The following is a 72,089-nucleotide window of genomic DNA, read 5'->3' as shown; positions in this document are numbered from 1 at the left end:
CCGAAATGAAACACACTTTTGACAATCAAAGTTAACATTTTGGTAACACTTGCACATTTAGGTAAGCAGAGGCATAAACAGGTTTGGCTACCATTGAAGGGGTGAATACACTGGACACATGGCAAGCCTCATACAAAGTGTTGAGTTGCAGTATGATATGATATGATATGATATGGTATTTGTAACGCGCCTATACACGAGTGTTTCAAGGCGCGACGAGGCAGGGAGGGGGGGAAACAAGGGGAAGACAGACAAACGATCCTACTAGGCCAGGTGTCATTCAGATCGCGCAAGTGCAGAGGTAAGGGGAAAAGGAGAAGTGCAGGGGGAGGAGGTGGGGGGAAAGTGCAATACAAGGTAAGTAGCGTAATAAAATAATAAATAATAAATAAAAGGGCCAGCTGGTGGCAAGTGCGAGGTAAGTGCAGAGCAAGTGCTGGGAAGGGGCTGTAGGGATGCAGTGACAGTCCCGCAGTGCAGGGGGAGCCAGGGAGGCAGTGCAAGTGGAGAGTGGCTGGGCCCTGGGCCGAGGTCACAGAGTGGCCCAGATGCAGGTTAAGTGCAGACTTCGGAGGGGAGTTAAGCAGGTTTAGCAGGGGAGAGGGAGAGAGAAGGCAGAAGCGAAGAGGAAGGTTTTGAGGTGCTTCCGGAACCGGAGATGGTTCTCCTCAAGTTTCAGGGAAGCAGGAAGGCTGTTCCAGAGGGAGGCCCCTGCTGCGGAGAGAGATCTGCCCCCAGCTCGTTGCTTCGATAAGCGGCTGACCATGAGGGAGTTGGAGACGGATGAGCGAAGGGCTCGTGAAGGCAGATATTTAGGAAGAGAGAGTTGAAGGTATTGTGGCCCCAGGCCCCAGAAGGCCTTGTGGACAATGCAGAGGGTTTTGAACTTAATCCTCGCAGCCACTGGGAGCCAGTGAAGAGATTTCAGTCCTGGAGAGATACGGTCCCTGGGCTTGAGGCCAAGGACAAGTCTCGCAGTTCTGTTCTGGATAAGTTGCAGAGGGCGGAGAGTGGAGGCAGGCAGATTAAGATAGAGGCTATTACAGTAGTCCAGCCTTGAGAGAACCAGGGCTCGGGAGACAGTGAGCTTCTGGGGGAAGGAGAGGAAGGGAAGAATACCTCTGAGGAGGTGCAGTTGGTAATGTGACTTCTTAGAGACGTCGGAAATATGAGGAGAGAAGGAGAGTGTGGAGTCGAAGATGACCCCGAGGTTTTTAGCTTTGCAGGTAGTGGCAGGAAGGGGGCCAAGGGAGGCCGGCCAGAGAGCTGCAGGAAAGGAGGGAGTGGGTGTGCCGATGAGTAGAATCTCAGTCTTACTGGCGTTAAGGCAGAGGTCATTGGCGGCACACCATTCCTGGATAGCAGACAGACAGTCGGAGATGAGGGAAGGAGAGGAGGAGGCCGAGGGTAGCCTGAAAATGAGCTGGGTATCGTCCGCATAGCACTGAAAGTGGGGGCAGAGAGCGGCGATGCGGTGGGCAAGGAGTGCCAGATACTGATTGAAAAGCCAGGGAGAGAGGTTGGATCCCTGGGGGACACCACAGGTGGAGAAAAAGATGTCAGAGAGGAAGGAGCCCATTTGGACCTGGGAGGGTCGACCAGAAAGGAAAGAGGTCAGCCATGCCAGAGCCTGACCAGTGATACCCAGGTTATCACGGAGACAGTAGATATATAAACACAAGTCAATGCAACATGACAACAGATCAAGATAGCAGCACAACACAGCAGCTCTTCTGCCATTTACAAGGCACACTTAGTATTACAGCACACCACACAAAAAGCAGGTGTACAGTGTGGGGGAGCCCCACTGCATTCGGGTGGACAGCCCACCTGAAACCTAGAGCCAGCCTGTACTTTTCAAGATCCAATCTGACCGTGTCGAATCAGCCCTGCTCCCTTCTAAGGTCCATACATTGGGTACCATTAAGTAACATCTCATATCACTGTGCTTAGAATCAGCAGGAGGCTTGCGAGCACCATTCTCCGGTTCCACGTCAAAATATTTCACACCACCTATTTTTTATATGGCAGCTGCATTACATGGAACGACACTAAACATTCCTCTTTGCATGACCTTTGCCAAACCTTGAGAACATAACTCACACCAACAAGCACTGGCAAAGCCAACAGGTCTGGCATTTTTATAGCTGTTATGTGTTTGTTTATGGATGGATAGAAGGCTGGGTGGACGAGTTTGACTGCGTTTAGCGATGGGCTGATGTGTGTGATTTTTACCAGAGGTCTGCAACCTGCGGCTCTCATGATGTGTTGGACCACGACTCCCATGATCCCTCACCATTGACTATTCTGGCTAGAATTGGTGGGATTTGTTGTCCAAATCATCTGGAGAGTCAAAGTTTGCAGACCTCTGGTTAGACGCATCGTTGCTGCCACTGTGTGTGTGGATGGGATTAGGTGGATGTGTGGGTGTATTTTGCTGTGCATGACAGCACCATCGATCTTTGCTGGGGGTTGGACATGTCTCATCTGAGTTAGAGCATTGACTGGGACAAACTGCAAGGTTGGTGTGTGGGGGTGGGTCACGTTTACAACAGGGATATTGTGGTTAGTGCAAGGGGAAAAACAGCGCATAGCGGGTGGGCATAGGTTGAAGGGGCACATGCCCCAGGGGATTGGTGTGTGTGTGAGAGCATGCCTCTGCCGCCAGATCCCCTGCAGAGAGCACACAGACCCCTGAGGTGCCATGTAACATCTCCACAAGGATAGGATCACCTAGTGAGTGATCGCATTATTTAAGCATCTTAGGGCTTACACGCGAATCCAATTGTCCCTTCCCAGTGTCCAACAGTTAGTGTCATGAAATCTATTTCTTACCCTGGATATCAGTTCACCTGTGCTACCAGGTCAACATTCACGTTCACAGTCACTTATGAGCCAGTATTCTATCCCTGCGATCCAGGGGGCGTAGGCCAATCACCATGCTTGCATCATACTATTATAATTTCATTGTAATTCGTTATTTATAAGGCGCTTAATACCCAGAGGTTTCTAAGCGCGACCCGGGGATCGAACATGTGTTGCTCCGTCATCTTGATTCCAAAGCCAGTGGGTTGACCCTGAGCTATCCTCCTGGCCCCTAGTAATGCAAAAACTTGGCCTTAGAGACATATATAGGTAGGACTGAGCAACGATGGGACCTATATCCCAAATTACCAAGTGTGTGGCCAGAGCTGGATTATTGTGTCTTTTTTCGAAACTAACCAAACCTCAGGGTCTTTTGCAGCGCTCAACTTTGGGCTGTGCCACTCACTGCCAGCTGGTTACCTTGTTACCATCACAGTTCTTCGACCCCAGCTTGTTACCCCTCCCATCCCCCCCCCCCCCCCGCCCCCCTCCTCCCAATCCATTAAAGGAAAGACCTGTTAAGTAAGCTCCTATTTACAGGCCAAGGCATCCATATTAGCATTCCCTTTTCAGTAACTTACAAACAGTAAGTGGAAAGTAAAAAAATATATAATAAATGACAAATACACACAAAAGCAGGTTTGAATTGTTTAAAATACTCCTTGTCCAGCTTCTAGGTGGAAGCTATTTTTCTCTCTGTGTGGATCAGAAGAGCCGCAACGGTTTTTAGTTTTTAGTTAAAAGCGTTGCTGCTCTCCTAATCCACACGGAGAGAAAAATAGCTTCTACCTAGAAGCTGGACACCAGACGGTGTAGAAAAGCGACTGAAGGGCTAATCTACCCTGCATAATCTACTGTGCATCTAACCAGCCAATTGAAAGATGACATGGGCCTATGGCTAATTCAGACTTCTAGTGCCTAAGATTAAAGGACTAAATTGAGTTTTTGTCTCCTGTTAACAGTGACTACCTACAGACATTCAAGTCGGATTTCAAAGCTTAAACAACTTTGAGGAAAATAAAAGGAGTTTATATTTACCATCCGAGATACCATCCTAAAATAGGCCGAGCTAGATCCATTTTTCGTTCAGTTTCGACCAAAGAGAAAAACTCCTGCTCTAATTAGGATTCCACCTCCTAAAGATTTTCTCCACAGACTGGACCAGTCACATTTCCAAATACAGATCAATGTTTTTTTCCCTGTCAACAAGAGTTGTAATTGTTTTCAAATGATGCCATTGCAGTTTGTCTTGTTTTTATTGTGATACCAATTGTATAGTGACATATCTCCTAAAGAAAGTTCCAACGTATGAGCACTGAAACATGTCGAGTTCCCCCACCCTGATATGAAGGAACCAGGGAGAAGTATGTATCCCAATAAAAGGGCTCTGACTATACTAAGACGGCAAATGCCCCTATAATAGACAGTAATTAAATGATGCTAATAATATATACATCACCCTACTTGATCTAGGCCTTTCTGTCACAATTTAATTGTCTGTTTTTAGACAGTGTTTTAGTATTTAATACACTGTGAAATAACAGATAGTCTCTGTTGTCCCTCTCTTTTTAAATATATTTTGAATAAATGATCTATTTGTATAACAAAACAGTATTGATTTAATATGTAATTACTGTGACTGTTGATAAGAGCTAACTACCTTCTGTTTACACGAGCAACATACATAACTCATTGCTGTTGTCTTTAAGGCAGACTTATACCCAGTGCTGATCAATGGGCCTGCTCTTGCCGTGTCCGAGATCCGGCATCAGATGTCTCCCCGGATCTTGTCCCCGGCCTGCCTCAGCCCTAACAAGGCTTTACTGAGCCGCCATCTTAGCCAGGGAAGCTGGGGGCTTGGTGATCTGATCTGCTCTGTGCTCCTTTCCCCAGCCATCACTCCCACGTGTGCAGGTTTTGTTTTCTCATGCTGTATTCTTTCTTCTGGCCTGAAAGGGATTCCACAGGAAACAATGGTCCACTGGGGTGGTGGTCATCACTGGTAAAAGCAGGCTTTCTACATGCTGGGTACACTATTGGTTTCCAAATGTGCATCTTACACTTCCATAGAAAAAAACAAGTCATTTCCAAACTCAGAAATACTGCTTAAACTTGCATACACTAGTTTTCTTTGAACTGTGTTTCTTTTTTTGTCGGACTACCACACAAATAACCGGTCATATGTGTGCCCCTTGCTTTGTGTTTTATCACAGGTTATTTTTTATAAAGATGTTATATGCTTGTCAAACGGCTTAATCACAAATAAATGCTTCTGTTGTGCTGACAGCAGTTATTAGGAAATTAAACTGTGGGCTCATGGGGAACAACTTCTCATTTTCACTACAGAGGCAGAAATACCCCCACCTCCGACCTGCATATAAGCACGCGACCAGCCCAAACCAACCCAGGGCCAAACACATTTTATAGCACTTGTTTTTTTAACAAGGAATTGCAAAAAGTCATACGAGTAACAACCAGTTTGTAATATATAACAACTCAGCAACAGTCTCTCATCCTGCTGAGCTACCCTTGTAAGCCTCTATTGTAGAGAGTGTCTATGGTTCCCTTAATGTACTAAAAATCACTGCATTACCAACAGTATGTTGGGTGCACCACTGCCATGGAAGTGATTTAAAGTGGAATTGATATACAGTGTGGAGTTTGGAAAGAAGCAGCATGAAAGAAATTGCACCATTACAAACTATTATTTTGAACTTTTCCTTTGAGCGGAGTTCAACTGACAGCTCTGGCCCCACGGAACTCCACCTCCTCCTCTAAAGTTTACCCCCCACTCCGGCCCGTGTGGTATCCCTCTTTCCATTTTTTCCATTTCCATCACTGCTTATAACGTGATATTGCTGTTATCGTGGACATTTCACTGCAAAATGTACAATTTCATTCACTCCTTTGTCCGTTCTTCCAATATTGCGCCCAACTGTCCTTAAACCAGATTTTTAGTATCTTCATACAATCAGTTTGTGTGCTTGTAATTGCTTGGTTCCACTCAACCAAACTGAAACTTCGCTCTTTCCTTACGTTATTAGCTTAAGACTAGTGTAAATAATAATAATTCCTCTGTATGGGTGTCGGACGGTTTCAATCCTATTTTTGATGGCTGACTAGTTATACGGTACTCATTTATCAGTATTGCTTCGCCCATGTGAGGGACCCCACTTCCCGCGTGTGTGCCCTAAAGAAGAGCGAATGCTCAAAACACGTGTTGGCATGGGACGTATGAATATGATAGATTTTTTTCTTCTACTTTAGGAGAGTATTAAACCATATCAGAATAACAATTGTTCAGAGCCAAAGACTGTCTCCTGCAAGTCGAACGTTTTAAAAGAGCTGGCGGAAACGGTTGTGCTTTTCATGTGCGGGCCGCACAGGCTTGGAATGCTCTGCCGGCTCCTCTACGTAACACAGCAAATATCCTAGCCTTTCGGAAACAGTTTGAAGACATTCCTGTTTATCTAGATTTCGACCTGCCATCTGGCTTAGATAGTGTCTTTCCTTTTTCTCCTATGGCACCTGGACGCCTTTGGGCTTTGGCGCCTTATAAATAAAATAACATAACAAGAAAATAACATAACAGAGTGTAATGATAAATACAATTTGAATGGGAATTTGTATAATTTTATCAGTACAAGTTAAGACCAAGTCAGGTCTCTTTTACATTAAACAGTATTGGGTGCAGTTCAAGTAGTGCAAAGAGTTTGGGTATTTTTATACCAATAGTTTGGTTAGAGACGTGAGAAGGAGTTCATATGTTGGACCAGGACTGCGATACAGTCAGTTAGCAAATCAACTCACTCCCCCATTTCTCTCGCAGTCGTGAGAATCTAACCTTCCCAAATACATTAGGATTTGATTCAGCAAATCCCTTCCCAGTTTAGATAGCTCCACTGGCTCTTACAAAATGGCTGCTGCTGTAACCAAGCTTTCAACATGGTGCGTGAGGGTTACGGAGGTTATGCATGGGGAGGAACTGGATGACAACAGGTCCAATCTTTTGAACGCGTCTTCATTAGCTCTGGCAGCAAACAAAGCTCGCTCAGCTAGTCATACAAATGAACAGCTAAGAGGGCGGGTGTACATTTTATTGATGTGCTATCATATCAATACAAAAATGCCAAAAACCTGTCGGAAAATACATCCTATAAATATAAGATCCAAGGCTGACTGTGCCATAGGAATTGGGCATGAGCATGCCCGCACCACCACACAGCTTCGAAGCCCTGGGCAAACATCTCTCAACTAGGAAACAGTTGCTGGGCGAGGAAAAGGGAGAGTGAAAGAGAGAGAGGGCAGAGAGAAGACAGAGAAACAGAACAGACAGAGAGATAAGGCACGCATGGAGAAACAGAGCGTCAGAGCACACACCGAGACGGAGCACAAACATAGATGGAGCACACAAAGAAAGCACTTAGAGAAACAGAGCACACAGTGGGACAGTGCAGAGAGAGAGAGAGAGAGAAAGAGAGAGAAAGATAGCTCACATAGATGCAGAGCTTCTTGAGAGAAAGCGAGACTGCACACACAAAGTGCGCAGAGAGTGACAGAGAAGACAAATAGAGACAGTGCTGCTAGAGGAACAGATCGAAAGACAGAGAGAGAGAGAGAGAGAGAGAGCATGCAGAGAGACCAACGCAAAGAAAGACACATAGACAGAGCACACACAGAGGCAGAGAGAACGGGCCAACAGAGAAGCAGAGCAGAAAGAGTACAACATTTGCACAGAGAGACAGGGAGAAAGAACAGCCAGAGTCAGAAAGACAGAGTGCACAAGTACAAGAGAGACATGGTGACCGAGAGACAGTCTAGGCAGGGAGACAGAGTGAACAGAGAGACATAGAGGCATCACACATATGTAGAAAGAGCACACAAAGTGACAGAGCACACAAAGAGGCAGAGCACACAGAGAGACAGAACGAAAGAGGGACAGAGACATTAGTGAGACACAGGATAGGAGCACACAGAAAGATAGAGAACAGAAACAGGGAGCCCAGAAAGGCAGATAGCACAGAAAGACAGAGTACACAGAAACAGTATTGCCCCAGCATATGAACTGCTGGGTGCAGCTGGCAGAGGGACAATTGTCCTAACCTTGAAACCATACCAAGGATGGCAAATCATCCCATATCCAAACACTGGACATTAAAATTGGTTAAAGGAGGCAAGCAAACACCCCCACAAAAGAAAAGGCTGTTTCAACTGCAGAGACTCAGAGACAGGAATATAACAAATACAATCATCATATCGTAATCCACCCAATACTGGAAACCCTAGTCTCTGGGTCAATGATAAAGTGAGAGAACCAAATCATTTACTGGAGACTTCCCTTAACTTTAAGGACATTGGGCCTCATTCCGAGATTGGTGGTAGTCATGGTGCTATTTGTGCCATGGCTGCCTCCAATACCGGGTCCGGCACCGGTCTTGCTCAATGGGGATTTACCGGTGCATTCCGACTCTGGAGGGACCGGTAAGTCCCCATTGAACAAACCATTCCCCATTCCCATTTGAGCCCCCATAGGTCTCAATGGGAATGGAGGGCGCTAATAACGGGCTCGCGACTAGCAAGCCCCTTATTAGCGCCCTGGTCCCTTAGCGGGACCCGTAAGGGACGTGTGGTCAGACCACACGTTCCATACGGTTTCCGCTACGGAACCTCGGAATTGGGCGGTAAGGGATTACCGGCACCGGTCTCCTTACCGGTGCCGGTAATCCCGTACCGCCCAACTCATAATGACCCCCATTGTTTCAAACATGGGACAATGCGTTGTATTACAGGAACATTTCCAATACTATGTTGGTTTAGCATGTACATAATTTTCCTAGTTAGTAAAGTTAATCACTCTGTGTGGCATAACATGACATACCCCATGTTACCGGTTCATCCTGCGCCCCACCAATGATTGTGCACTCAGAAAACAAATTAAGCACTGGAGGCTAGAAGTAGAAAGGTATAGCGTATAATGCAAGCAGGAGCCAACGCCTGGGAGGACTGCTCTGCCCTGCCCCCTGCCTGGAGACCTTCTGAAGGGCAGCTCCCCTCCCCTAAGCTCCTCAAATAAGTACATGCTGCCCCGCAGCCTCCCAGGCTGGCCTGGGGCACACACATGCAGAATGTGCATAATGATCATTTGGATAAAGGGGCATGCGTAGCGCTACACTAGGTGGAAGATGTAAGTAATGATTTTCCTATGACCTTACATCTCTCACCTAGCGTAGAAACAAGGGGTGTTACCTGGCCCCCAAACCTAGCAGCAGTTACTGTGCATGGGTGTTAGCATTCTAAACTATTCAAGGTCAGAAGAGGCAGGGGAGTATTGTTAGTGGAGGGGCATTTACATCTCCAATGAAGTAGTGCCAGCAACTGAGCATAGAATGGGGGTCCCTGTAAGGTGAAGGATTTGGGCAGAGTTTACTTCTGAGAATAGTTGTATAATGCTGTTTTGAAATGGTGCATTTTACCGCAAATTTTTTAGAATAATAGGCTAAAAAGCATACAATTTACAATTTGTTTTCTATGGTAACACATAACAAAATCCATTAGATGGCATTACACAAAAAGGGCACAGGATCATTTTAATCCCTTTCATGATGCTGTGGCGACAGTGTAGACCAGGATGGTTGCTACTGAAAATCACTTTCATGACCCTGCGGCTACGATCGACACAAGTAATTGTGCCTGCAAATTACTTTTGCGAACTGCAGTCACAATCTAAGACAATGATGGTCAGTGTAAATTAAGTTCGTGAAGATAGGCCCACAATCTATGTCAATATTGGTCACTATGAATAACATTAAGTGTCACACCCCCCGCCAAACAAATCTAATCGCCACTCTCGCATGCAAGAAACTGGATTCCTCATTACGCAGTACGCTACACGCGGAACACCGCCATCCTGAAAGAAACAAGCGTACTGAGGAATCCCTCTAGGATACTAAGACAATCAACCTAAAGAGTTAAGAGATACCTGAACCCTATATCAATCACTTATACCTATGAAACACTAAAGGACAACTAGAGAATAATCTGTAACGAAAAACTGCGAATGAATGGAACCGCCCAGTGTACTATTTAAGTTGAACATAATAGAGCCACTAAGCTTGTTTATTTAGCAGCATATTGCAACAAATGTGTTGTAACTGTTATATGCAAATTACTACATGCTCGTCAAGTGTGAGAGAATGTATGTTTGTATGTAAACAATGCATGTGTGACATAAATGTGAAGTAACATTGAATTTGACGTGAAGCATACTACTTGCATAAAACTTGTGTAGGGATGTGCTTAAAGGTCAACACACTCTTTATTCATGTGGAGGAGTTTATTTAGATGATGACACATACTGTACTGTGTGTATATAACAAACTATACCTGTGCCTTGAAAAAGCTCGTTAAGGGCGAAACTATTGCACGTTCCTCCAAACGAAAGAAGGTTGCCACATCTTTCTATTAAATCACAACAAAACATGATACATAATCAATAAGAAAGTAATGAGTAAATTACCTATCGAAATGTAATTCTTTTAACTAATAAGTTGGTAAAGATTTGGCGCAAGCAACCTAACGAAACCACCCTGCTCTTACATTTTTACTGACTGGCCGGTGAATACCGGCCTTTGATAGGTTCTGCTGCCAAATCCCAAAAACTGAAATAATCTTCTACAGAAGCAATTTACAAACTAGAAAAAAGAGAGATATATGCATCTTTCTAAATTCAATGGGCAGGCGCACTGACTATGTTTGCTAACCTTGTACAGAACCATTGGAAGTATGCCGAGCCAGCGCAGCAGAAGTGGTACAGAGCTTGTGTCTTTTTTTAAGGCACATTTGTGTTTTAAAGTGACAATGTTGAGCCCAGCCCTCCTCCGGACATGGGGCCCTCCACACTGTGGACAGTGCTGGGGCCTCTTCTAGTCCAGTGGCCTCTATTCTTTTCCACCCATCCCCCACCTTCAACTCATTGTAATCTATCAAGTGAAGATCACCAACAGGTCGGTTGAGAGACTCAGCTAATGATGCACAAATGACAAAGAACTCAGAGAGGAGAACACAGTAGCAAGCAGCTTGCACTGTGAAACAAGATAGATCATGCCCAGGATGACCAGACGTCCCGGTTTCGCCGGGACAGTCCCGGAATTGAGCACCCCCCACCCCCCATCCTGACAGTTCCGGTTTTGGGGGAATGGAGGCCAGTCCCGTTTTTTGTGGAAAGGGAAGATCTGCAACAATTGTAAAGTAAGTATACATTAAAATACACACAGGATTTTGCCATAGCAGGCTGGGCTCAAACTCCCAACCTTATAGGTACCAGGCACATGCATTAACTGATTGTGCTACAGAGGCCAGTTGGTAAAAAATTTACCAGCAGGTCTTGTAACATGTATCAAAGCAAAATCTCTTTTTATTACTAATAGGCTTATATCCACAGTCAAAAGCGCTCAATGTATAGGACCAAGAGCAGTTCTGAAAATACTGTGGAATGGATGGGAGACGTGGGAGAAGGGGGGGGGGCTGTTTCAGGGGGGATGCAGCGTTGGGGAAAAGGCTGTGAGGGGGTAGTCCTTCTTTTATGTTGTTGGTTGGCCCGGTTTTTCATCTTGAAAATCCGGTCAACCTGGCCTAGGGCAACTTTGGGTTTAGGACGGTTCTTTTAAACTACCATAGTTGTAATATAGTCACTAGGCATAATAATTCTATTAAGTTAATGTGCGCAAAACTCTGGTGGCTCTAAGGAGAACGTTCTCTAACACTCCTGAATCAATTGAACTGGCCAAATGGCAAAGAGATCTTAAATTGCAATCATGAAATCAACTGGTAGCCAAGATTCTCTGAATTGGTCTCCTATAGCTGCCACATGAAGGTAATGATCAGATGTTGTCTTCATTGTCTTCCGCTCAAAGCCACGAGTCCAAAATGCAACTGTTACAGCTATGTGGGACTTCTGTCCTTTTTGTATCACTTACATTTTAATTTGTCCATTGTACAATCATTTACCGATTGTACACAGAAAGACAGTTGTACGTGAAATTCATTTTATACAATGCGGACCAGCATTATTCTTTTTACTGCCTGTTTGATCTCCTCATTGTGGTTGGGCGGCTCTGCAAGTTTTATATTCAGCTCATATTTTAGGAAAAAATATGAAATTCTGTACTGTTGTAAACTAAAGTTATATTTGTATTACCTACCTATTCTGTGGATCTTTTCATATGGTTGGAATCTGTAAGCTTTTATGGTTAAACAGCATTACCAAAATAAAGGTGTTAGCGTCAGGTGGGTGGATTGACACAATGAATGTGCATTGGCATGAGATGCACGGTAACGAAAGGATTAGCTGCCATGATCACGCATGCAAGTGCGTGCTGTCCATTCATAAAGGTAAAGCAGAGGCAATGCCCCTGGAATGGATCCATTGCCATAACCAGTGCAGAGCAGATAGCCAGCAGACCATCTGTGCAAAACTGGGCAAAAGGCAGTTTGCAACTGGTTTTGTATGCTAAATACATAAAACAATCCAAGAGATGAAAGTCATCAACATTGTAGAGGAGCATTTGCCAGCTCTTTTTCATGAGACCTTTGCATACATTACATGCAAGTATACAAACCATGTTCATGTTTTCTGTGCCTATACATGTCCATTGAGGCAGAACCAATACATGCCAGTACCATACATGAACATACTCCGGTTGGCTTTTCCAGTACCACATGCAATGACACAGTAAGAAAATATGTGCATACCAATGTGGGCTAGTACCATGTAGGAACACTCATCATGCTGTCTTCACCCTTGATGACCAGTAAATATTGCCATGCCATTGTGACGATTCGCCAAGACTGGACCCAGCCATGTGAGCCAGTACCACATACAAAGACTCATTGCGATGCCTTCATCCCTCATACCCAGTAAAAAAAAAGCCACACAACATTAAAGAAATATTCACTGACTCGTCCCACCAGTGGGGGAAAGAACCAAGCAGGAACACTTGTTATTCTGCCTTCAACCTTGAATCTTAGTAACAAATGTCGTGCCACAGTAAAGAAACATGTGCAGACTGGACCCATCAACGTGGGTCAGTACCACGCAGGAACACTCATCATGATGCTTTCACCCTTGAGGCCCAGTAAAAAATGTCCTGCCACAGTAAGAAACATTAGCAGACTGGACCCACCAATGTGGCGGTAGTACCACGTCAGAACACTCATCATGACGACTTCCTGTTACCTAGTCAAAATGCCCAACATCAGTAAAGAAATATGTCCATACTAGCCCCAACAATGTTGAAGGCAGCATAATTAGTGTTCTACCTGGTCTGGCCCACAGTACTACACAGAAACTCTATGATCTCTTCATCTTTAATGCTCAGTAAAAAATGCCATGCCACAGTAAATCAACTTGCCCAGACTGGACCCAACGATGTGGGCCTGCACAATTAAGAACTCCCAATATGCTTCCTTCCCCTTTGTTGCCCAGTAACAAATGTGTGTGTCCAGTATTGGCAAATATTCTTCTGAACAATAAAAAAAAGTCATCCTGTGTAGCTCGCCCTTCCTCCCCAATCCCCCAATAAGAAGCCTGCTTCCCAGCTGGTACATTCGCATCATCACTGATCATTCAAAGAGCACATTCATCCTTTATACAGCATTCATTCTTCATTCACTCACATTCAAACACGTGCATCAGCATTCATCATTCATACAGCATTCATTCCTCATTCATTCCCAAATTCAAGCAACACGTATCAGCATTCATATGGCATCATTCATTCTTCATTCACTCTTACATTCACACACACGCATTAGCATACATAGGGCATTCATTCACTCACATTCACCCACAAAGTGTTCATACGCTCTCAGATAAACCTGTGCACTCAAACAACACACACTCTCTCATTCATGCAGCCACTTACAGATACACAAATTCTTGCATAGACACACACACACAAATACATTTGTTTATATTTTCCTACCTGCAGCCCCACTCCGGATAAAAAATTTATCAGCAGGTCTTGTAACATGTATCAAAGCAAAATCTCTTTTTATTACCAATAGGCTTATATCCACAGTCAAAAGCGCTCAATGTATAGGACCAAGAGCAATGCTGAAAATACTGTGGAATGGATGGGAGGGGGGGGGGGGCTGTTTCAGGGGGGATGCAGGGTTGGGGAATGGGCTGTTAGAGGGTAGTCCTTCTTTTATGTTGTTGGTTGTCCTGGTTTTTCATCTTGAAAATCCGGTCACCCTGGCCTAGGGCAACTTTGGGTTGAGGACGGTTCTTTTAAACTACCATAGTTATCATATAGTCACTAACACTCCTGAATCAATTGAACTGGCCAAACTGGTAAAGAGATCTTAAATTCCAATCATGAAATCAACTGGCAGCCAAGATTCTCTGAATTGGTCTCCTATATTTGTTTATATTTTCCTACCTGCAGCCCCACTCTGGATAAAACATTTACCAGCAGGTCTTGTAACATGTATCAAAGCAAAATCTCTTTTTATGACTAATAGGCTTATATCCACAGTCAAAAGCGCTCAATGTATAGGTACAGTAATGATACTGGTCCTCTCAGCCTCGTGCTACCTTGGCAAAACTGGCCTACGCTGGTGGCCCATTCTGGATACAAGTTTTACTGTGCCACAGTACAATATATATATAGACTGGCCACCGACGGAGACCAGTCTTGACATGTGAAACCAAAAAGGGCATTACGAGTAAATCATGTTTACTTTACTCTTGATGGCCATAAAAACATGCAATGTCAGAGGGGAGTGTGCCAGGACATTAACATTGCAGGCTCACTCCCCACCTTTCCCCACACAGACATGCAAGTATTCATTCATTTCAAACATCTATTAATATCTCTATTCACTTGAGCACACATACAGCATAGACCCTCATTCATTCGCACTAGTATGATATGATTGGTTATTTATAACACGCTTAATACCCATAGGTTTCTAAGCGCGGCCGGGGGGGGATCGAACCTGTGTTGCTCTATGTCGCTTTGCTTCCAAGGTGAGCACGTTGCGCCTGAGCTATCCTGAGCACACATACATAAATATCTACAAACCTACAGACATTCAGTACAAAAAAAACATTCTCCTTACCTGCTGCCCGGGTCCTGATGCCATTTTCCATGGAGTCCCTCTGGCTCCCACACAGCATTAACAGGAGCCAGGAAGCAGAGAGAGTTTCCTACACTCTGAGAAAATGCATGGGAGAGCTGAGCGTCACCCAAAAAATGTCCAGGGAGACCTAAATGTGCAGGGAGGCACAGAGAGGCCTGCAGTTCCATAGCCTGCGCCTCACAAGGCTGGGGAAGCAAAGCGGCCCCTGTCTTGCATGGTCCCTCCTTGAGCATGCGCTGGGGAAGTTCAACTATTAAAGGAAACCATGACTGCTTGGGAACGCTTTCCCTGGGCTGTCTTTGGCTCATCCAAGATGGTCGGCACCCCGTGCCTCATTGTAGAGGAGCTGCCCCTACCATTCTTCATGGGTTCCTCCCTGTTCCTCTCCATCTTAGACCAGCATAATATCTTAAAAACTGCCCATCGTTTTCTCAGGAAAACGAGGGATGTGCATGAACATTTTCTGGCACATTCTTAAAAATAGTTTTGTGAAGCGGGAACAGTCTTTTTAAATTATTATATTCATCCCGGGTATATTTCTAGCACATGATTCATATTTAAAATTAAATAAGGATATTGCGAAACTATTGGTACAGAATTGAATAACGGGCCAAAAATGCAGAAGAATAAAGAAGAAAAAATATATGCAAATTAAGATCACAAGATGAAAACATTTATAATAGTAAAATTAAGAAAAGTGAATAATACATTGTACTGAATACACTTATTTAGTCACTGTGGGCCTGATTCCCAAAATGTTTTTTGATGCAACTGATGAGATCCGCTACATCATCTCTAATTCTTGAACCAAAAAATGTGCTGCTGTAGAGGAGCGGACAAATACGTCATTGTTAAGCTCCGCCCCCTCACCTCTGTCATGTTAGTTTGACGCCAGGCATTGTCCCCCTCACCTCTGTCGTTAGTTTGACGCCAGGCATTGTCCCGATGCCGCATTAAGTGAAGAGAGACGTTATGCACTCAGACAACCGTATTGAATGTACCCTCGTACTGAGACAATAGACGGATGTAGACATAGCGCAATGAACATTGAAGAAATATGAAGAAAATCTACGAGCTGCAGAGTGACGTTTTAAAGTAAAGACACATGGACGCACTAAAACGTTCTATGACTATTCGAAAGAATGAAAGATGTAAATGAAGCAATAAGAGAAACATGTAATCAAGTCTGAAGAACTCATGAGTATTAAAGAAACAAATGAGCAGAGGCCAAGTAAATGTCTATACATGGAAATGCAAGGTAGAGTAGACATATAGAAGCTTGCTGCGATAGAACCCATAATATGACTAAAGCGCCCATGGGGAAAAAGTTGGATGTCAGACTCATATTGAACTTAATTAAGCTACCTCAGGAACAGACCAAGGCTTCAGGGACCGGAGACGCTGGAAAAACAGCTCTGTGTGAAGGATGAAGAGGAGCCTCTTGGATTGGGATCAAGGATGTCGATCAGATAATAATTGCAAGGCACAAAGGGAGTCAAGAAGAGAAGCCATGGACATGAAACATATATCTCTTAGATTAAGCTAAGAAGAAAACATCCACCAATGCCAAGTATTGGATAATTAAAAATGTAGAAAGCATATGTGAGATGGAGTGATCAAGTCTCCAGAGGCCAACAGGAGTAATAGCAGCTAGTACAATTAAATCAAATAGCAGTAAATAAGAGGTTGAAATAGACAAATTCGGGGTCTCCTCACACGTTACTCAGAGGGTGAAAACAAGAGCCATCGTAAAGCTCTGGTTGAAGATAAGGGTGTACACACACTCCCTCAAAGATCCCAGAGCAAAGAACAGACTGCAAGCTCAACTAACCGACAACCGGACAAAGACTAGCTCAAGAGCCCGCAACCCCACCAATTAAAGAAGATACACAAGGAAACAACACTTAAAGGAACCTCACACCAAAACATAGAGAACAACTACTGGGAAAACAGAAACACAAATAATAACACAGGAGGGCAAATGCCCCTGCACCCCCCCTTGCTCCACCAATCATGGGAAGCCATTATAAACCATGAAGCAAACAACCACCAATCACAGGAAGCCACTTGTAACTGTGAGACAATCTGAAAAATACCTGCAGAACAAACTATGCCTCAACTAAGAACCAGCCGGTGCAAAAGAAAGCAAAATGAACAGACAACCATAAGGAAAACACGAGAGACCCCCCACACCACCGAACTACAGAACACCAACAGAATGTGCACCCATAAACAGCACAGAAACAGGAGCAGCCTCTGAAAAAAGACTAAAATCACTCTACCTGACCAGAAGACCACCAGAACAGATGCCCATACACACCAGCAGGATACCAATACCTCAAAGGAAAAAGAATGAAACAACTAGAAGACTGAGGAACCACACCCTCACCCCGTACATCACCAAACACCAAGGTAACCTCCACCATCACCAACCTGAATCCGAGGAAGAACCAGAACAGGCCATTAACCCAATAAGAAACCTAACTGACCAATTCAACAACGAAACTAGATCAACTAAACACACCCAACAACCCACAGAAGAAAGGGAAAATCAACAACAAAACCACACAAAAGCGCAAGCCGGAACAATAAAACCACCCTTAACGAGGACATTGCACTGCAACCATAATCTATGCAAGATCGATGTCCAAACACGCCACAGAGATCTACAACCTACTCTGTGACGGGGGAATTGACATCCTATTCATTACAGAAACCTGCTAGCTGAAGACTTCAAAATGATCCTACATAGCTGCTTACCAGACAATTTCAAGTGCAAAGAGAAAAATGAAAAGAGGAGGAGGACTTGCAGTAGCCTACAAAGAACACCTCAAAGTAAAAATAGCCGACCCTCTAAAAATACTTACATGTGAATTCCTTGTCCTTCAACTCAGCACAGACCCACAATCAAACCTCACTTTCATTCTAATCTACAGGCCACCACCTACGACGCGACCTTCACAGACACCTTCATAGAAGCAGCCACAAACCTAGCCATAGTTCGAAGGTGAGAACCCCAGCTCACAGATACCACTAACTTTGAGACCATGAATCTCTGACAGACGGTGAAAGGAGCGACACACAAAGCAGGGCATACCCTGGATGCAATCTTTGCCAGTAAAAGTCTGATCACAACATCACCACCCAGCCAAATACTATGGAGCGACCATCTCATCATCCCTTCCGTGATCCAAACACCATCAAACTCACCTAAAAAAACAGAGAAATACCTATCTATTTGAAAAAGAAACTGCTTAACCATCAAAAACAGCAGCTTGAAAGAGCGACTAGAAATCTAAAAGCCAGAGATCACATTGTTAGATGCAACAGACATATACAGAAAAACAAGCCTAATCCAGAAATGTATTGCAGAAAACCATTAATGACATCTGCCCAGAAAAATGCCTCGTCCCTCAAAAAAGAAAGAGTGGTAAAATGGTACACACCCCACCTGAAAGCAATGAATAGAATCAACAGAAAACTAGAACAAGAATGGAGGAAAAACCATGACCAAGGCAAAAGAGAAAAATACCTACTACAAACCTGAGCATACAAATCTAAAATTCTCAAAGCAAAAAAGAAATACGACGACGACCGGATTGCAAAAACAACCAACGCTCACTCAAAAAGAACTATTTAACATCATAAATGAGATGAGAAACCCGCCGGGATGCAACAACTCCCTGACACCCTCCCAAAAGTTATACAATGGTCTTGCAGAACATTTCAAGAACAAAATCACTAGCATGCACTGAGTGATACAAAGCAGACCAATCGACCAATCAATCCAACAGCTACCACCAACCACGGGACCAACGATCAAAAAGCACTGCTTCAAACAGATATGGAGAGAAAACTACTAAATGTGGTGAAAAAGTGCAACAAAGCAGGCTCCCCGATGGACCCCTGCCCTCAAGACATCTACAAATCAATCCTCGCACAGTACACACCATCAGAATACTAGCTAAACCTCTTCAATCAATCTCTCTCAACAGGAAAAGTACCACAAGCTTTCAAAACGTCCTACATCAAAACTCTACTTAAGGACAAAACAGACGATGTGGAAGGCCTCTCTATAGACCAATCTCGAACAACCCCTACCCGGCAAAAATACTAGAGACCTATGTCTACCAACAATTATTGGAACATGTTGAAAATAACACACTACTAGAACAGGCACAAGTAGGATTCAGACCCTTGAGAGGAACTGAAACAGCACTAGTCTCAATCTGGGTTGACCTAAAGATGAACGCCGACTGCAACACCAAATCAGCACTGATATTACTAGATCTCTCAGCTGCCTTCAACACCTTCAACCACATCCTGATAAAAATACTGGAAGAAATAGGGGTCACTGACACAGCAGTGCTCTGGATCAAGTCCTTCCTCGTGGTAAGGACAGAAATGATCTGGCTAAAGCATGGCTAAAGCCTTTCAAATCCACTCCATAGGATTCCTTCTGTGGAGTACCCCATGGCTCCTCGCTATCCCTGCTTCTCTTCAATATCTACATGACACCGCTAATCAAACTCATCAAAAGATACAGACTAAACTGCTACAACTACACAGACGATACACAAATCATCTTCAAATTCCGTAGCATACTAGAAGAGAACGCACCACTAGGAGAGTGTCTCAAGGAGCTCTACCAATGGATGAACATTAACAAACTCAAAATCAACCCGGACAAAACTGAAGTCATAATCACACCGGAAGACAGAGGAAATAACCAACACATGCCATGGCCGACCGAACTGCAAAACCCACCGACACCATCCTGCACAACGAGTTAACACTTGAAAGCCAATGCAATAGTCTGAAAATGTTTCTAGCTCCTGCAAACAATAACAACGATCTTACCATTCCTCTCCTTCACACACAAAATACTAGCCATCATATCACTCATTATGTCCAGGATTGATTATGATAAAAGCATATACCTCGGAATAGCACAACACCTGCTGAGGAAGCTACAACAAATATAACAACGCAGCAGCCAGACTTCTCCTCAAACTCAGCAGAAGAGACCACATCACACCCGCTCTTAGGATGCTAAACTGGCTCCCGGTCAGAAAGAGAATCGCCTTCAAAAGCCAGAGCACAATGCACAGAGCAGTACGCGGCCAGGTGGCAGACTTCATCCAAAAGAAATTCTCTGTCTACAAATGAGCCAGAACTGTGAGATCCAGCAACAACGTCTGCCTCGAACCCAAATGATACACTAATAAAAAGCTGGGCGGTTCAGCATTATCATGCTTAGCAGTGAATCCTCCCCTCCAGGTAAATTCAAAAAATTGAGGAATATACAAAATTCAGGAAATTGCTAAAAACCAGCTGTTAAACTCCGAGCACAACGAAACTGACTGAACGACACCCATACACTGTGCAATGTAGCAAGCATGGCAAAAGGGAGAAACTACTGGGAAAACAGGGTAGGGTTAAGACCAAAGAGAAGCACTGCACCACCCCCACCCCACCCTCGACCCAATCAGAGAACATCTGGACAAAGTAAAGGTGATAAGCTAGAATTGCAAGTGAAGAAGGCAAAGGGAAACCCAGGGAGGGGAATGGGGGAATGGAAGATCACCACCAGGTATGCCATGAGTAAGGGCAAATAAGAGGAAACTAGCCCAAATAATGACCCCTCCCCTACCAGAAACCTAAACTCTGCAAGGAATGCAGTCAATGAACCTCCTACCTGTGGGTAAGGCTAAATAAGAGGGAACCCACCCTACTAGACACCTAAAACTCCTGAGGGGAATCCAGCCAAAGAACCCCCCGCCCGCCGCTGATCACTGTTGGGCAGAGAACAAGCCCCCATCCAGAAATAGAGCCAGTAATCGCAGTTCAGGGTGCCAAAGGACCAGCAGTACAGCATTGGAGCCCATCACCTCAGAGGCAACCTCACTGATACAACTAGAAAGGGCAAACGGAGGATGGATAGGTACTACTAAGGAACCAGAAAAAGCCTAAGATCTGCTGCTAACAAAAATCTAATACTAACACTCAACCCTCTGCACACACCTATCACATACTGCACTGCAGACAACCAAAACTCCTTAGCATAGCAAACCACACACACTTCACAGCACCGCAACCACAAAACATAGCACACTCAATCTTGCACACCACATGTCGCCCGCCTCCCAGGCTCAGTGAATAGTCCATCCGAACTGAATGCCAACAGCACATCACAACTGCCTTGCTCTTTATTCTGCTCCTAACCGTAACCCCTGCTCCTTCTTTCTTTTGCCGAGCCGCCAGAATGCCGAGAGACCATGCAAGTGGTACCAGTTCGGGTTATACAAACCTTTAACTTTAACATTAACTACAAAGGAGAAACTTTGGCTAAGGGCCTGAACGCTGAGAGATGATAGACCAATTGGATTAAGCGGTTAGTAGTCTGACATTGTTCTCTGTATCTGGATTTCATTTTGCTTATGTGCTGCGAACGATCCGAAAGTCCAACTTTGGGAGAGAATGTCAACCAATTATATGGGTCCATGTAGCAACCTGTTATATAAAGTCGCAAAGGTCAATCCGCTAGTTTATTCTGTTATAATCAGTATTTAAAGTATTTAGAGGTATTTCAAGGTGTGCCTAATAGATAAGGGGCAGCCAATGAAGTTATTAACACTTATACATACTATAGGTACATATGTTCCCTTAACTAACCTCTCCTTTCGATAGGTTTTAAGTTTGCCACGTAGGATGGCATCATAGCTTACGCATATTGAGGTGTAAAGCCTTTGTGTAATTAAAATCGGTGGAGTGTGCAGTCTATATTGCTTGTGGTTCACCAGATTGCCCTTCTTTATTTTGAACTGACAATAAAGTAATATTTTGCCATATTCTTTGGGTCTGTCCAGTTATTTGAGTCTGGGGCCATTTAGTATGGTAATTCCATTCTGCGCATAATAATCGCTTCAAGGTGCTACTGCACGTTGCTTTCACAAAAGACTTCATAGATTCACACATTCAGATGCCGGGTTTCACCCCATTTGTAGAATTGTCCAAATAAGGGGTTGTTTCTGGGCATGTTTAAGTGCATCTCGAATTCACAAGCGGTGTGCTCTAAACAATTAGCAGAAAACAGAAGCATTCCACTGCACCTGTTTGCATAGGCACAGGGGAATGTGCAATTCATTAGTGCTATGGGCCACTCTTGTCATTTAATTTCTCTACCACAAAGAGGCACAGAAATATGTTTTCTTTTTAAATGACGTGACCCCACTATAAATAGATCCTGTAAGGCAAGGATTTGTGTTTAGAAAGGGCACAGACTTCAGTCATTGGAATGGTGCGCGGTCTGCGTTCAATTCATTTGATGGAGGTTGGTGGGGAATGGACCAACAGGATGATCTGTGAAATTATAGAAATGTATGGTGTCAACAAACTTGGACCAAATTCGAGTAGACTTCATTCACACTCATAAATAGACGACTAGATTAGGAAGGACTGTCAAGGAACTGCAAAAAGACAAATACTACTCCAGGCGATGCATAGTCGGGCATAAAATCAAGAGTACCAAGTATTTATGTGATTGTAAATTACTATTTGTTACCATATCTAATGAATCTGATTGACAGACGTTGAGACTTCTCTAGTTCATCTGGATCTAAATACACATTTTGCACTCTTATATTGTTTAACTACTGTCCTCTTCTTAGACTTCAGTCTCTGATCCATTTCTGCCTCTTGTTTCCACTAGATGTTGCTGTTTCTGCTCCTTTGCATCTTCCCTGAAGACCCTCTGGAGTATCACCTGGAAGGAACCACTCTGATTACCACACCTGCCCACGATACAATATATAAAGGGGTTGACACTGCTGTTGATGGAGCAGAGCAGTGAAGACATATCAACATTAAACATTGGCAAAAGAGTTTGATACATGTATTCCACTTGGAGCATCAACCTAATCGGCAAGGCGAATATAAGAAACAAGACAACAGTGGCTACAATAACTAGATACAGTTTTAGAGGGTTGACGTCTTAAGGAATCTCTCTTGACTTTAATGAGCAGCGTCAAACTGGAGAGGACCATGATTGGGGTGAAAACCAGGACATTGAGAAGATCAATCGAATAATACACAATTTTGCACCATTCATTGATCCTGCGGAGGGCTGCTTGATCCTCGGACATGAACTCCCGTTTATCGCAGAAAAAGAATTCCGCAGCTGTTGCCAGAGTGGAAAGAATCCATAGGAGGCTGCATACCACGCTGGACTTGTGCTTCGGACGGCGACTTTGGTACCAAATCGGGAAAAGTACTGACAAACCTCTCTCCACACTGATGGCTGTCAAAAGGTAGAGGCTTGCGTTGTACCCAAAGAGGCCAAAGAGCAAGATTGTGGCCATAAATTTCAGTATGCTGTTTAAGTCTTGGCACAGGCCTGTACAATGACAACAGTGACAACTATCATAACTAATAGACTGAAGAGGAGGAACAGGAAGTCAGCCAATGCCAGGTTGAGAATGTAGACAGTGAACTTGCTCCTCTGTATTCGGAAGCCCAGGAGGAAACTGACAATTCCATTCCCAACCAGTCCGAAGAGACAAACCATGATGCACACTGAGTTTACAATCGTTTTGGTAATTGGACTTTCCAATTGGGACTCATTCTTCCACGTTGCCCAGTTCTCCTCTGTTTCTGAGGGAGGTGACAGGGACATGGGGCACCGCCTTTAAAATGGATCTTAGCCTTAAGGCAAATCAGGCCACCAGCTTCAAGGACGTATAGCAAATGATTGCCACCAGGAGTTGGAAGATCGTAGCTACAGCTTAGAAGTGTTGTAATGGATTCCAGCTCTTCTGTACAACTTGGCTCTTCAGGTAAAATGGTTGACACAGTGTGTGCTGTCTGGAACTACGAAACTTATAAGAGATGGGTAGCCTAGCTTCTAATACCTAGAGGCATTAGTTGGGTGGCAGCAGAAAATGAAGACACGTTCTTCTTTTTTTTATTTTTTTATTTACTTGTGTGTAATCAAAGAAAATTATTTTTACAAGAGAGCAGTCGTGAAATGTCAAAAGCTTTGTTTCTTTCTTTCTTCGTTTTCTTCAAGATTGCAGGAGCACAGTTTATGTACAAAAAAAAAGGCGATTAACGAGTCAAGTAATGTCAATGGTTGAGCCCGTAAGAGTCGTTGACAGATTTCCGTGGCAATCGACGCCTGGTAGGAGGACGGCGAAAAAAGGGGCACAGACAGGGGATGCCTCTGTTGGTATGCGGTATGATTATGTTGAAGATTCAGCGGCAGTGGGTGGATAGTAGTTGGCATTGATTTTGATGAAGGCTGCTTCCATTAGTTTAGACGTGGCTACGGCTCAACGGGGCTTTTCTCCCAAGATAAGGCGACACCACCATGTGTCTTCTTCTATCAGCACAGAGTCAATCCATAGAGGGGCCAGAAAAGCTCTGCGTTCTTGATTTAAGGATGGGCAGTTTAACAAGAGGTGACAAACTGTCTCGATTGAGTCGGATTTTACAGAGTCTGCAGGTTGTCGTAGTGGATTGACTTCTTATCCCCAGGATTTCTCTGGTGTGGAGCAGATTGAGACGTGCTTTTGTGATCAGAGGTAAAGTAAAGCTATGCAACCAGACTCTATGGCATAAAGCAAACAAGATGAACATGACTTTCAATGTGTAGCCAGATTGACTTTTGTAAAATGTGTTCTCACAGGCCTCGCAGTCACGCTGCCTACACCAGGTGTTGGCAATTATGACTGCGCGCCCCTCAGTCCGCAGGCAAAAATACATGCCCAGAACACCCGCAGAAAGGCAGGCCGTGGTCCAGGACTTTTGCAGGGTGGCACACTTCCCCAAAGTGCTCAGTGCCATAGATTGCCCCTGTGTGGCCCTACGTCCACCTAGGGCCACTGAGCACATCTATCGAAACCGCAAGCACTGGCATTCCATCAATGTGCAGGTTGTATGCGATGCAAAGGGAATCATCACCTCTGTCTATGCAAACTACCCTGGCTCCACCCATGACAGTTTCATATACAGAATGTCCGCCCTGAGCCGGGCCCTGGAAGCTGGGCAGCATGGCGACACGTGGCTTCTAGGTGAGTACAAATGCCTGTGCACATGCATGCAAGTCACACACAGACAAATACACAAACCCTAATAATCACAACCATTATCACCTCCCCAGGGGACAGTGCCTACCCTCTGAGCAACCACATAATGACACCAATCCGGAATCCCATCACACCACCCCAGGTAAGATACAATGCTGCCCATATTGCAACCAGGGGCATAGTGGAGCGCACATTCGGAGTGCTCAAGTCACGCTTCCGCTCCCTTTACCGCTCTGGCGGGCAGCTACTATATGCACCCCCAGTAGTGTGCAGGATCATTGTGGCAGCATGTGTCCTGCACAATGTTGCAACACGGCAGGGTATACCGGTGGACATGGTGGTGCCCCCACATCCCCAACCACAGGCACAGGCGCTACCCATGGGAGCGGATAGGGCACGTGGCGTGGCAGCCCGTAACCAGCTTGTGGCCACATTTTTCACCTAAACTCCCACCCCTGTGGCGTGCACACAGGCCTGGCACATACAAGGTGACAATACATGATGACAAAGAGACAGTCAACTGTCAGAACCTTACCACCCCGAGAATGTTCCCATGGAAGTGCTACATCACTAGCTACTTAAACCTAACCAATCCTGTGTGACCAAAAGAAACACATGCAAGGTGTGTATCACACCACCCGCCCCCCGCAAAACAGGCCATGACAATCCCAGGTATGTCACCCAAACCCTCCCAACCCACATCACCCTTGTCTGCCACAACATGACATGGCACGCAATAGCAAAAGGCCAACACATGACCAATAAGATACAAAGTCACATGTGATAAATGGAAAGTGGCCCGAGACAATGACGACTGACATGGAATCAGATGAAATGACTGACCAACAACCTCCCACACATACCAAGTCATACAAAAATGCTTTCCACCAGTCGTAGCATGAACATAACACTGAATGCCTGTTCACATGCACAGTGGGCAAGGAAAAATCCCTACTCCTGAACCCGTGTGCTGTGTGTCTCCTGCAACACACTGCTCAGCACACAGCACAGTGAGCAGCCATTGTGTTGCAGATACACCTTAAGCATCCCATGAAAAAGACAAATTAAATAAATAACCAATTGACGCATGTACAGGATCCCCAAATGGTCATAGATCATGCGCTGCAGGGACACAGCGGGCCCGAGAAGCCAATCTGTGTGCACCTGTGGCCATGGAAGGGTGGTTGTAAGTGTGGTGGATCATTGTGCAACTGTGTGTGTCAGTAGGGACATGCACTCAATATATGCATGTGAAATCAAGTGACCCTCAGTGTCCTGTACACATCACATGTGAACATTGCCCATGTGTACACCCCAGCATGTCAAACCACACCAAACCCTTGACACCTGAAAAGTAAAGGCAACACAGGAACAGGCAATGACCAGCAGAACACATCATGTACATAGTACCCCACAATTACAATGTCAGAGTGCCCAAAACGCTGTAGCCCAAGCCAACAACTGTCCAACAACAAAAGGCCCTCCCTCATTTACACATCACCATGACATTCTGAACAACTGTGTCTGGGGTATGTAGCCTTCTTCATTCAAGTCTACCTGGCTACAGGATGACCCTACCCCTTGGTCTCCATGTTCCACCTTGCGTGTAAATAGGGTCCAGCCCCCTCAGAGGCCACCTTGACTAGTAAAAATACCAAATCACAGAGAACTCCAAGGAGCCAAACCCACAAACCAGGGAAAAAGCCTGTAGGCACCAAAAAACCCTGGAAGAGTCACCAGTAGATGACTTAAAGTAGCAGAAAAAGCACATGTCCAAGCACAATGATAGAACAACCAAGGTAGCACAGTTCAACAATGCTCCAACAAGATGGGTACCATGTTCGGTACATAATATACAATGATGACGCAACAACTGATGGGTAGTGTCACAGCTCCGGTGTCCAGGCGCAGGAGTGGCACGAACCAACCACCCCCTCCGTGGTCTGTGCGCTTGCAAGGTCAAACTTACACAGGCCTCTGAGACCCCGGCGGGGAAGGAGGGACAGGGATATGTTGTTAGGACAGGCATGGTTATTCAGGATAACCGGAAAGAGGGGCAGGAGAGGGGAGTAGGATTGTCAAGGGAAAGTAGGAAAAATACAAAAAACAACTATTGACAATAACACATACTCAATCAGAGAAAACATGTTCATCATGCACATTGTACCAAATGAGTCAAATGTAAGCCAAAGAGAGACTTATCTCTGGGGTGAGTGCTGGCCTCCTGCCTGCGCACTCTCAGGTCCGGTAACAGGAGCAGTTCATTGCTGCAAAGAGAGTTTGAGTTACTAATCTGTGTGTGTTTAAAACACACACACACAACACCATTCATGCCCCAAAGTAAGTGACCTCTCCACAAACAAACACTCTTGTCTGCTGCTTTGTACCCATACGTTAGCTTGCCCCCGTGATGGTTCATACACTGTCAATGCAGAAATGCAGGCGCACGTGGGCGCGCAGGAAATGGAAGACCAATGCGTCAATAATCACACATGATACAATGGTCCCTGGGTAGACGCGTATAGCGAGGTGCAACTTCAGTACAAGTCGTGTTCTGGCAGCTGCGGATTTCAATAGATAGTGCACGTGCCAATTTGCACATGCAAATGATATGCACTGCACACAAGTCTTTGCCTCGCTGGGTGTCCCTGTCCGCTGTATCAGTTTCTGGCTAGGAACGCTATTGCGCTAATAACTATGCTTCAATGGAGTGGGGGGACTCGAGGATGTGTTCGAAGGCCCCTGTGTGTGCACCTGACAACTTGGAAAGCTACTTGGCATTTGGCCCCCAATGCATGTTAGCTGTACTGTGCGCTTCTCCAACAATGCCTGGCAAAGCTCCCCAGCACTGGTGCTACTTAGCCCGGTGGAAGGTGGTCTGCGGTGTGGCCCCTTGTGCTGCTCACCTTGATTGGAGCTCCTGGAAACACGTCTGCTTCTGTCGGACGTCTGAGCACAAGCTCTGTACTTCTGCTTGGCAATACATGCGCATGTCTGCACCACCGAACGTGGCCAGGTTTGAGTATCTCTTGGCCCTGTGTCTGATGGCAAAGGTAGTCTGGAGGGTCATTTTCCTGCAGAAAGGGCATAAAAGATGTTAATAAGGCTGGAAAGTTCCCTGTGTGTGTTTCTTCATGCTGGTTGTCACTGGGCCAGGGTACAGACCTACATCCAAACTCCTCCCACCATCAGTGTGACTTTGACATGCAAAGGGTGCAGGCTACCATCTGCAGCATGAAGTGCATCAAGCACATATACAGGCAAGAAAATAACACACATCACAATCCACATCAATTAAAGGAGATATCATTCATGTACCCACCCAAATTGATTACAGAAATGGCGTGGATAAAACGCAATCAATCCCCACTAGGGGTGTTAACACAAGTAGTACAGCAGCAGACAGGCCATAGTTATGAGGAAAGTCCAAAGCCCTTGTGTACATTTTTGTTACACCAAACCATCCTAGCGAGCTCATGGATAAGGGAAGCAGGAGTGGCCTATGTCAGTCAGGACCCCAAGCTGCAAACACATGCACAAGACAAGCTTGAAGGGCCCAGCTGGAACAGACAGTGGATGCTTTCAAAAGCCACAAAGCACCACACCATCACATGAATGCACAATAGACAAGCAATTTTAAACTATATTAACTAATTAAACTAACAATGAAAAACCTATGTTACCTAATTAAACTAACTATCAAAAACAATATTAACTAACTAAACTAAAAAGAAAAAGAAAAAATGGCCACATACGACCTGGGGGGACCCAAGAGGGGGGAGGTACAGGGTGCACCTCAACACCCACATGCGATGATGTTGAGACAAAAAAAAAACCTCCATGGGCTCAACGCCTACACAGCCCGACCTGTGCGGGAGATATCTCGTTGTCCGCGTCAGCCTCTTCCTGAATAGGTAGACGTGGCACAGGAGCCTGACCACGCCTAGGCGCAGCTTGCCCCTCGTCGGCAGCAAGTCTGCCGGATGGGTGAGCCTGGTTCTGTGCGGCGATGACACGTAGATCAGCATGCAGAACCTCCTGTGATACGCGTGCTTCCTCTTGCAAGGTAATACATGTAACACAGAGTTCTTCCTGCATGGCCTGGCTGGACAACTGAAGCACCTCCCGGCAAGTACGTAGCTCAGCTGAGATGGTACGCTCAAGCTGCGCAAACCGCTCTTCTGACCGCACCCTCTGGGACATCATGAGCACACCCAGAGTGGATCTGAGTGAATCATACTCAACCCTCAGGGCCTCCATGTGTGCCTTTGCGTGAGCAGCAATTGCTTGATGCAAAGACACCATTTCAGCCTGGCGTGCCCTTTCTGAGGCGGCCATGCCCAGCCTAAGCGAGCGAGCCGTGGACCGTGCCGCCCGCTGCTGGAGAAGCACCTGCCTAGCAGGGGGGAGCACGGATTGGGCCACACGTTCCATGCTCACGGTGATGTTATCAATTGCTGCCCCCTGGTGTTCTGAATTGGCAGCCATGTCTTGCTCCCACTCAGTATACCTTGGTGGCGCGCGGCCACCACGTTGCTGGGCTTGACACCTGCGGGGCGCAAGGACCGGCCGTCCTTGTTGGTTTGGCACCGCCGGCGGCTACAGGACTACATTCCCCCATCAACGTGATGGTCCAGGCACATCAGCGACTGGTGTGGAGGGTGACCCTGCGTCCCGATCCACCACAGGCGGAGGTCCCACCACCATCTGCCGCCTCAGTGCATGTGTCGCAGACAGAGGAGCGTCAACATTAGAATCTCTCGCCCCTGACAAATGGACCTGATGCACATCCAACTCGACGTAGATGTCAGAGTGGTCATCTGGGCTGGACTCATTGCCAGCCATAGACAAGATGGTCTGTAACACATGTGGGTTCTTGTGGCCTACCACCCCACGACCCCCTCTTGTGCCGGGTTTCTGTTGTGATAACAACCCTGTGCCTGGCATGACAAAACCATCCTCTGGCTCCATTGTGTCATCATCTGAGAAGTGGAGAAAAAATAACATCAGTACACATGTCAGAAGCACATAAAACACACACACACATAGACATCACACAGACAGCCAACACATGAAGCAGACATGTCACACACAAATGAGAACCTGCCATGCATGCCAGGTCACTTTGACGTTGCATCAATGAGTAGGCATGTAGAAAGTTGTAACACGGCTCAGAAGTGAGCTGATGCAGTGCAGAACATGTGTACGTTACCCACTATCTACATGAACAAGTACATCATGATGTGTATCAAAAAACGTGAAGACAGTGCAAGGGCAAGTTCAGGCATCACGTGCAATGTGCATGCAATGGGTTGCATGGCTATAAGCAAACCCCCTCCCCTCCCCAAGTGAAAATGCAGGGATGCCTTGCATTGTAGAGAAAGGGTGACCAGAGACCTGTGTATTGGCAGACAGTGTTGACTAGCATCAATTGCATCATCTGAGTCAACTGACAACACAGCAGATGATGATGGGACAGTAAGCAGGACACATGATGAACCCTCAGTAGTACACCCATGTGTGCAGAAGCCACTACACAAGTTGGAGAGAGTCAGTAGGCCTGAAACAGGGGGAGGCCTGTGCCCCACACAGACTGTGACACCCTAAACATGTGTTGATGCAGGGCTGAGCCAGAGTGGGCATGGGATGGCTGATGAAATGCCATGAAATGTAGGTCATCCTGGACACGTACTACAATGATCATCCAGTCAAGGACACATAGGGGCATGCATGGAATGCACATGGAGCATGAATGGGCAGTCATGTCCCTGCGGAGTCCAAGTGAGACACCCTGCATGAAGGACAGAGGATGTACCCCACTGCATGTGTCTGGCAAGTTGGCTGGTGGAAGTTTGCATGTACACATGAGGCTTGAACAGGCCATTCCAGTACCGCTGAATGATGCACACCAGAACAATGGTGAAATTGGGGTGCAGGAGTGGTGGGGGGGCAAGGGAGCATGCCTACGTGGAGTACCCGCATGCCGGCAGAGGACGCATGCACGTCAGTCATGCAAATGACATAGCCCCAGTGCTGCGGGGAAAGACACCCCAGGCTACATGCAGAAGGGCCAATGAGCTGGAACATGGACCGGAGGGGCATCCGGGTGACTAGCATGTGAGTAAGGTGCAAGTCTGGTGATGAGGACAGTCCCCGTCTGCTCTACATGTCCACCATCCTGCACAGCAGGCACGCATCAGTGAAGCATTGCATGACTTGCACATGAGAACCATGTACACATGACATGTAGTGGCAGTCATGCACAACACATCACACAAGTAAAACACACATGACCCCGACAAGCACGCAACAACACTCACTGGACGGGGCATCAAAGTCCTGCATCTTTCCCACTCCTTCGACCAATTCTGTTGGAATGAACCCCGCAACGACAGACTCGTGCAGAGTGAGGTGTTCCTCCTCGGGTGCTGGCCCACTGCCAGTCACAAGAGTCATGTTGTAATTAGAGGCACGCTTCGCTTTAGTGCTGCGTTTGAGGTCATTCCAACTCTTCTTGCACTCTGCAGCTGTGCGCACCTCAGTCGAATGCACTCACATCATCCGCAACATGCTTCCAGTGGGTATCACGCTGGGCAGCCGTAGTTTGACAATTCGGCCGCACTAGCATGTCACGGTTGTGGTCCCGCACGTAGTCCACAAGGAAGTCCAGTTCCTGCGCACAGAAAGGCTTCTTCCTTGACGTGCTGGAGGCCGTAGCTGTGTCTGGGGTCCCAGCCTGTGCTGCAGGTGCAACCTTCCTCCTCTTGGACGCAGGTCCGGACTGTGGCTGGCCTATGCCGGCCTGATCAGTATGGGCAGTGGCGCTGGTGGAATGAGCCGAGGGAGTGGCAGGTGGAACATGGAGATAAGCTCTGACTTGCGTTAGTGGCTGCTGGGTGCCCTGGGATGGACCCTGCGCAGCAACATCCGCTGTGCCAGGGTCATTGACCGGGACTGTCCTGGTTGGTAGACTCACAACCGGGGTGTTGTTGGCTGCATCTGCCCCTGCACTTACCAACACCCGGCTGGTCAGGGCAGCAGATGACATTACTGCCCCAGGGAGACGTCCCTCGGTCAGGGCAGCCCTGCGTGCACCTACGATGTGCCTCCTGACCCCCTGGACATCTTCCATGGACTCTTCAAGTGCCAACGCAACCTGTGCTGGCAGACCCTGAGCCTGTGTGGTGGTGTCCACAGCTGCACCTGCAGCTACCACTACCCTTGGGCCCGTGGCAGTCGATGAAACGGACTGCCTGGTCACATTGGCGCCAGTGCCAGATGCAAGAACTGCATCTCCCGGAGCTGCAGGGGGTGGTGGCATGACTGCACCAACACGTGGCACAACATTGTGCCGAGCTGGCCCACCCCTGCCTCTTCCCCCTCTGCAGCCACCCTGGACACCCTTGAGTCCCTCTACTTCCTGGTCACCCCGGCCACGTCCCTGACCACGCCCGCCATGTGGAGAATGCCCAGCTGAGGCACCCCTCACCTTTCATTGCCTCCCAGCCATGGCACAGATGGAGTAGTGCCGGAACAGATGTAGTAGTGCCAATGGGAGGTGTACACGACAATTGTCCTGGGCAATTGTGGTGAAGGGGGTGGGATACAAGATGTTAACAGCACCCCTGCACCTGCAAGGCTGTATGTGACCCCGGTGATGAAGTGACGGGTCACGCAACGCTCAGGCACCCCAAAACTGCAGTAAAACCGTGCATGGAACCCCCGGTAGCCCACGTGTATGGAATTAACCTCCCGCAGTACGCGGTGGCACCCAGGGACACAAAAAACACATACGCGTGGGACACACAGGCTACTATGACCTTGAAAACAGGTACGCGATACACAGGGGCACCCGCAGTGGTAAAAATAGCGTGCGCGACTCACCGTCAGACTAGCGTGATGATGAAAAACACATGTAGCCAATACCCCCGCCCAAAAGAAGAGATACGTCCTTGATCTGCTGTGAAGTTGTGCTGGTGCGCGAAACAACACGAAGTAGCAACACACACGTCGGTCTCCACGAAAGGCATGTACAGCGAACTGCTGGCCCCGCTCACCTTTAACCCGTGCTGAGGGAAATGCCCGCGCGTGTCATGTCACTTACGCGCTTAGGCCCTTTCCTCGATTACACGCATTAACACGCGGACATGCTTTTTCACGTGCTGAATCACTATGCACCCGTCACGAGGGAAACGTCTGCGCGCATAACGCCACAGACGCGCTTACGTGCTAAGGGCCTTTCCTCGAATTACACGCTGACGTGCAGTTTTTTCACGTGCCAAATCACCCCGTATCAAGCTGGCCATGCGACAACACACGGAAGACCACGCTCCTGCCCAGAAGGCCATTTTGCTGCCCCCCAGATCCCCGAGCACGCTCCCACCTGCCATCTGCTGCTGCCTGCCTGCCTGCTGGCCACATGCCCTGCTATTTGGTGCCTGCACGTCAGCCATCTGCAGGGGTCCAGTTGCTGTGACCACCCCTGCTGGAACAGAAGACTCCCGACTGGTATACCATCGCTCCACAGCCCAGCCCTAGGACCCAGTTGCCCACCCACACCTGCCTCGGGGGTTGCCATGTACAACACAACACCATCTGGCACCTGTGGCAACCCCCCAGCAGAGAGGCAGAGGGCTGCCAGCTTCAGTGACAATGAAGTTGGTATCCTGGTTGAGCAAGTCCTGGGGCATTATGATTCCCTCTTTGGAAGTTCATGCGCCGACTATGAAGGACGGAAGAGGATCTGGAAGGACATCGTGGCTGCCATCAACGTGGAGGGGGTGGCAGCCCGCGACATGCAACAGGTCCAGAAGTGCTGGGAGGACTTCAGGTCCAGGACCCTCAGCAAGGCCCGGCGCCTCTTGAAGGCAGAGGATGCAGAGGGGTGCCGGGTCCACCTGACCAACATCCAGACGAGGGTCCTGGAATGCATAAACCCAGCGCTCCACGTCCAGATCCTTCAGAGGCAGACCCGTCTGGAGTCGAGCGGTAAGTGGCCATGCATTGCTATGTGAAACAGGGCATGTAGCAGTGTGATGGTAGTCAGCTACTTGCCTGTATGTGTGACATAGGCCATGTATGGATGTGTGTGTGTAGGGACATCATGGTGCTGCATGTGAGACCAGTCATGCGTGAACCACATGGATGGTGCGGATGGTGCATATGTTACAATGCAACATACGGAGCAGCATGCAGAATGTACACATGAATGCATGCCTGTCTCTGTTCTTGGACATGGATGGGGTGTGAGAGATGGGTGCTGCTGTCATGGACATGTATGGTGTACATGTCTGTGTGTCTGAGTAGCGTGTGTGTGACTTTGAAACGCCATGGATGCATGACACATGTCCGTGACGATGTGTTGAATCACTGATGCAGTCTAGTTATCCTTGTATCCACTGTGTCTGTGGTGTACGAGGCCAGATGCATGAGCCTCCGGTGATGTGTGTGCATGTGATCAGTATGACCCATGATGTATGTGAGTTTAAACACAACATTGTATGTTAATAGAATTCCTTGGACATGGATGCAAATGTTGATTGCATGCCTCATGCCTGTTTCTGCATGTGTGTTGCCTGCATTGACCCATGTGTTGTGGAGGGACATGATGGAAGTGACGTTTCACAGTGCCACTCATGTGCTATTGCTTCCTGTCTAGGGGACTATTGTACAGTACCCTGATGCTTGTGTTCTATGTCTCCCTCTACACAGTGGCGAGTAAAGAAGAGGGTGGAGACGGCGCTGTGGAGCAAAGCGGCGGGGGTGCCTCCACCGGCCGGCGACGCAAGGCCCAGCCACCCTCCCAGGAATTACCATCATCCAGGAGCGAGGGGACTGGTGTCGCGTCTGCCACTACGGCTGCAGCACAAGGGGCGGGGAAGTCCCCACACGGGCTTGCGATGGCGGAAGACGGTGCGGAGCCATCCAGGTTGGTGGTGTACACAGAGGAGGAGGCCGTTACTGAGCCGCACATGGGGCTGGTGGGGGTGGTACCACTGGTGCAAGTGGTGCAGTCCAGGGCCAGGGGCAGGAGGCAGCACAGGTTGCCGCCGAGGGGCCTATGCATGCCACTGTCCCTGACCCTGTGACTGCACCACCATGCACCAGCAGGGATGCCCCGTCCCAGGCCTGTCCGCAGGAAGGGTGGAGGCCCACATCATCTGGCACTCCACTACCTGCGGACGAGGAGACCCGTGACCGTATGGAGTCCGTCCTGATTGGTGTCGCGTTGCGCACGCGTGACATTCGTGATGACGTGCGTGCTTCCTGGGGGGAGCATGCACGTCATCACGAAGAGCTGCATGTCAATGTGGCCCAGTTGGGAGGGGCCCTGGTCGGAGGGTTCATACACCTGTCGGGAACTCTGGCGGCCCTCACCTCCTCTGTGCAGACTATGCGCCAGTCGTTATCCGTGCCGTCTTCCGGCCCAGATTCCACCAGGGCCCCCTGTGGACCTGCCCCGACCAACGCAGCCAGCTCGGTGGAGATCACATCCCTGCCACAGTCGGGAGTCAGAGGTCCAGCAGGGGTGGACACCCCACCAACTGGAGCCCAGCAGATGGAGGATGTGCCGGCATCATCGGGCAGGGCACGTGCACGACGGCGCCGGTGGATTCCATCAACCCGCTTGCCGTCGTGCTGGCAGAAGCAGTTGCGTCGGAGGCAGCAGCAGGCTCAGCATGGGAGGCATCATGGCTTGGGGCCATCAACATCAGAGGGGCAGGCATCGGCCGGAGGACCCTGGAATGGGAGTGTCTTCCGTGTGGCAGCGGTTGGGCCAGCGGATAGATGTGGAATGGCGGCGGGCGGAAGAGGCACAGCTTACTATGGTCAGGGCGGAGAACTCCAGGCGCAGGGCGTTGAGGCGGGCTGAGTGCCTCGAGGCAACTCGCAGGGAGTTGGAACAGGCCATGACTGCATCCCTGCGAGACCTCGGGACAGTGGACAGGCCCGCCTCTGGGACATCAACGTGGAGTTCAATGATGCTTTGGCCCGGAACATCACAGAGTGAGCCGTAGGACTTGCCCACCGCCATTGTATATAGTTGATTAGTGTTAGGTTTCCTTTATATTTTTCTTTCATTTGTATATAGTTGGTTATTAGGTAGTGTGTTTTGTAGGTTTCCTTAGAATTGTTGGACCCTGGATTTGTACGTTGTATATATTTGAAGACTGGATTTGACCTCTATTTTTTTTTCCATGGAGCAATGGATTTATCTTTTTTCACCCTTTGAATATGGTTTGATGGACGGACACTTTGGAGCCATTTTCATTTGATTTTATTTGGATTCTGCTTTGATATATTTTTTTGATTTTTTTGGGACATCGAGCCTTTTGTTTGTTATCATTTTCTCTTGTGTGATTTTCTTTTATTCCATTGATTTTTCATTTAATACATTTTGGTTTCATACTTCAATTGTGTGGTATTCTCTCATTGGTTTCATGCATGTCACGATGTGGGTTTTCGCATTCACTTGCACCCATTGTGTGTGTGTGTGGCGGACATGTATTGATCTGCATACTTGCCATTTGGGATGTTTCATGTAATGGGGATTTCAATGTGGGGTGGATGGAATACTTGGTTGGGGGTTTGGACTGGGGTGGTGTGGGGTGGGATTTGGGTGGCCATAAGGGCCATGATTGTGGATGGTGATGATGTGTTGGGGGGGGGCTTGAGTCGGGGCCTGCTGGCAGGTGCCCGTCAATGCTGGGTGGGTGGGGGTGCAGGGGACATGATTCAGGGCCTGCTGGCAGGTGCCAGTCAATGCTGGGTGGGTGGGGGTGCAGGGGGACATGTGTCGGGGCCTGCTGACAGGTGCCCGTCAATGGTGGGTGGGATATGTGTTGGGGCTCACGTGTGCATGGTGCCATGTCCAGGGTGGATGCCCAGGGTGGATGGGCTGCCTGCGGGGCAGGCCAGGGTGGATGGTCTGCTTGCAGGGCATGGCCAGGGGTGTAGGGTAGTCCCCTGTGGTGTTGGCTGCTTGCAGGGCCTGGGAGGGGGGAGGGGGCATACCTGGGAGGACCAACACTGACAAATCACATGTGAAACTACCTGCGCACCCCTCAGAATACACGTACCCCTGTCGCGCTAGTAAAACGCATGTATGAGTTCCCGCGCACCCCCCAAATACACCTACCCCGCTCGCACAAGGCCTATCGCATGTTAAACTTCCCGCGCACCCTCCAAATACATGTACCCCATTCACACAGGGCCTATCGCGTGTGAAACTTCCCGCGCACCACCCAAATACAGGTACCCCGCTCGCACAAGGCCTATTGCGTGTGAAACTTCCCGCGCACCCCCCAAATACACATACCCCTCTCGCACAGGGCCTATGGCGTGTGATACTTCCCCGGCACCCCCCAAATACACATACCCTGCTCGCACAGGGCCTATAGCGTGTGAAACTTCCTGCGCACCACCCAAATACACGTACCCCGCTCGCACAAGGCCTATCGCGTGTGAAACTTCCTGCGCACCCCCCAAATACACGTACCCCTCTCGCACAGGGCCTATCGCATGTGAAACTTCCCGCACACCCCCCAAATACACGTACCCCTCTCGCACAGGGCCTATCGCGTGTGATACTTCCCGCGCACCCCCCAAATACGCATACCCCACACGCACAGGGCCTATCGCGTGTGAAACTTCCTGCGCACCCCCCCAAATACACGTACCCCGCTCGCGCTCGCACAAGGCCTATCGCGTGTGATACTTCCCGTGCACTCCCCAAATATGCGTACCCCGCTCGCACAGGGCTTATCGCGTGTGAAACTTCCTGCGCACCCCCAAATACACGTACCCCGCTCGCACAAGGCCTATCGCGTGTGAAACTTCCCGCGCACTCCCCAAATACACGTACCACTCTCGCACAGGGCCTATCACGTGTGATACTTCCCGCGCACCCCCCAAATACATGTGCCCGGCTCGCACAGGGCCTATTGCATGTCAAACTTCCCGTGCACCCCCCAAATACACGCAGGCACCCCATCCACCCTGGGCATGCCCCACAGGCAGCCCACGCCACGTGGGGGTGCTTTTTCTATGCAATTTACCTTGCGTGAGCGGGGTACGTGTATTCTGGGCCGTGCGCGGGGAGTTTTACACGCATTTTCGCTGGCGCGAGCGGGGTACATGTATTCAGAGGGGTGCGCGGGGAGTTTTACACACATTTTCACTGGCGTGAGCGGGGTACGTGTATTCTGGGGCGTGCGCAGGGAGTTTTACATGCGTTTTCGTGGTTGGGGGGCTGTATGCTGGTCCACTGGCCTTTGCGCCATGTACTGGATTTGTGCTCTGTTCATGGCGCACGGGGTGGGGTTGGGGGCGTAACTGGCGCTGCTGCAGGGTCGCTGTGCCACTCTGCGCCACGGCTGGTTATGGATGTTGAAATCCATGAATACATTGTGTGCTGAAATGGGTTTTGGTGCACGTGGCTGTCACAGACTGCCGCACGCGCACACTGTGCGCCAACCATGTGCGCCACGTGTGCGCTGATTTCTATGAATTACCCCCTTAGTGATTTGCAGGTATTGTCCCAGTATCTGAAATCCTGTGTCAGATCAGCTGGTGTGTGCAGCTGCCAACCATGGTCAATTTGTGAAATTGTTTAATTCTTACAAGAAATCTCTATCGCTACACTTGCTAATATATTCTGCCCCTTTTGCCTTCTTTTCACGCTTGTTTTTAGATTTGCATGCCTTTGCTTCTTTGCCAACTCCGCTCATTACTGCCTTTCAAAATGGCTTTTGTTAATTAAAGGCATAGTCCAGTAAAAAATGTTATTGTCCCTACGGGTCGGCCATGCTTTTTTAAGCCTAAGTGGCTCGATTTTAGAAAACTTTCCTATGGACCTTACCCGAGTTTTCGTCCATTAAACGCACTCGAAAACAATTACCAGGGAGCCGCCATTTTGTGATAATCCTATCACTTGCCGCATCGCCCTGGCTGACCTGCTTCTGAGGCACTAAATCAATTCCCCCGCCCCTGAGCCTGACATTATCAAAACATTCATGTTCCCCGCCTCTCTCCGTGACGTTACTGTGTTGCGTAGGCAAACACGCCCAGTCGTCTTCTACGCGACTCCACACAGAACCCGGAAACCAACACAGACCATATCACAACACAGCGCGCCCCAATTCGGAATATGAAACTGTACTTTAAAATCAAACAGCAACACGGTACATTTGGTAAAGTACATTTATTTGACATTAAATGTTTAGAGAATATTCAGCAATTGCCATATGAACTCCGAAAGCCATTTATTTTCTTTTATCTGTATCCGCAATGGTACACAGGGTGTTGCTTTCGTTAAAAGAAGCACTTCGGAAGCACGGTGAACCGCACGGCTGTTGCATCAACTAGGCACTAGTCCATCGTAAAGGTTGATATGTTGCTTCTAGCCACTAGTACAGCATAAGGGCATGTGGGCCCTTGGCGATCGTCCCATAAAATTGTCAGTGTGCTCCAGTTGTTCACACGAAGCTGCAGGTGTTTCACGAAAAAACCATCTGCCGGTGTCTCAAACCGATGACAGTAGCAGAAGGGGAGCAAATACCTGTTATGAAAACAAAAAAATTATAATTAGTCTCGCCAGCCGATCTTCATTAATATTACTCATTTTATTTATTACGGTCGATCAGAAACTATTTGCTTGCAAGGATAGTTCAATGGAGTATGTTCGGCTCCAAAATCAATGCGAAAAGTAACGAAATAAATCGAGGCCAACACACAATGTTAAACAACAGTTAGTCTACATGCGTGTGGAATGATATGATATATGATATGGCATTTGTAACGCGCCTATACACAAGTGTTTCAAGGCGTGACGAGGCAGGGGGGAACAAGGGCAGATAGACAACGATCCTACTAGGCCAGGTGTCTTTCAGATCGCGCATGGGGAAGGGGGGAGGGGGGTAAAAGTGCTGTACATGGTTAGTCGAATACAAGATAAATAATAGGGCCAGCTGGTGGCAAGTGCAAGGTAAATGCCGGGAGAAGGGTCTGAAGGATACAGAGACAGTCCCGTAGTGCAGGTAGGCAGTGCAGGTAAAAGTGGCTGGGCCAAGGACCGAGATCGGTGAGACCCGTGGACCTGCAGGCCCATGTGCCCACTACGAACACGTTTTCCTTGCTTTTCCTAGCTCTTCATTCATTAATTTATTCATGCATCCATTCATTAATTCTTCATTCCGGTATAAAAGCGTCTAAAGATTTACTCACATTATATTTGAAATTTCCATTGTGCCTCTTCGTAATGCAGTCTGTAAAACGGACCGTGCTCTTGACAACGATTTTTCGTATACTGAACTAAAATGAAACTCGGTCTAGTTTCTGAATTTTCTGCCTTATCGTCTCTTACGTTATTGCGCACCCCCTTCAAATGTAGTTCTTTCGGCATGGTCCCTGTCTCAAGGTCAAAAAACAATAGACCCTTATACTTCCAGTGCGACTTGTGGGCCTCTTCTGGGCCCGAGCTGAAAATCAAAGCTGCTGTCCTTCGCATTCTTTATTTGCAACATGACGTAGTAAAGGCATCTGTGAGAACTTGAAGTTTAGAATCCCTCTATGTAGTGCGCCTCAATGTGCAAATGCAAACTGGCTTCTCTCCCAAATGCCATGGCCCGCCTGGCGCGTTCTAAGGCCCTCAATTTTGTCACCGTTGTCTGCGAGCTTTGCAGCCCCAAAAAATCATAACTATGGAGACATTTAATTTTTGGCGGAAGGTCAGGGAAAGTATAAAGTACCACAGGAGTTGAGTTAAAAGTAAGATTTATTGTTTGTTTGTTTGTTTTATTATTTGCAATACGCAAGCCTCCCCTCCGTTAACAGTGCGCAACAGTGCACAGCATTTACATTTACATGAGATGAGACATGAGAAAAATATATACATACACATATATGAGGTGAATAGAGAGAATTCAAAGATGACACCCAGCTTGTTCGCCACCCATGATGGTGAAGGTAGGGGTTAGGGTTACAGGTACACTGTACAATAACATTTATTTACAAAAATACAATCGTATTGCAATTATTTAAACCAGGATTTGTACTTCACAACCAGCTGTGCTTCGGGTGGACATGGCACAGTTGCAATGTTCGGTGGCAATGGATCACTGCTCTGCACAGAAACGTCCAAAATTCCATATCTGTGCTTCTCTAACACAGCAACAATAAGGCCTTTCACAAAGTCGAACTGCATTTCATCATAGACTGGTTTGATCACCCATTGCTTACTTTGTTTTGAAAATACCTTAGTGTAGCGAGGCATCCTTACTTTACCCCTAGTCCTAGATTGTTCACGTCCGACATTGCTGTTATGGGCCAAGAACGCTAGTAGAGTGCGATGTTTCATGCCCCAAAAGCTAAAATGCAAGCGCTTTGGCCTGTACTTTAGGCACATATTGTGGAACACCACCAAATCTCCTGTGTGACAAAATTCTGTCAGTCCTCTCAAATCTCTTGATAGAGTTTTGTCGAAAACAATCTTCTCAATGGCTTTGTGTGTCGGTGAAGATGGAATCAACCACTTCTTCTGCCGTGCCTTCTCTGGGGACAAAGGGCCATGTTCACATTGGTGGAAATGTTGGTTTTCTGTCCAGCGGTGAACGTTGGTACAGTGGTGCATCAGTGACCGCCATTTTTCAAGTAGTATTTCCACTGACCCTTCACAAGTTTTTGAGCTCCACCAAAGATGGTTGGTGATAGACTGGGACCACTGCAAAATACTTTCAAAACCTTTTTTTTTTCTTGCAGCCGAGATTTTCTTACTGATTGATTTAGCAAGATGCCATACGTCAAATTGATGATTAATATGTGGGAACTGCTCTCTCATTGTCTTGGCAATTGAAACGTGTCTGTCCGTGGCTATGAGGTTGATGTGCATTCCCCTTGATTGTAGATATTCCACTGATTTTATAAATCCTAGTTTCTCCATGGCCACTGAGGACATACATTGTGTACCTGCACGACCACCAAACTCACAATTTTCTTACTATCCATGTCCTGAAAGTGGAAGGTGCAGTACTTGGCAGAAAATCCAGGGCTGTCGCACTGTCCATCGCCGGCTAGCCTGAAACGTTTCCCTTCGAATGTACTTACTAGAGACAATTGTTCAATTTTCCAAGCATCACTAATGGCCGGAACCAGATAATCACGATGGTATATGTAGTACAGTGATTTAGAAATGAAATGGAGTCCCACAAACTGAAAGAAAGCCTCTAACTTTCTAAAACTGGAGCCACTAAAAAGCGATGCAGCTGCATACAGTAGATTGCCTGCTGGCATTTTCCCCAGCATCGGTTGTGCAGACCATGAGAACCTATGATTTAATCTACAGGCGACATTTATTTTGACGTTACTGCCTTTTATTTGACGAGTCACATTAATCAATGGCTTCCCACATACTTTCCCTCTAACGGAATGCACACATTTCAGCATACTTATAATTTCCATCAAACAACTGTCGAATACAATGTATTTGCTCTCTTTCATTAGACTGTCATCCTGCGTCAACGTTGTTTCGGCCTGTGACGTTGCGGAGATTTCAACACATTGGAAAGTAATATCGCTGATATCAAGTTCTGATGCGTCTATGGATGCTGCGGGTGGTTCATTCTCTGTCATTTTTCGACATCTATTACTTCAACATTGATGGGAGAACACAACAATGTCGACAGGTTTTTGGGTGGCAATTTTTTGGCGGGTGTAGATTGTGTGAATTGATATGCAACTACTTCAGAGCTATCTTCAATACATTCAATATCATCTTCTTGTGGTGGTGCGGTCGCACTGTAGCAATGGTCCAATGCAACTTTGCTGTATTCTCCAAACACAGTTAATTCATGTTCTGGCCATTGGACAGGAGCATCTCAAGCCTGAACACGCCTCGCCTCAATTAATAGTTCCTCCATAGTGTACATGGTCTGGCAAGCAACATCTCTCATTCGCTTCACTGTCTGTGTATGTATAGTTCCGACACCCACGGGTAACTGGAGGAGAGATTGGAAAAGGGATGTTCAGTTTAAACACAAGATAAAGTGTAGTCCAATTGACTGGAAAAAAAACATAAAATAGTCCCCAGCTCAAACATTTTTTTAAAGTTATGAACTGTTTGTAACTAACCTTTTTTGGTTTTTTTTCTTTGCAACTTTTTTGACTCGACCTTCAACATCTGCACGCTTCGTTTCCGCATGTCCTCCCTTCCTCTTGCGCTGCAACGACTATATTTTCTGTATCCGCATAGACAGCACGGAATGAGGCTCCATCGTCTCCCTGAAACATAGTACTTTCATTACTATGTATCAACATATTGTTAGCATAAAAGACACGTGAGGATGAACACACAGGTATATCTCAATAGCCAAACACGATTTAAACATTGTGTGCAACAATCAAACGACAAGTATTCGACTAGTGATGATCTATTTCGATGGAGCTGTCAGTATCCATACCTCTGGCTCTGCATGGACTGCCATGAATGGTTGTATTGGAGAGGAGGCATCAGCATCTCCCTGAAACACAGTACTTGCATTAGTATGGTTTTCAATATTGGAAACATAACACACACTTGGGGTCGACGGCACAGGTACATATAAAGAGATAACCACAAATGATGCATTGTCTAAAAGAATCAAGGAAAATATAAATATGCAGATTTCATCGACTTATTTCTCCGATTCCTTTACATCTGCATCATCAAAATGGGATGTTGTGATTGTAGTGGGAGCTCCGTCGTCTCCCTGAAACACAGTACTTGCATTAGTATGGTTTTCAATATTGGAAACATAACAAACACTTGGGGTCGAACGCACAGGTACATATAAAGAGATAACCACAAATGATCATTGTCTAAAAGAATCAAGGAAAATCGAAATATGATCACATTTCATCGACTTATTTCTCCGATTTATTTACATCTGCATCATCTAAATGGGATGTTGTGATTGTAGTGGAAGCTCCATCGTCTCCCTGAAACACAGCACTTGCGTTAATAGGGAAGAAAGTATAGCAAATGGAATCACGTTATATGATCACGCATGATGGAGATGTCAGTATCCATCCCTCGTGCTGCTGAAGAATATTGATGGATGTTGCAAATGTTGTGCGCACTTCCGAAAGCTGTTACGCTGATTCGTATACGCATGGTCCCGCTTCCACTTCCCCTGGAATTACTTGAATGTCAGGCTCTGCATCAAGTGCAGGGGTTGACGCTCCATCAACTGCCTGAAACATAGTACTTGCATTAGTGAGGATTACAATAGTGAAAACATAACACACAGTCGACAGCACAGGTACATATCAACGGCTAACCACGAATGAAACATTGTGTAGAACAATCAAACAACAAGAATTCCAGCTCTGATGATGACGCTCAATGGAGCTGTCAGTATCCATACCTCCTGCTGGTGAAGAACATCTAGAAATGTTGTAGATGTGGCGGATGCTTCAGCATCTCCCTGAAAGACAGTACTTGCATTAGTATGGATAACACTAATTATAACTGAAAACAAACACCAGTGGACGATAACTAAGGTGTATATCAATTGGAAAGCACTAACCAAACATTCAGTAAAATAATTACACGATAGAATAAAACTATTACTTGACATGCATAAAACAAGTCTGTAGCGGATTAGCCTGGTAAGATTACCTGATACGCGCTAGAAGTGGTTGATAACTGCGACCACGTCAAGGATGTAGAATGTTCTTGCTTCAGATTCAAGGGATAGTCAAGAAGTTGTAAAGGTAAATTAATGATTGATAATGAAATGCCAATATTAAAAATAGCCATGTAAGGCGACAGAATACTTGAAAAATGCTCAATACAGCACAGTTCCCTGTTCCCATATATATACATTGCGTTTGTGGGTTATGAAATCGAAAAAGAATATATTGATAAATGTCATTATTCAAAAAACTATACACTCATATCAATATCGACATTATTACAAGGGATAGAACACCTACAATATCAATTAATCCATTCGGTTACCTACACACTACCGCAAGGCCTAAAGCTAAATCTGGACACATGACTCACCGGTGGCGGAATGTGGACGAATAGAGTGGGAATAGGGTTTTCGAGCAATTTCCGTGTCGCTCGCCATTTATTCTTCTTTGTTACCCAAGATGTTGTGTACATGTCCAAGGAAAAGTGCCGGCTGCAGATGCGGTATCAATCACCCCTCTTGTCCTGTAAGACTTGTTGGACTCTACTTTCCAGCTCATCCAGTGGATATCCGCAATGTCTGACCCATTCTCTTATTCGATCAACAGTTTTCGGGAATACATGCATTGTAGTGCCTTCAGATTTCGCATGGGTCTTCGAAGGGCAACCGCTAATCGAACAGGCAGGCATTGTTGATAAATCTGAAAAGTAAATATCGACATTATTATACAATCTTCAAGAATAAAGATTTGATACAAAAGTAAATGAATCATACAATGATCAATGCAAGGTTTGTTTTGGTCGCAGGAACTATACCAGTTCATTATGTGCGGCTTAGTATTTGCATAAGTTGCAGAAATGTATAAATGATGTTACTAAAATCTGAACATGTGACTCGTCCCTTGGATGTTCTGTCTTGCACGAGAAGGAAACATGCTTACATTATAGACTGGACCCCCGAAGGATGCAATTCGATGACAATAGACACAGATGAACATTTATAGATCTATTGATAGCAAAGCAATGGAAACTCAAGTCAATAGCAATGAGACCAACGAACATAGCACTATTGTGTACTCTACTCGCAAATAGATAGAAATTTAAAAATCTGTGAAATATGACTAGAATACATGGCCTTACCTTGACCAACAAACAGTTGGATTCAGCAAGCAGAGCAGTATGTTGCAGGAGAATAGGTGGGTGGCCACAGGTAGCACACTGATGGGTTTGCTCTAAGCGGTCACAGAAGTTCACGGATAGCACGACGACGAGCAGATTAGCGTAGATCTCAGTGGTTGCCAGGTAGCACATTCAGGAGTTGACTTGCAAAGCACAAAGATGTTCTCATAAAACATATCAAGTGGTTTATAAAGTATTAGAAACAGGGGTGTGTTTTTGAATGAATGACGTATGTATGTCGTGGTATTAGGGGGGCGGCCTGCTTCAAGGGGATGCCTGGCTGGAGACACGGGTCTGAGGAGGCCATGTGAGCAATGGCCCCTTGGCGTGGGATACCTTTTGAAGTGTACATGCTGTTTGGCACCTTGGCCTTTCGCGCCCGTGACAGCCCCCCATGCCAGCGCTTTGGCATTCAATGCAATCACTATAAACCATAAATTGCACCCGGTTACATTTATTACATCAGGGCACGCTTTACCCTGTTTGAAAAATCAGGATTTGTACACAGTTCTGAATTGCGGATTTAGAGAAGTGTTCAGATCCGAGTTCCAGGTGTTGGGCTAAGCTACTGTAGATCTAGATTGTTTTTTAAAGAAAACCAGAATCTACGCTTGGATAGTGAGGATAATGATGGGATTTACAATTCCTGCTTGAAAGGGTTTTTATTTTTAAGTAAAAGGCAGCTCATCTGTATGAAAACTTGCAAGCATATTGGTATTCTCAAACTTCATTTGTGAATTGACCGGGAGCCAGTGTAATTTCTCATTCTGAGATATAGATTTCCTGAACATGTTTTTGTGTGCCAGTCTATCAGGTTTGGGGTGAACAAAGGTCAATCTCGGCTTCTTGGTCTGTAGATAGGAGCAATCCTTGCTGTAAACTACCCTGCAGCTGCTGTAATTAAACCAACATATGCTGATCCCGTCAAGAGTGGGCACTCACTTTAAGGAGAAAAAGCAAACAACATATTAAATATAAAAAATAATCTGGATCCTACCTGAGCTCTGGAAACCAGAGGCAGTGAGGGATCTGTTTGAAACGATGGAAAGGAGGGGAGCTGTGACACACATTGTCCCTGTCTCAGACTGCTTTTGCATTTCCCTGACACCACATGACAGGAAGAAGGATACAAATCCAATCTTCAGTTACAAAGCTCCAACCTTTACTACCTTAAAAGATAGATAAGATCAACAGTGGCAGACATCGTTGAATGGGCTGCTCTAAACTGCCTACCTTTAAACAAGCTTCTCATAAGACCATACTGGCCAATCCAAGCAAGTGGCTGAAAAAAGCCAGGGACCTATTTTGAAACAACACCCCAAACCCCCTTGAATGCCATAGCAAGAGCCATGTACCGTGTTGCTAAGGAGGACATGAAATACTGGTTCTGAAAGCCATATACTCATTGACCAGATATGCATGCCACCTGGGCAATTTACCAAAACTCATCTAGACTATCAGTCTCAGTACCTGTACCTAACATCTTCTGGAAAATGCACACATTTTAAAACAACACATGTTTCTTTGTATGTTTACTATGTTCCAACAAAGAAAGCTTTTCAACTATCCACAACTCATAATTGTTGGCTTTGCCAATAAAAGTGAGGCTTTTTCTAATAGCATACACTGCAAACCAAGCCCTTTCTATGGACCTCTAATGTTGGTAGCTAATGCACAGTGAGATTACATGATTTGTCCTTGATCACACACTTTGAGTAAATGGTGAACTTGAGGTTTTAGCCCAGTCTGCAATTTTGGTACTAGGCAGAATAGCTTCCAAGATAAGTGTTAATGAGAGCCTAAACAAATCTTCTGTGGGTTTTACAGCTGTAGTATGGAGAATTAAAGTCACCAGTGAAAGAGAATGCATAATAATGTCACCTGCTTGTGTCCAGTTTCTTTGTTTGTACTTGCACTGCAAAGCAAAAATAAAGCCAAATTGCAAAAGGGCTTCGAAATTAGTCTCCGAAAGCTGACTGGGAACAACTGATCCAGCACTCTCAAAGCACCTATGCCAATGCCAGCCGTCCAATTTCCCAAGCACAGGAAATGGCACTGAGTGTCCATTTGGTGCAGCCATGTGCAGAAGGAAGACATTGAAAGCACTCATTAGAACTCCTCTGCAAGGAGCTGGCCACTCCTGCTGCAGTCTCTACTTCTCCTGTCCCCACTCCGGCCCTCTGCATGGAACTGGCTTCTCATTTCATCACTAAAACTCAGGATATCCTGTCCACCCTCTCCTCCTCTCCATCTCCTGGCCCTCCTGTGGCCGCCTCTCTTCCTACCTTATCCTCCTTTCCATTGTTCACCCCTGATGACGTTTCTAGACAAGTCCGATCTATGAAAGTCTCATCAAAACAGGTTTTTCCCTATTCTTCTAAAACCCTCAAGGACCACATTAACACCCTCACTCCAGTCTTGGCCAATACTGCAATCACTCTTTCACCACTGGAACCTCCCCCTCCCCTCTGATGCACTTTCTTGTGCGCCCGCTTCTTAAGAAACCTGCTGATCCCTCCTGTCCGGCCAACTATCGCCTGATCCCCATTACACCTTTCCTGGGCAGACTCCTGGAAATGCTGGCCATCTCCCAGCTTAACTTTCACACTGAATCTGTTGGTTGTCTCCATGACCATCAGTCTGGCTTCAGAATGGCCAGAAGCCTGGAAACTGCTCTACTGAACATCTGTGAAGACCTGCTCTCAAACCTCAATTCTAACCTTTTCTTCTGTCCTCATTCTCCTCAATCTTTCCTCTGCTTTCAATATGGTCAACCATGCCATCCTGCTCAACCGGCTCAGTGATAACCTGGGTATCACTGATCAGGCCCTGGCCTGGCTGACCTCCTTTCTCACTGATCGACCCTCCCAGGTTCAACTGGGGTCCTTTCTCTCCTCCATCTCTCTCTCTACCTAAGGTATTCCCTAGGGGTCTCATTTTTCTCCCTGGCTTTTCAACCAATACCTGGCATCTCCTGCCCACTGCCTAACCACCCTCTGTTCCAACTTACGCTATGCGGATGACACTCAGCTCTCCTTCAGGCTCCCCTCAGCCACCTCTACTCCTTCTCTCATTCCAGACTGTCTTTGTGCAATCCAGGAGTGGTGTGCCACCAATGATCTCTGCCTTAATGCCACTAAGACTGAGATCCTCCTCATCGTAAACACCAGCTCCCTCCTTTCCTCTCACTCACTGGCTGCCCACCCTGGGCCCTGTTCCTTCTCCTACATGTGAGGCTAAGAACCTCAGGGTCATCTTTGACGCCAGACTCTCCTTCTCCCCTGCACTTCCTCAGAGGTATTCTTTCCTTCCTTACTTTCCCCCAGAAGCTCATTGTCTCCAGAGCTCTGGTTCTCTCTAGGCTGGACTACTGCAACAGCCTCTTTCTAAATCTTTCTGCCTCTACAACTCATCCAGAACAGGACTTCAACACTTGTCCTTGGCCTCAAGCCCAGGGATGGTATGTCTCCAGCTCTGAAATCTCTTCACTGGCTTCCAGTGGCGGCAAGGATGAAGTTCAAGACCCTTTGCATTGTCCACAAGGCTTTCTGGGGCCTGGGACCATACCTCCTCCAGCTCTCTCTTCCTAAATAACTGCCTTCTCGAGCACTCCACTCTTCCACCTCCAACTCTCTGAGGGTCAGTCGCTTTTCCAAGCAAAGAGTTGGGGCAGATCTCTTTCTTCAGCTGGCGCCTCCCTCTGGAACAGCCTCACTGCCTCTCTCAAACTTGAACAGAACAATCTCCGGTTCCGGAAGCAACTCAAGACCTTTCTCTTTCCTTCTGCCTTCTCTCTTCCTTTCCCTTGCTGATCAACTGCCTGTTCCATGCACTGGTTACCTGGTCACCCTCTGAATTCGGGCCCAGGTCCCTGCCTGTCCAGCTGCAATCCTGCACTGCTTCTTGGCTCCCCTGCACTTGTGGTCTGTATCTGTAACCCTGCAGTCCCTCTCTTGCACTTATTTGCCACCCGCTGGATGCACTTATGACTACCCGCACTTGCCACCTTTGGCTCCAGTCTTGTTTTTCTCCTTTGTCCCACACTTCTCCATCCTCCCCCTACCCTCAGCACTTTTCCCCTCCCCCCTTCCCTGCTCTTGCGCGATCTCAATGACACAAGGCCTAGCAAGATTATTGTTTTGTCCTCCTTTTTGTTTCCCCATCCTTGTCTAGTCACGCCTAGAAACACGTGTGTACAGGCGCGTTATAAATGCCATATCATATCTGACTGTACACACACTTTCATTCCTTTGGGAGTTAGGTTTCAAACCACCTTTAAGCTACAGACAACACATAATTGTTACATCATTATTGTACTTTGCGATCCCTTTCTGGGTTTTGGGCATCAATTCTTTATTTCTGCAGCACACGATGGCTCATCATTCTCACATATTAATAGTTATTATCTTCAGAGGCATTCATTGCAATGCGTTATCAGGTGTGTGCATCGTGTAGCACAGACTAGTTAATAAGAGTGAGTACCAAAGAAATTGTGTGGTGTTCACCATTCATTACAACCACAAGAGTTCTACAGAGGCAGACTGTAGTCAATTACAAGTTTACCCTATCAGCTGTGCCACCACATATGCACTACCAAGTTTTCAACTTCTTTCTTCTTTGCCGTCACAATTTTAATATGTGTGAATTTTGAAAACTGCTCACAAATCCCATACCTGAAGGTTCACATGTCTCACTTTTGACCTTTACAGGGTGGACACATAAGTGATATTACATAGGGTACGTGATTAGTTATCAATATCCACAAGGGAGATCAATTCAAACGTACATCACAAATTCAATTTCATCTGGCTACTCCAGTGCTTCTATAAAGTGCTGCATAGAATAGGAAACAGTAGCCCACAGACTCTAGCAAAACATGGAGGACTGTGCACTACATGAAAATCACATGAGAAAGCCAACGAGATAGATAAGCATTTACAGATTCCAATCGCATTCACATAGTTCTGCATGTTAAGGTGTCCGCTGAAGAGATGGGCTTGTAGCCTGCGGGTTGTAAGCTCTGATCCTAGTAAAATAGCTAAGCTGGCTAATGCATTTGCTGTAGAAATACTCTCAATCACCTGGCCACCCTGAATGATTGCACAGCGGGACGCTCAGAAGCTTATTCCAGGCCGGCTGCTAGGAGGATGTAGGAAGGGGTGTCCGAGGATTTGGAGCCCTTGATGGGGAGACTGATGGTATGGCTGTTGTTGATAAAGAACTATTTGATAACCTCATACTTCTACCAGCGTTCTGGTACTTCTGAGTGTGGTGTGGGGTTTGTGCAGGATTTGACTGCTGTTAGAAGCTGCTTTAATGGGAGTGGTGTAATAAGTAGCTTTGGCTTTGGATATCAGGGTCAGCCATTTGGTGAGTCTAAATTTTTATTATCACAAAAACAAGTATAGAAGCGGAAACAAGGCTAATGGTGAACAATTAATCATATATAAAGTCAATTAAAGGCAGAACATATTAAACAACTCATCAGTAATTAGCAGGATACATCATACAGAAAAGAGAAAGCTGAGGAAAAAGAGAGAAGGAGAAAAAGAGAGGAAAAGAAAAAATACTAAAAGCCAGCACTGAAATCAACATTCATAACAAACCATACAGCAGACATAGGAATTCATCAAGTCCATGGCAGGAAGATACAGGCGAGTAAACATAACATCACGTAACCTCAGTAGGGACACACAGGTTTTGAGGCAAAGTTTGAAGTTAACCATACACATCAAGAAAATAGCTCCAAATGTCCCAAAATTTGTCTAGTTCATTTTTTTGTTTGTAAATGGCTTTTTCATACGTTGAAACTGTAAGAAGCTCTTCCACCCAATCATCAATATTAAAGGAAGAATTCGATTTCCAGGACCTCAGTACAAACTTCTTAGCAACCATGCATGCACGTAGCAGCCAAACTTTCTTACCAGAATGCCTTGACAGACAGAAGGATCTCTGGGTCATGGCGCTTGTGCCAGCATTTCTCAAAAGTGTTTGTTGATATAGGGCTCTTGAGTATATGAGGGTCAAGGTGTTTTTTTGGTTCTGGCATGGCGCAGTTTTTCTGGAGCAAAAGTATCTGGCAACTTCTTTGACGTTTGACTAAAGGTTCCTAACAGCAAGGTGATGTTCGCAAACATGAGAAAGCTGGAGAAAGTGCAATCCTGCTCCTGCACTGGAATGTTTTTGAAGGAGCAACATGGAGCCATGGGCCATTTATCCCAATTCTTGTGGGCTGTCAGTGAGCTGATGAGGAGAACGGGAAGAGCCAGGTCATGTGACCTGCTTTTTACAGTGTCTCCTGCTGGAAGCAGGACACAATAGGAACAAACAGTAATTGTACTCCTTTTCTGAGTCGGGCCTTCATTTCGGACACCCAGATGAGAAGCATCCTCTGATCTAAGAATTAAGAAAGAAAAGAAAGAAGCAGGGCGAAGCAGGAGGTTAAGTTAGGGGTCACATGACCTATATCCACTTGCACCAACTGAGCAACTACAAAAAAAGTGTCTGGAAGGCAACTTAAGTAGGGCAAGAAAGGAGCAGGCTTAAGAAAAAGTATGCCAAAAATGAGGCACCATAAGACAAGTAGTGATTAGCAGGTGGGTGGGGCAGAGGTCACATGAATTAGATCCACATACAAAACCCGGGGACCCAGAACACCAAAGGGACACAGCGACAGAAAGTGCATCAGCTCCTTTACCCACTGCCATGGGACTGAAGTAAGAACCTGGACACGAGTAGCCCTTGCTGCCTGCATTTTGGTCATCTTGGACCTTTACAGCCTCAGCACACTCACCCAGCTCCCACGATGCTTGCAGCCAGCTCTTTCTACCCCCCCTCCCCCTGCCCACCCTTGCCACATCCCACTGGTGTTCCCCAGGTCACGAGTCCCGGAACATGGAAGGAACATGGCAACAGAGAGCGCATCAGCTCCTTTCCCCACTGCCACAAGACCGAGGTAGAACCTGGGCATGAGTAGCCATATCTGCCAGCATTTTGCCCATCCTGGGCCTTTCCAGCCTCAGTTCCTTCACCACGCTCCCAGGCTGCTTGCAGCCAGCTCCTTCTTTCCTCCTCTCCCTGCCCGCCCTTGCCGCATCTCATTGGACATGACCCGGTACATTATATTTGAAGTTCTCCTCCAGGGCAGCAGGCAAGGGGCGTCATCCATCCCAGTGTGCCTGTTCGTCTAGTGCCCCGGCCTTGCAGGATGTCATGCAAGCCATCTACAGCCACTTCCAAGTATGAGATACCTTCACTGAACCGTGCCTCTGTTTGCATTTTATCACACTTGCATTTTTAAGGCATATGTTTCCCATTTAGATTGTTGTCTCAATCATGCCACTTTATTTCATCACACTTGCATTTTGAATGCCTAGTTTTCCCATTTAGATTGCTGTTTCAGTCATGCCACTTCCTGTATTTTGCCACACTTGGATTGTGCCTTGTGTCGGCTCCTAACCTAGATTACATTACACATAGCCTGACACATTTGACATGCACACTATCTGACTACGCCCTACACTAAACATACATCACCCTCTGTCTAGCAACACAACCCATAAAGCACAGCTGAATCTCACGAAAAATGTGGTTCACTTGTTGACATGACCCGACTCGCTTGACAATTTGACGCAGCACCCGTCTAACACCTTATAATATGTGTTGCTGTTAGGTACCCAGCCATACCCTACCAATCTTCAATCAGGCCCTAAATGCTCACATGCATTTTACCACTCCTCTCACTACCTCTAAACTCAGACTACTATCGTTCAACAGGCGTTCATTCTCACAGTGCTTCAAGGCCATATCAATGGCAGTAGGCACTATACAAATACCAAACAACATAACTTGAATATCTTTAAAAGAAAATAGGCTGGAAAGCAGTCTAAGTAGGGAAAGAAAGGGGCAGGGTTGAGGAAAAAGAGGTGGTCTTATATTACAATAAAAGCAAGATAGGAGAGAGCCTTTCGGAAATAGAAATGGAAGAACAAATGGAAAAACAAGCGTACCAAAGGATGCTGAAAGATTAAAACGCTAAGCGACATTCATCTGTGTGTCCAAGAACATCATTCCAAAGTTCCTGCAGAACTATGTTAGTACTGTTGCCTGAGAAGAGTTGGGTCAAGCAATTGCGATTATACTAAGTCTTTGGAGTATTCTTATCTCTCATTTTTTTAGGCTTTTATTTAAATATAGAAGTAACTTTCAAGCTATAGCTTCAAGTGTGATATAAGTCATCATTGTTTTCCTTTAGTAGTGCTTATGGTCAGGATTGAAGATACAGCCTGTTGGCGCAGAGTGAGGAACGGAACACTAACTTTGAAGGAGCCCCTGAAGTCTTGCTTACTAACATTCTATGATTGCTGAGCACTTGAGCTCCTGTTGCTCCTTTTTGTCATGATGCCCCTAGGTGCCCATTGGTGCAGACACGGGTGGTCTGTATGGTAACAGTGGAAGCACCCAAAATTGTCTGCTGCTCTTACAACCTCCGAGTTGGGAGCATGCAAGGTCGACACCATTCAGCTTCCTGTTCTGGAATCTCTTATGGCAAGGCTACATAGATGAGCGAGGAACACCATGCCTAGGTACCCTATCTGCCCTTGTTACCACATTGTTTTCCTGCTTTATCTGTGTTCCTACCAATTCCTTCTTGTTCCTCCATGTCATGATTTCCTTCCTTAGCCCACTGTCAGTTCCTCAAATCCATTTCCCCAGCTGTGTTTTCTTGCTTGAACTTCCACTCCTGACTTCAAGATCTTGACAGAGGTTTTTTATTGCCCCTTTTGGCTGGTCCTCTGTATTTGGATTTCCACTCCAGACACCATCCACACTGTGGTTATGCAGCACAGGCAGGATGAAGTCAGGAGAGGATCATTTCTATCTATAGGATTTGCGTCTGTGCCAAAAACATCAGGCGAGCCACACCGCTGTAACCTCAATACGGCACCAGAGGCATCAGGTGAGTCAGGTCGCTGACAGTTTGCAATCTCACCAAATCTCTTTTGGCATGGACTAGATGCAGTATCTTATCTGGACCACTCAGGACCTAACCAAGGAGGTCAACACTTTAAAGGCTGTATAAAAGGATGATTGGTCCCCTAAAAAGCTCAGGACATGTTGGGATACCTGTGCAATGCACTTTCCCTTTAAGCCTCTTCTTTGTAACCTTGATGGTGCTAACATTGGATTTCTGATTTCACATCTTTTTGGAAGTGCACTGTCTCAGGCTATCTCTCTAGCAACCTGTGAGGATCCAGTACTCATCAATTATGGAGGTTTTGTTATAGCCTTTAAGGGTATGTTTGATTGCCCAGACATCTGCTATGCTGCACAGGTGTCTTTACCCGATTTCATACAAGGAGCACAAGATCTTCTAACCTACACAACAAGATTCAAGCAATTTTCTAAAGAAACAGGCTGGACAGAAGGGACATGTTTCACGCTCTATTGGAGTGGCCGACAAAATGAGCATCAAGATGAGATGAACTTGCCAGGGTTCCCTGGCCTGTATCCTTTTCAGCCTTGGTATCCGTAGTCATGCAAATCACATCATCCAGTATGTCTTTATATTTGTGTTCTAATAGTTCTTCCCTATTGCTGTTATAAGCTCTTTTTGTAGAATGGTTCACCCGTCTTGCAGGGTAGCCTCGTTCATGTAACTTGGTGATCAACTTAGTGGCTTCCACTTCGTAGGCTTCTTTGGTACTGCTGTTACATTTAAGTCTTAAAAATTGACCAAATGGAAGGTCAACCTTAACATGTCTGGCATGGTGACTTCCATACTGGAGTAATGCATTCTTGCCTGTCTCTTTCGTATAGGGTTTGACACACAATGACTCCTGGGAATGGTATATGGTAATATATAAATAGTTCACTGTCTTGTTGCGCAGTGCGGACGTGAATTTGAGGTATCTAATTCTGTACGTTCAACCACCGGAAATCATTGGCTATGGTTACCGTCCCAGCCAAAAGTATAAAATGTTGTCTACATATCTAAACCATCGTACCATGTTGGTTTTTAAAAGGGTTCAGATCAGAGCATACCACTGTCTCTTCAAACATATTGACATGAAGGTTGGCCAGGTTGGGGCGAGGGGCATGGCTGCCCCATCCCAGTACCTTCTATTTGCAAATAAAATTGACCATCAAATTGAAAGAAACTGTTCATGAAAGCTAGCTCCTTGCAGCACAAAATGAATGAATTGCTTACAGGATGATCGTCTGACCTCCTTAATAGATGTTCTTCCACCACTAAGTGGGTAAATGCACATCTTGTTAAAATATGAACAGCTTGACAGTCACCGGATCCAATTTTGTCAGAAGAAGCTCAGCTTTTCATCTTTCCTAGGTCAAAAAATACATGGTATATAATTTATTGACATGCCATTTTCGGCCTTTCATAATTAATTTTTATTTTAATAATCAGGGTGCTTTAAAAAAAAATGATATAGGTACATTAAAAGCTGTACTTTCTTTCTCTCTCCCAGGGCTTCAAGCTTGTTTTATGTTTCAATCAAACAATTCTTTGGGATGTTTAGGGCCAACTGAGGCTATTGAGGAATTTGGATCTAGGGCTTACGCTCGCTCTCGACTACCCCGGCCTTTCCCTCCTTCCTAGCCCAGACATCCCTAATCCCGGTTAGTACTAGTGACACCTGTCTGTCTGTTTTCTGATTTAGGCTGCAGATGATTTCCCTAAATAATGGCTATCCCTCTCCTAGACACACTTAGTATTCTAAGCAAGTTTTGGAATGGCGCCTTCTTCCACACAGGCTCACCTGCTCCCCATGCACACATGCTCTCACTTGATCCTCTACTACCCCAGTGTCCCAATAATTTTCCTCCCACCAGCCTATACCTCTCTGATCTCACACTCTGCCTTTGCACCTCCATGCTTTGATGTTACTTCTCTTTCTACTTCTCAATTCCTCCACTCACTAATATCACTACCTCATTACTGTCTCTGTTGTTACCTTCTCCTTCCTTCTTCCTACTAGCCCACCTCCTCATCACCACCACTTCTCTGCCACTAGTACCACCTCTCCGTTCTTACCACCATTTCCACCTCTCACTATGACTAATCTCCCTCTACTGCTACCACTTTCACTTCAATTACCTCTTCTCCTCTAGTACCACTTTTCTACTACTATTGCTTCTCCACTCTCTCTACTCTCACTAACATGCTCTATTACTGCTGCTACCACTGACAACTAACACTTCTCACTCCCACTACTACTCCAACATTACCACCACTCAAACTACTACTACCACCACCTCCAGCTACTACCACTACTACCAATACTGTCTCACTACTCATACTCCACTGTTACTACACTCCTCACACCCACACACAAACACTCCACAGACCCTTTACTCCATTAAACTCTACACTCCTTCTGCACTCACCTCCTCTGGTCTCTCGAATGTCCTCCTCCATCTCCTGTCCTTGGGCCAACTACAACCCACACTAACTCTCTGCAAGTGCACCTTTAAATATCCCACCTCTCTCTCACGATTGGCCAACGTACACTTCCAATCACGTTCCAGTCTCCAGAAGTTCTTGGGGAAGCCTTATAAGGGCTCATGAGCCCTGCCCCCTTTTTACACGGCTCACTGTGTTCCCAATCAAAGGGAAAATCTGGGGCCTAGAGGAAGCCTCTTTGTGTGTGGGCTCTAGAAGTGGTCTACTGTGGAGCCGTGCTATTGTTTACACCGCTGTGCCTGTGCCATTTTTTCACTCCTTACCAGCAAGGAGCAAAACACCCCTCCTGCCAGTGCAACATCCCAAGGGCTGCTGTGACGCTGGGCTGGCTGGTGTGTCCTGGGCACTCCAACCTCTTGTTGTGGCACCATGGGCCGCCTGCTTTCTCCTGACGTCCCTCCACGGTGGTTCCCTCTGTGGCTCCATCCCCACAGAACTTGCTGCTGGCTGCTGGCTGCTGGTCCACCTCCTGGGCATCTCGTTGCAGTGCTACCGCAACTTCCACAGTTAAGGATGGGTTGAGAGGTGGCCTGCTCGCACGCTCTCCAGCAGCTACAGAGTTGTTAGGGGTCGAGCTCCCTCCCAGGTGTTAGGGGTCGGGCTCCCTTCCACCCTTGACCGGGCCTGGAGACAGGCCCCATCACAGTGTGCATACCAAGGTGCAGTTTTATATCACGTTTCAGTCTCAAAAAATATAAAGACTCAATATAGAGGCATGTGTTGTCCCCTGTGTCCAATATATATTTGAATTCTAACTAGGAAAGAGGACATGCACAGTTCTGTGCAGCAACTTATTTTATGTTTCAGCTATTAGGTGGCGCTTGTGCCACCTTTAAGCCAAAACTATTGCATTAGAGTACAGATTGGGAATTATGGCAAATGAGCAATTTCAGTAATTTGTCTTACAACAGGGCTTATTAAGAAAAACTGGAAGAAAGCGTTTCCCAAATCCTTGTCTGACCTGATGTCTGCATTCAAGAGAAGTAGGAACATCAAGAATATGATTGTCAGAAATTATATTGCAAAAAATAAAATTACAGGTAACAAACAGAGCTGTCATGATTCCTGCACCTCATGTCCCCAGCCCTCCAAGATGTCAGGCTGGAGCCAGGCCACAATCACCTACATGGCCCTCAAGGGCCTCTCCATCCCTCCAAAGACCCACTTGGAGTCAGACTTGGCGCTTGTGGCACCAGACTCACTCACTCCCATAGGATAACATTGGGGATTGGACTTGTAGTGCATTGATGGGGACAAGATGGATGCCCCCTCATATTTCGGTTCCCAGAACTGCATGTGCGGTCTAGTCTTTTGGGTGTGGGTCAGCCCAGAGACACCTGGGATACCCAGAGACTATTTAAGCCACACCCAGGCTGAGAAACATGCTTTGCCTTTTCTGCACCTGCAGCATGACACTCACCGTGTTCGGATCGGTCTCCAGTAGGCCTGCATCTTTCTTCTGCGCTCAGCTCCTGCAAGAACAAGAACACTGTTAGGAACAGCCTTACCTTGCGGTGCTTCTGCCCATCATTCATCGCTCCTTCTGTTCTGCGGGCATCTTCGGCGGTGTCATTCCCATCCCGGCACGCCGCTTCCTAAGGAAAAGGGAAAAGAACAGAAAAAAGGCATTAGTAAGCATTCTGCAAATCTTCGCTTATTTTTAAATACTGTACGAGCTTCAAACGCTTACCTGAATCCCAGCCGCTCTGGGGGAACTCTGTCTCCGGAACTTCTCATCCATCTGCAAGAGGGAAAAGACACTCCAGGTTAGTGTGGAAACATCTAGAGGCGCCGGATACCGCGCTTACCCACTGCATTTGTTCTTCATAACCGGCATCCACGCTGAAAACATTGCGGCACCTAAAAGACACAGAAAAAGAACTCAGTTCAATACAAATACGAAAGGGGTGAATCGTGCATTGCGCTCTCACTCACCTTCAGCGCTACTCATCTCAGCAGCACGCCGCCATCCCCGGACGCCGGCCATCATCTAAGGAAGGAAAGGAACGAAGTTAGGGAACTGTTCAAAAGACTCATTATACTTACCTGTCGGACTCTTGCCAGTGAAGTAACTAGGCAGCAACGAGCCTGCATCAATCAACTCGCCCCTGCGCTGAAAGCAGGACGGAGAGCACACTATCCAAGAAAACAAGGTGAGCTGTGGATCAAAGGGAAGGGTTGGACCCCGGGGAAGAAGGGGTTCAAGCACACAGAGACAATAGGGAGTTAAACTCTACCAATCCTGTGTTTCAGGCCCAGTCTCCAGTCGAATAGCCTCCAGGGAAGGGTTCGAGGTCGTAAGAGGTCAGAACAGGCTGAGTGACGTCTCCGTGGATACCAGGTGAGCGTTACAAGAGCACTCTATGGGGACTCTCCCCTATGGTTGGCCATTACCCTTGCAGTACCTGTGTAAAGTGTGCCTTCACCAGGACCCTGTCAATTGTGGCCTAGAATTAGAGTGGATCATAACTGAGCATACAAATTGTTACACAGACAATGTGATATATCTCATAATATGCCTATGTGGTCGCCATTACTTTGGAAGGACCAACAGAAAGCATAAAACCCACCTTATTGAACACAGAAGTTGCATTAATAATAGAATCCAACAAGTTCCACTGGTAAAATATGATATGGAATGTGAACACTCCTTTATAGATTTGAAATGGGTTATTCTAAAAAAGGTGAAAGGGAATTCCCGAGGAGATCTACAGGATATTATTGAATTTGGAACAAACATGGAAATTTCAGACTAAAAGCCACATTGTAGGGCTTAATGAGTATCTGGAGTGGCACAATGGGACATAGGCAATCAAATATCATGTCACAACTTCTCTGCCAATAATTGTGTTTGTGGGAAACATTTATTTATAAAATCTATGGGATGTTATTCATTATGTTGTTGTGGATTGTGATTAATTGACACCTTTAAACTTAAATAATATTGCAATGAATTGGTCGGATCATATTGTTTATGGAATTCTGGATTCAAGCAGATGTGTATATGTTGACTGGTGTTTAAGAGTTTGATTTTTCAGAACTTGTAATCTCCCAGCATTTAAGGAGCTGGTTATAGATCAACAGTGTGCAGTGAGCAAGATGTTATGTTTTAATGTCAACTTGCATCCCCCTTCTGTCCCCATTCTCTGTCATGCACTTGCACTATCTGACAAGTCGTTAGGCATAGTACGGTAGTTTATTGATTGCATGCTCTTTTCTTTCTCCCCCTCGTCCCTTCTCTCATTCCTTCCTGTCATGCACTTGCACTAGTAGAAATGCCTCTGGCTTAGTATGCTAATTATTTTTGTTAGATAATTTGGAAACTTCAAGGCCTAAGAATGACGTCTTTACTCCCTTGTTCTCATCCACCCTTGAAGCGCTTTGAAGCACTTTACTTGTGTTTAAGCACTTTACAAATAAACAATTACAATATAGAATCAGCTTCAAGCTTGACAAGGTTTAATCAAGTAAACACATATAGAACATTGTTTTTCAGAAGTGTTTTTTACATTGTCCATGAAATCTATCATTCATCAAGACATGGGTATGCCAGTTACGTGAGAAGATGCTGAACTTCATGACCTATTTGCGGTAGGGTTGTAAATTTGAGTTGCAGCATCTTTACCATTTCGATACACATGATGATGTAATTACTTCACGTTACGTTGCATATAGATAGCGGCAGCCATTTTTGAGGCTGCTTGCACAGAATGCCAGTATTGGAGGCTGCAGTAAGCTGTGATCCGTGACACAGGTAAGCAAGGATGGAGAGAATGCCAAGAGAGGTTACTTTGTTAGTTTCAGTGAGTTGGAACTGATAATTAAGAGGGACTATTATTCTGTCTGCATTTTTTGTGTCTCCCGCTGTAGGGTTTAAAACACTTAAAATTTGAAGATTCATATGTAGAAAAGTTGAATACCAACTCAAGCCCGAGTGTTAGGTTGAACACTGTGTGCATACCATTAAAGGTAAGCCCTTTATGACTCTGCAAGTGCGCTCATTCATAAAGAAGTCTACAGGACTATACAACTAACAGTGGTTCTTGGTGGGTTCCTTTTACATAGTACCAAGTTGGTGATTGATTTACCAGACACACTCATATAAGCGATGGTGGGGATTCAACACTTAGCATTTACTTCACTAAGATTTAGGGGTGTGGATATGATCATTTTAGACCTTTTATGAGATTACGGTTGGTACTCTCTGCCTTTATAGGTATCCCTGGTAAGAGTTTGAAGGACACGCTTTTCCAGTACACATGTCGAAGTTCTCTAAGCAACAACAAGCTTTTAACTTTCTTTCGATAATTGTGGCCCCCTGATGAATGTCTGGCAGTGAAGGGCTTTTGGTACAGAAACATGTATAGGGAAATATAGGAGTGGAGATATAGGTACTTATACTGTACTACACTCAAGGTCTGGCAACATCTGATGAAGGGTACTATTGCTGGTCTCAGTGTTCTTTACATTTGTATTTTAATTACAATATATGTATTTTTTTGTATTGATGTATGTGTACTGTGTAATAGGGTTTTGATAAATTATGGTGTATTTTATATGAACTGCATAATAAAGATATGTTTTACACTTTCTTTAATGTCACTACTCTGGAGGCCCATTATTTCAGCACTTTTCTGCAGTGCTTGTAAACCAGGGTGAGGCGAGTGAACATTAAGTAAGCCTTTCTTTTTTTGATATTGTATTAACATTAACCCACTTGTCCATTTTGCCAGATCAATAGATGAAACTGACTATTTAATTTCTTAAACTATTAAAAGCAGCTGCAAAAACATTCTTATACATTTTTTCTTAAGGTTTGAATACTTGAACAAGCCATGCCTCAGAACAGGTTTCACACTAACCACCGCAGTAGGCACATTCACCCACCAAACAGACATTCCAAAAGAACTTCAAGGGAAAAGGTGAGAGTGATACTTGACACATTGTATGGCGCGCACCTCAATAACAGATTGGTCTGTTGTCATTTTTAAGAAATGTTGCCATTATTGCCAAACCAAATTAATTTCATAGGAGCAAGAAAGGTAAAACGCTAGTTTAGGCACACCTAGCATTAAGGTGGCTCTTCTCAATCCATATCAGCCATTTAAAGGCATGGGTCAGTCATAGAATCCTGCCAGATAATAGGAATCCTATTCATTTTGTCAGATGAGACTTGCAACTGACTTTTTCCAGTACCTCCTACCCTTTCACAGATACCTGTTATTAAATCTCCCCAATTTATCTTTGCCTCTGGGCTACCATACAGCAACATTATAGATATCTTGCTCCCTTAGACAATAATCAGACCCCCCAGCTCATAGCAATTTACGACTTCTGAAAATACAGTGAAATCCCAAGGCAGTTTTTTGAAAACCTGCTGTTTGATGCCGCAAAACGTTCAGTTTCATGACATGATATCCTGGAGGGCCTGAATAATGAAGTTTAATTAATTCCCATTTATGATATGATATGTTATTTATAATGCACTTAACACCCAGAGGTTTCTAAGCGAGGACCCAAGGATCGAACCCGTCTTGCTCCATGTTGTCTTGCTGCCAAGGCAAGCATGTTGCCTCTGAGCTATGTAGATCTACGAACACCAGCCTTGAAGGTTGATATCAGCCTGGTGGCCATGAATGGTACAGCTCATTTGGAATTGGTTAGCTAGATGGATTGAAGAGAGGGGACCACATTCCAACAAAGCTGAGGTTTAAAACTCACAGGGACCATCCAAGAGAACAGCCCAACATTAGCACTTTGAATGAAAAGTTCGAATTGTGCACTTGAAAGAATCTCTGAAGGGGAAATTGCCTCGCGACCCATTTTCCTTTAATTGCTTTCTAGTGGGCAGCCTTTATTTGACAACATTGTTGAAATCACAGCTCCAAGGAACACAACAGACTTACAGTGCAACTGACAGCATGGCAGGCTGACACACATACTTTAAAATCCGACAGGCCCCTACGAAAGAGATCAATTCCGAATGTATTGTCTATCAACCGGACAACCAGACTCCGCTCTAACAATACGTACAGTCTGGACTAAATCCGAGTAGGTGTCAACTCTACCCATCCATGAAACATCACCCACATTAATACATGCCCAAGCCCGTCTCTCTCTGCTTCTTATGTATTGTCATACTGATTTTTGTTACAGTACCCGCGGACTAGATGTTGGTACATATTTACTGCTGTTGGTAGAGTAATTATTGTGGTAACCATGTGTACCTTACAGTCAGTAAACCTGTTACCACTAAGAGGGCATCCACCACCCTTTAGATAATGCAGACCAGTAGCTGAATATGGTTCTCCTCCATTAGTCAAGGTTTCAGCTTGTGTGTACCCTACAGTTGTGGGTCCTGATTGACATGTGTAATCCATACTCCATGAAATAGCTTGCATTGAGGGGACATTAAGGTCACTCTGGAAACCCACCAATTTTACAAAATATGCACGTAAGGTATTTACATAACCTCATAAGCCCACTGTTCATGTCCATGCAGATGATAATGCAGCTGAGCTCACAAATGACATCCTTCAGTGACATGTACATTTGTATGTTGTGTTTGCAGTTTTATAGAGCACAAACGTAACTAGGAGCTAACAAAGTACTGTACATGTAATTGAGGGTAATATATGAGATAAGGATGTTGGATTTACTATATGGGGCACGGAATGTTCAGGTCATGAAGTTGGGATGTAATGCAGGAATGCAAGGAGCCTAGTTGGCACTTAGGTATTGAGAGAAGAGTAAGGTTTTGAGTTCTTTCCTGAACTGCAAGAGCGTTGGCAGATTCTGGACTGACATCAGCAAAGGCAATGCCGACGACATCACATCACACTTTTCAACCATGATCTCTTCTGATTTTTGAAAATGCCCATTGCCTGATATTCTAGGGCCATATTTAGACTGCAGCAGGAGGAGGCGGTACAATTCCAGTTACAATCGCCATTTGCCATAGACTTAGAGATTCAGATGGACAAAAGAGGACAGCAGAAACTGCTTGCTGATTTAGAGGTAGGTAAGGGAGTAAGCAATGCTACTCCACCTCAGAATTTGCACAGCCCTCCCTGGGACAAGAGGAACTGGTGTTGCTTAGAAAGGGACCTGCTTCTCAGCTATTTTAAAATCCCAATCTTTAAATGATCCGCCTTGTCACCTAGGAGTCCTAAGGCAAAGCAGAGGTCACTGCTTCTGTCACATCTTCTTGCAGAGCTTATTAATGTGGCCCAGGTGACTTTGCCCAGTTCTGTCATTGCCTCGCCAACTGAGATATATGTGAATTCAGGGATGTCTATTTTCCCTGTTTTCTTGCATTATTTATTAATCATTGAATCCTTGTCCCACCCATTCTTCCATTTTGTTCCTGCAGCATTCTCTAGCCCACAATATATGTAGGCACCCATTCACCCCATATGCACAGCTTCACGGAGTCTGTTTGCACACCTCACACGCTCAACCTTTGCAAGCATCACCAATGCCATGCCATCCTTTCACCAACTCAGTTCACTTGTCTCCCCTCTGCTCATTAGAAACTGAAATGTCTTTCCTGACAGCCCACTATTTCACAAACATGGCCTTACCGATTGTATGAACCCCACAGCTCAATGGCTTCCTATGCCCCGCGTTAGGTGCCGTGTAGCAATGTGCCACCGCACAGCTTTGAAGTATCAAAAATCAATTCCTGCTTATTGGTTCTGTATTTTGTCAGAATTTTCAGCATACAGTTTCTGATGATCTCAGCGCTATAGCCTTGACACCCCCCCTTACCAAACCGCTTCTCATTTTTCCAATCTATATACTACTTTGTTCCTCCATCCCACCCCTAAAACGCGAATCTGCTACTTGCGCGTTGACAGCATATACCATATTTAAAGAAAAAAGAAAAACTACCAGTTTGTAGATTTGGCAAATTGCAAACGCGAAATATTAGCTATCAACAAATATGTTGGTGACAGGGGCGTAAGCACACCTCTGCAGAGGCTGCGGTTCATGGCGCCCCCCCACCCCATCCTAATGATTCAGGAGCCTACAGAATGCGCGCAGGACTGTTTATTTTAGGGTGGTGGGAAAGTCAGAGCCCCTGGCCACATTTTGCTTGGAGATAATAGTATTTCTATTCTCTTTATTCAGAAACATTACATTTCCATCAAAATACATACTAAAACAGAATCACAAGCATTACCCATACATTTAAACTACATAGCACTAAAAAATAAATAAAAAGTGCATTCAAATGTATGAGAACGCTTCCTGACTGCAATGCCTATAAACTGTATCATCAGGGAGTAACGTTCATATCACTATGGCCACGGGTGTTGCGAGGTCTGGAAAAGATTTGGGGCTACGCTAATGTTGGCACTGTTGGGACTCGGGCTAGGTAGTCATTTTGTTGTAGCGCCTCTGCTTCTATCCGGGGCTACAACTGAAAGACCTGGGGCTATAGGCCCCTCACATCCCTCCTAGCAACGCATCTGACTGTAGCGGACATCTTGGCAGATGTATCGCAGACTTGCCCTGCAGTTCATAACTTGCTGTGCTTTAGGCTCCAGGCTGAACCTGGCCATCAGTCACCCGCTGCAATAGTCCGAGAAAAACAGACTTTCTTGAGCTACCCGCCTCTCAGGACTCAGATATAACGTCAAGTGCCGTTGGCAGAGATATTTAAAGGTAAATAATATTCAATATTAAGGAATGACCCAAATCAATCCAAGTACACACCCTAAAAGCATACAGCCAGTGACTAAACAGTTAAGTCTGGCAGCTGGGGGCCGATATCCATAGGCTGGTGATTTACCGCAATGAAAGAGTAGAACTAACAATCCGTCTCAGCCTTTGGGCTGTTACGCCTATCGACATGGACTACCACAGGTTGCCGTGGGAGTTTGCGGTGCTCTGTTGGTGCTCTTGGCTTTGAGAGCTCAACGCTCTTTAGTGGCATCTCCTTGACATAAGTCTGGAATGGTTGGGTTGGTGAAGGGCATTGTCCCTTACCACAGACTGCCTTGGCATTTTGTATTATGCTATTGACTGGTGTGGCTGAGCAGATCACACTCTCCCCTAGAGCTGTGCCCTGACAAGCTTGCCTATCCCTGTTCCTGGGTGTGTGGTCAATTGCGTACGCTTGGAACTGGAATTGGAAGAGAACACCCCAATCTGATGAGCATGGGTGCAGAGCAGTTCTGCTCCCCTCTTACTTCAAAGGGCTGATTCTCATCAGAGATCTGGAAGGTTGGACACTTCAGAGTGGAACAAGAGCATGGGTGTACCCATTTAATGTCTCTAGTTCAGCCCACCCAATACAATGATCCTTTTATTTGACGTTGAAACAAAACTGACGCCGATCACTACATTGAATCTGGATCCCCCGCTTCTTTATTAGTTTTGGGCGATATCTCTTTGCTGGATGAAATTGACTTTGGCAGGAAAGTATGGTTACTGCGCGCATGCATGGTTGCTAAAAAAATAATATTGAGGTTCTGGAAATCAAGTAATTCTTTCTATATTGATGACTGGGTGGAGGAGCTTCTTACTGTTTCAACGCGTGAAAAAGCCATTTACAAAAACACAGATGAAATTGACGAATTGTGGGACATTTGGAGCTGTTTTCTTAACGTCTATGGATGAAACTTGACTTTAATTTGGGAACTTTACGCCTCTATCTTTAATTATTATTGATGTGTATAATTATTTATTAGTTTATGTAATGGGTTTGTAATATTGTTGTGTTTGCTGCAGGGTTTATTTCAAATGTAATTTTCAGTCATTGGCTTCAATGCTCTCTTTCTTTTTCCTTTCTTCTTTTTCTTCTTTTCCCCCCTCATAAGCCTCTATTCCTTATTCCTTCTCTACTATCTGTTATTCGGAATTAGTTTATGATGAATTACTTAATATGTTCTGACTTTGGTTGATTGTGTGCATATTTAACAGATTAATGCTATATTGTGTTCTTATTTGTTCTTATGAAAATAAACTTTTTGAATGAGAATCTGGATCCATCGATCATGTAATGGCATCGTGATTGGGAGCTCTTATGCATCGGAAATAGCATACATTAGCGTATAGTAATCAGGCACTAACTCAACTTTCTGCATTTACAAAAATTAAACAACAATACTTAAACATCTATCATCACCTGGCTTGATCACATTTTGAGAGATTACATTAACTTGATATGGGGTTTGCTGTCTAAAATCACAGATTGCAAAGAAGAAGGGATTCAAGGGCCCCAGGTTCTACAACTGCCCAAGAAGAGGGGACAATCCCAACATTGTCCACTCATAACTGCATGGTTTTGGACTTCACTTCCCAGGACCCCGGGCCAGGATAGTCTATGAAGAAGACCCATGGGAGGTGTAGTCCAAAACATTGTGAGGTCCACTTAATGAGTAGCTATGTAAGGTTTATTTTCAAGAAAGGTGGATTTATGACGCAAACAAAGGTTTGTGTGACGGATCCAAGGATATCTTCACCTCTCCCCAGGGGGGAGCCACCCTTAGAATACAGGGTAAGCGGGATTCCTCTGGAGGTGACTCCCCTTTAGGGCACAGGAATACCCCAAGAGAGGAACTTAGTCACTATCCCCCCGACGCTAATACCTTTATGGGGTATGTAGGAGATAAGCTTTATATCAACCATATGACCCCTTTTGTGGCTGGCTGTACTTCTGACCCAAACTTTACACAGTCCTTATGGGAAACGACAGAAAGGTTGAAAGAACAGTCCCCTGGAGGCACATCATCGGAGGAACCAATCAGGAGAAGGTATCAATGCAGCCTGTGGAGTTAAAATATGTTGCAGTGCACACAGGAGGTGTGGACGGCAGGAGAGAGAGAGGAGGCCAGACGAGGCAACCTGCATGATGGTGTGCACTTGGTGAGGACAGCAAGGGATCATGGACTGGTAACTGGGAGTGGTCAGCCCAACAACAGGTGTCAGAGCATAGAGCCTCAGAAGTCAGAGCAAAGGTCCTGAAAAGAAACCGCCCACTGGTCCTCACACGGAGAGACCAAGAATGGAGAGAAGCCGTTGACTGACACCAAATCTAGTTAGTTGATAAGTTGCATAAGTGGCTACGTGGAGAGAGAAATGATGAAGAAACTACAGAGTCCTTCTAGGGAGAACCGTCCATAACAGGCAACTATGTGGTGGCTACAGCAGAACGGGAGGCGGCCGGGACAGCAAGACAGAGCGACACACGCCACGGAGCAGGGAAAATACCAAAAAGCTCAAGAGTGAGGACACAGTCAGACACCAGACCTGGAGCGGGGAAAGATCAGAGTAACCCTGCAGTGAGAGAAAGACAAAGACAAGCCACAGAGAGGGGAAAGAGCAGAGATACCCCAGAGTGAGGAGAAGGACAAAGACAAGCCCCAGCGCTGGGAAAGATACAAGAAGCCCCAGAGTGGGGATAAAGACAAAGACAAGCCCCAGAGCAGGGAAAGATTCGAGAAACCCCAGAGTGGGGAGAAAGACAGAGATATGCCTTGGAGGGCGTAGGGAAGGGGGGAGGAACGCGGAAGCCCCAGGGTAGGGTGAGAGACAGAGATGGGCTCCAGAGTGGGGAGAATACCAAAAAGCCCCACAGTGGGGAAAGATTTGAGAAATCCCAGAGTGAGGAGAAAGACAGAGACATGCCTTGGAGGGTGGAGGAACGCAGTAGCCCCAGGGTGGGGTGAGAGACAGAGATGAGCCGTGGAGTGGGAGAATCCTGAAAATCCCCAGAGTGGGGAGAAAGAGATTGAAAGGACCCCAATAGGATGGGGGAGCAAAACAGAGGAAAGTCTCCCCGGTGGGAGAAAGACTGTTTGAAACTCAATTTTACAAGAGAATCACGGAGACCTGTCTGGAACCCGAGACAGCTCTCCAGCAGAGCATGAACTATAAGTTTGGGACTGTGAACATAGTCAAGGGCCTATGGTAAAGAAACAAAAGGTGGCACGGCGGGTCAGGAGCCTGCAGCCTTCCATTTCATTGAGTTATGCCTGAAAGTATGTTTTGGTTGCTTTGTTTTTCTTTTGAGTCGAAAGGAGAGAAACTAAGTTAGAACAGGATTCTGGGCGGTTGACTTCATTCATGTTTAGCCATCTTGATATTCCAACGAACACACTTTTGGACTTTCTTTTGTATAAAGTAGGGACTAGTGTCACAGGTTAGGGCAAAATTAGGAGTTTTTACTTTGAAGAAAGAATGAAATTGATACTAATCATGCCTCCTTGTCAGTCTCCTGATTGTGACTTACCACACTTGACTTTTAAAAAACAAACACATAGGAAAAAGACTGCATTAGAAGAGAGAAAATAGAGCAATGTGGAATTGAAAGAAAACTATATAAAAAGGGAAATGAAAAAAGAAGCACCACCATGTGTAGAATAATTACATGGGCCTCTTGCGCTAAGTTCACTCTGACAGACAAGAAGCAAAGCCAAAAACATGTAGCATAATACACCCCGGAGGGTTGGGCCCAGGGCCATCTTAAGCACTTTTGGGGCCCAGGACACAGACCTCTTTGGGGCCCCCCTCCACCGAAGCGATCACAACCCAAAGTTTGTTGTGCTGCCTCACAGCAATGAAAATTAGCCGTACTGAATGCCCCAACTATGTATATAACACAGTGAACACAAACAATTACAGAATGAATTGATCAGAGGAGAATGTATTTGTCAACAGGTAGGCATTAGGTTTAGACCCTCAGCAGCATGCCATAAAATATCCTAACTTGCTATTTAAGTTAATGAACAATGGAAACGGACTTCTTTAGCTCAGACAGCTCTGTGTGCCCCCCTCCAAGGTGGGGGCCCGGGGCAAGTGCCCCTTTTGCCCTCCCATAAAGACGTCTCTGGTTGGGCCATTGAAGGCCTTGAGGAAATTGAATGGGAGGAAGGATGCGTGGAGTGCCAGAATCCTTCCATAACATCGCTGTGTGACAAGGTGTGGGGAAGTCATTCACACCCCCAAACATCACATCACACACTGGAGAACACTCCTTAAGTCACAAATGCTGGACCGAACTGAAATTTGATATGTGTGATGGGATGCATAATCAAAAAGTCAGGAGGAGTAGTAAGCACACTGAATTGGTTAGATGAGAAAAGAGCTTGTTATGCATGAACCTGCCGAGCAGAAGGTGAAGCCTCTTGAAATTGAGCCTGCAACTTAACTCAGGGGCTCCTTTTCAAGAAAATGCTAATTGCATGGAGGGAACTTACAGGCAAATCGATCTCCACCGTGACTTTTTGGATCAAATCCAAGATGTGGGTGGGAAAAAAGTGCCGAAACAGGCAGAATCGCCATCACACCTTTTTTTGATGATACGTTTGTGAAAAAAGTGGAAATACATCCTACAATTAATGATTCGGCAGGTGCTAAAAACAGGCTGATTCCATAGGAATCCATTGGTTTTACACCAGCATGAAAACGTCATGGTGGCGTAAAATCAAATGTTATTGCAGGCAGAATAGGAATGCAAGATGTGAATCCATATGCTTCTTCCATTTCCCGACTCCACCGGCAACAACAATGAAAATTCATTGGAGCATTAAAGGAGGTGTTAAGAAAGGGATAATACATTTACACCTGTCTTTTGCAATGTTCGGAGGGAACTTAACAAATTAGCTCCTTATTATTGAGTAAACCACAGAACAGTAGGATTTTCTGATTGCATACCTATATTCACAGCACAGTCTCTGCCCTGTTATTGTCTGCAGTCTCTTCCACATGTTGCCTATTGTCCCGTTTAACATCCTCCCGGAAGATCCTCTGAAGTATCGTCTGGAGGGAGCCCTTCCCAGCACCCCACCTTCCCACAAACCAATAAATGAAGGGGTTGACACTGCTATTGATGGAAGAGAACAGGGATGACACGTCAATCAAGACCATTGGCAGATGACCGTGGAGTTTGTAGTCCGCTTGGAGCATCACCCTCATCGGCAAGGCGAATATAAGGAACAAGACGACTGTGGCCACAATGACAACATAGAGCCTCGAAGGCTGCTGTTTCCAGGAATCACGCTTAACTTTGATGAGCAGTGTCACACTGGACAGGACCATGAGTGGGGTGAAGACAATGAAGCTGAGAAGATTAACAGAGACAAAGGCAACGGTGCATCTTTGGGTATTCTTCATCGAGACCGCCTGATCCTCAGATACAAACTTGTCTTTGTTACAGATCAAAAGTTCTGTCGATGTCACCAGGCATGACAGCACCCAGAGGAGACCACATACCACAGCAGACAGGTGCCTTGGGCGGCGGCATTGATACCAGACTGGGTAAAGGACAGACAGGCATCGCTCCACACTGATGGCCGTCAAGAGGTAGAGGCTAGTGTTGTACCCAAAAATGCAAGCCAGCACGACATAGGAAATAAATGCAATGACTTGTTCCATGTCTACGTGCTGTTGTTTGGGCTGCATGATAAACACAATTACAATCATGAAAAGGCAAGACATACAGAGGAGGAACATGAAGTCGGCCACGGCCAAGTTTAGAACGTAGACCGTGAACTTGCTCCTCTTTATCCGGAAACCCAAGAAGAAGGTGACAATCCCATTTCCTGCCAGGCCGAAGATACAGACCAAGAGGCACATGGTGTTGAAGGCGATGATTTGAATAGGCCGGTCCAAGTAAGTATGGTTTTGCCAAGGAGCCCAGGCTTGCTCTGTA

General features: G+C 46.0%; 1 protein-coding gene and 1 pseudogene across 1 annotated transcript in view; both read right to left on the bottom strand.

Moving 5' to 3' along the window:
* Window positions 1-22,675: 22,675 nt before the first annotated feature.
* LOC138520428 (proto-oncogene Mas-like) lies at window positions 22,676-57,382 on the bottom strand (annotated as a pseudogene).
* Window positions 57,383-71,098: 13,716 nt separating this feature from the next.
* The window catches only part of LOC138520427 (proto-oncogene Mas-like), a 1,014-nt gene continuing 23 nt past the window's right edge, over window positions 71,099-72,089 (bottom strand). The window contains exon 1 of the mRNA XM_069632824.1: window positions 71,099-72,089. This exon is cut by the window's right edge and continues 23 nt beyond it. Coding sequence (XP_069488925.1) covers window positions 71,099-72,089 — 991 coding nt within the window.

Source organism: Ambystoma mexicanum, chromosome 13 (assembly GCF_040938575.1).
Source record: "Ambystoma mexicanum isolate Mex_15411 chromosome 13, UKY_AmexF1_1, whole genome shotgun sequence".
Classification (NCBI taxonomy): domain Eukaryota; kingdom Metazoa; phylum Chordata; class Amphibia; order Caudata; family Ambystomatidae; genus Ambystoma; species Ambystoma mexicanum.
Note: the sequence above shows the minus strand (reverse complement) of the source record. Positions and strands in the feature narration are given on the sequence as shown.